At 50.4% G+C, this 70,804-nt stretch overlaps 1 protein-coding gene and 1 non-coding gene across 7 annotated transcripts; one reads left to right on the top strand and one right to left on the bottom strand.

The window, feature by feature from the left end:
* Positions 1 to 17,329: 17,329 nt before the first annotated feature.
* Positions 17,330 to 61,506, top strand: CMKLR1 (chemerin chemokine-like receptor 1). Of its 6 annotated transcripts, none has more exons than XR_001364871.2 (2): positions 17,330 to 18,156; positions 18,387 to 18,687. XR_001364871.2 is itself a non-coding variant. In XM_014551907.2 (2 exons), exon 2 carries the CDS (start codon positions 57,464 to 57,466, stop codon positions 58,559 to 58,561), a length of 1,098 nt encoding a protein of 365 aa, XP_014407393.1. In that variant the 5' UTR covers positions 17,857 to 18,156; positions 57,461 to 57,463; the 3' UTR covers positions 58,562 to 61,506. The 6 variants fall into 6 exon arrangements, 4 of the variants coding, with proteins under 4 accessions (XP_014407393.1, XP_014407391.1, XP_032327301.1 ...); XM_014551907.2 differs by lacking the exon at positions 18,387 to 18,687 and adding an exon at positions 57,461 to 61,506 and having other exon boundaries at positions 17,857 to 18,156; XM_014551905.2 differs by lacking the exons at positions 17,330 to 18,156; positions 18,387 to 18,687 and adding exons at positions 29,270 to 29,406; positions 57,461 to 61,506.
* TRNAG-ACC lies at positions 47,189 to 47,260 on the bottom strand. Its single transcript has one exon. It is a non-coding gene; the product is annotated as a tRNA-Gly (tRNA).
* Positions 61,507 to 70,804: the final 9,298 nt, after the last annotated feature.

The raw sequence follows: 70,804 nt of genomic DNA, 5'->3' as shown, positions 1-70,804 counted from the left end.
GCGGTTCTCAGCCTCAACCACATATTGGACTCCTCGGAGGAGCTTTAAACTTTACTGGGCACCAGGCCCCATCCTCAGGAAGTCTAACTTAATGGCTTGGGCGTGGCCTGGCTGTGCCTGGGCGTGGCTTGGTTCTTCCTGGGCGTGGCCTGGGCTTGGAGCCTTGAAAACTTTCCAGAGTTCCAAGTGCAGCGCCAGCTAAGAACAACTATGTTGATGCCTCAAAGTTCTGAGTGGTCAAAATCACCCTTTCAAATTCCACAGGGAAGCAGATGTTGGAGACTTACCATCTCTCAGTTTTCCTCAGTGTTGGGCTTGGATCGCCATTTTTCCCTGAAGAACAGATACCCTTGTTAGTTTGCATTTAGGGGACAAGACATATGACGTATGAATCCAAGGATCACACTTGGGTAATGGCACCAGGGTGAGATGCTCACTGTGCGGGGGGTGCGTGGGACAGGAAATCTCATCCACATACATGAGCATACCCACGCTTTTACCCCTCTCTTCTCCCATCTCCCTTAGTTAATTCCTAGTCTTTAGATTGCAACCTGATGGTCACCTCCTCCATGAAGCCTTCCCTGAGGACCCACAGGGTAGGCAAATTCCTCTGTTAGGTGTTTTCAAAGAATGGTGCTCTTTTCAGAGCCTCATTGGCAGTTAGGCACTCAGGCATGTGAAGTTGGGCCTGATGTCTGGTGCCCCCTTCTGGACTGGAGGCTCAGGGGAGTCCTTCATTGTATTTCCAATGCGTACCACAGGGGCTGGGTAATCATTGCAATGTTGAATGACAGAATGAGTGAATGAATGAATAAATGTAATTCCACAGACACAGGTGGTTGAGGGGACCACAGCTGGGGGAAGGTTGCTTCCTTTCCACACAGCTTCCTTGTAGACGTGGTTTATCCAATTACCATGAGGTATTCGGTCAAGCCTGTGTGTGCAGTGAGGCATAGCTGTGTTACTGAGGCCTATAATTTTCCAATAATTAGACTTTCAGGCACGTAGGTCTAGTGGTTTGAATATGGTTCTGTTATATCTCTGTTGCTACAGAAACTGCATACGTAAGCCCTCAAAAATCTGCTTGAATAGTGATGGGCTGCTGTGAACTTGTGCTATTTAGGCAACTTGCAGTATACTTTCAGGACAATATAATTACATGGCCGGGTTATTTTTAATTTCATGGGGCAGTGTTTCTCAAGCCTCAGTCGTTCCAATGGTACCTTTTTTATTTTTGTCCTGTTTGCATACCACCTCTATAGTTTCGTGAATTTAAAATTTTTCTTTACAGCTATGTATTAAAAAATGTGAGTAAATGTACTCATTAAAAAAAAATCATTAAGTGTAGTTCAAGAGGAAAATGCATAGGACCACAGTAAATAGAAAGCCAGCTATCACTTTCCTCAAATAGAATGTAACCACAAAATATCCCCCACCCAGAAACGATGAAACAAAGATATTAAATGTCGGCTGGATATTACTGCCTGCCTGAGCCTGAAGCCGCTTTTTCCTTTGTTATAGAGGGAAACTGACAAGTGTTGGAGAAGGTATTGAAGACCCATTAGCTCCAAATGGAGACTTTTTCCTAGGTGTAATCAGAAGGGTGAAAGAGAATTGGGAAGAGAGCAGTTTTCTCATGTTGTGATTCCATACTTATTTCGTGTCTTGTCCATAGTAGAGGCTGTTGTTTTATCATGTCAATTCATTCGTACAAGCTCAGAGTTCGCGCTTGGAAAGTCAGGGGCAAGTTTGATGTTTCACTCATTTTGTTTTTCTCTAGTTCTTTCTCACTGCCAAGGTCCAGACTGGATGGATCTTGAGGTCTGTTGTTCTTCCTAAACTGTAAAGTTAAGAACCGTCCGACAAATCACAGGGACCTTGGAGGTATAACTGACTAGGGTTGGAGCCTTGGACAAAGCACTCTGTGACCTTGGGCAAAGCACTTCACTCCCCTGGGCGTCAATTGTCTGAGCTGTAAAATGTGAATGGTAGTATCAGCCTCAAAGGGCTGATGTGAGGCTGATAAAAAAAAGTACTGTATGTGAATCTGCCTCTGGAACAGGACAAGTGGTCTGTAACTGGTGACAGCATTGATCATAGAAGCTTCAAGAGAGCAGGACCGTGTGTCTGACTCACTGCCACAGCATCAGTGCCTGGTACCCAGCTGATCCTCAAGAAATACTTTCGCGCAGGTGTGACCAGGTTCAGGGCGAGGATGCCATTTGCTTACACCGCCTTCTTCAGAAAGTCTTCTCCAGTTAGGTGGACTGAAAAGTATCACTCAATTTAGAGATTGCCTTTGGAGACAGAACTGGCCCTGGAGATTCTGGGGACAGGGGCAGTGCTGAGCAGCCAGTGTGAAAAGCTTCACACTGTTTGTTACGTGGATGATGGAAAGAAAGACTGCAGATGTGAGACCACGGAACCACAAACCATCCGAACCAGAAGGACCCAGTAACCTTATCTAACAGAGTGGGAAACTGAAACCTGAAGAGAGATGGTAACTTACTTGACTAAGGTCATCTGGCGGGTCAGAAGCCAAGCAGAGGCTGGAACTCACATCTGTCTTCTGATTCCAACCAGGTTTCGAGCTCTGTCCCTGACATCACATCCGGTCCTTATTTGCCTCCTCCAGCTGTGGTCATTATAATGATGATCTTGCTTGTCTTCATTCCCAGGACTTTGCAAAGCCTTTGGTCTCATTTCTCCGCTGAGAATAAACGTACATTCTCTGCCAGCACCTGCAGAAAGCAAGGGATGCTGGGAGCCTCCACGAGTGCACGTGTCACTCAGGGCCCAGCTGTAATCCCGGGGGGGAGATGGGAGCCTGCGCGCAGCAGAGGGAGGGCGGGGCCAAGCCATCTCCAGAAAAACAGTGCCTGGTGTCTTCCCTCCCCGGTCTCATCTCTTGGACTAAAAAATTGTTTATTCTTTAATATTATGCAACATCCATTATGAATATGGGAAAGGAAAGAAAAGTGTCAGGAAGTTAAAAGAAATTGCAATTCCACAACCTGGAGACAACCACTGCTCATATCTTGGTATATGTCCTTCCAGTCTTTTTTTCTCTCCATAGATTTGTATTTCCCTTTCCCTCACCCCCTAGGACACTCCCATCCTGTACACAGAGTTTTATACCTGCGTTCCCCCGCTTATGTTATGACCAACTCCCTATGTTACTACATACTTTTTCTTTTTTCCTAGAACATCAGTTTTATTCATGGATTTGGAGAAAATGATTTTTATAGTAAAATTAACATGCCCGTATCTTGAAGTGAAAGGCAAAATGTTCTGGAATTTTGCAATTAAAATATGAGGCTTCTGAGAAAAATATTCCAGTGGTTTATGCTGTACCCTAGACCCTCAGAGCTGTGCATTCATTCTTCTTGGCTATTTGATGGGTAGGTCTGAGAAGTACTGGTCTATTTCAAGAGTGTTTTTATATCCTAGTCACCAAGCATCATTTACTTAATATATATTTACATATAACATATATACATTAAATCTATATTTGCAATTTATATTATATAGACAATATATAACATTTATTATGTAATAATTTATATCAAATAGCTTTATTGAGCTGTAATTCACATACCACACCATTCACCCAAAGTGCATACATATTTCAGTGGTTTTTTAGTACGTTCACAAAACTGGGCATCTATGACCCTATGACTACAGTCATTTTGAGAACATTTTCACCACATCAAAAAGAAACACTGGGGGTGAGGGTGGGTGGGTATATTTTAGTGGGAGAGCACATGCTTAGCATGCACGAGGTCCTGGGTTCAATCCCCAGTACCTCCATTAAGAAAAGAAACAGTGCACGCACCTGCAGTCACTGTCCATTTTCCTTCAACCCCTGACGGTCACTAACCCACTTTCTGTCTCTAGATTTGCCTGTTCTTGGTATTTCGTATCAGTGGAATCATACAATCCGTGGCCTTTTGTGTCTGGCTTCTTTCAAGTAGCATAAGGCTTTCGAGGTTCATCCTCATTGTATATAACACATCTCGGTACTTCTTTTCCTTTTTATGGCTGAATAATAGTCCATTGTATGGATAGACCACATTTTGTTCATTCTCCTTTTCAGCGATCATGAATAGTGCTGCTATGAACATGTGTGTCTAAGTTTTTGTGTGGACTTAACATTTTCATTTCTGTTAGGTGTATACCTCAGAGTGGAATTGCTGGGCCATGGGGTAACTTTGTTTCCCCTTTTTAGGAACCGCTGAACGGTTTTCCCAAAGCAGTTGTATCATTTTGGGTTCCCATCAGCAGTGTATGAAGGTTCCGGTTTCCCCACTTCCTCTGCAACTCTTGTTCTTACAGACATCCTAGTGGGTGCGAAGTGGTGTTTCACTGTGGTTTTGATTTGCATTTCCTTAATGACTAATGATGTTGATCATCTATCTTGCTTATTGGCCATTTGTACATTTTTTTGGAGAAGTAGCTATTGAAAACGCTTGCCCATCTTTCAACTGGGTTATTGGTCTGTTAGTCTTCTTACACTGAGTTATAACAGTTCTTTTTACATTCTAGAGACAAGTCCCTGATGAGAGAGATGATTTGCAAATAATTTTCTCCCGTTCTGTGGGTTGTCCTTGCTTTCTTGATGCTAAGCTTTGAAGGACAAAAGTTTTTAAAGTTTCATGAAGTTTCAAGAGTATTTTCAGGACACGAGTTTATGATTTAATGTTTGGGATTGATGCAGGAAAACAGATGTGGGGCGTGAGAAGGGCCGTGTCCCAGGCTTCGGCTGAGTCCCTGGGATGTGCCGCGCCAAGTGTGGTTCCTTGGCTTCGCGCAGGAAAGAATTTGAGAGCCAGCCACAGTTGAGTAAAGGTAGATTTATTCAGAGAGATACATTGAAAGGCAAGAGAAAGGCCACGAGGTGTAGGGGTTGGGTGCTCAGATTAAAACTAGGTACACACTCCATAGACAGAGTGAGGGCAGTCTCCCAATGGTGGGGGAGGCTGCGAGGTGCCGGTGTTGCCAGTTTTTATGGGCTTGGTGGCTTCATATGCTAATAAGTGGAAGGACCAGTCTAATTAGCCTGGGGAAGGGGCTGGGATTCCCAGGAAGTTGGCCATTTCCCACTCTTTGACCTTTTGTGGCCAGCCTTGGGACTGCCATGGTGCCTGTGGGCGTGTTATTCACCATGTTAATATATTACAAGGAGTGTATAACGAAGCTCAAAATCTACTAGAAGTTAAATCTCTCATCATCCTAAGCCTCAAGGCCTCCTGGGGGTTAAATCTTTCACCACTTTGATGTTAACTGCGGTAGCATTCCTTGAATGGCTGTGCCCTGCCCCCTTCCTGTCTCGGTATGAGTGTGCCACAGTTTGTTTAACTAAACCCTGCTGTTGAAGACTTGCGTTGGTTTCAGTTTCTTTGCTGTTATTAATCACATTAAGCTATATGCATCTGCGAATAAGTCTTTGCCCTACGAAGGGCAAGAGAAATGTGCCCAAAGTCTGAGAAGGGCAACCACTCCGCCTAAGAGTAGGAATGCTTCATGCCTCTTACCGAATTGCTTTCCAAAACAGTCATGACCCTGTGTACCATTCTCTGCCCACCACCTATTCCTGTAGCACATTTGAGTGCCTAGTCAATGCATCCTCTGGTGCTATTATTTACGAGGGAAAACTTCTTCACTGAATTCACCGACTTTTAAGATGTGTGTTTTCTAGCTGGTCCGGGGAAAGAATTTGGAGGTTGATCAGAGGCAAGTCTAGGTAAAAGCGATGGCGAATTAGATCCCAGACTGTGTTTCAAGAGATACAGTTTCATTACTTTTCTGTGCAGACAACTGCCTGGGATAAGAAAACATCTTGGTACAGAAACAGACACACAGACACAGAAGACAAACTTATGGTTGCCAAAGCGGGAGGGAGGGAAGAGGGATAAATTAGGAGTTTGGGATTAGCAGATACACGCTACTATATATAAAATAGATAAACAAGATCCTCGGTATAGCACAGGGAATTACATTCAATATCTTAGAATAACCTATAAGGAAACAATAGATAGTTTGATATATATAAACTATATAAACTGAATCGCTATGCGGTACCCCAGAAATTAACACAACATTGTAAATCAACTATACTTCAATAAAAAGATTTAAAGCATCTTTGTAAAGTTCCTTGGGGAGGCTGCTTCGGTACTTAAAGCAGGAGACAGCAGCTCTGCTGGCTGGCAGTGGACATGCTTTGACGTCGGCTCCTGCTCATTCTTCTTAGCACCATTCATTTACCTCTTCCTGGTTACAAAAAAACAATCATTCAAGTTATCCCTGAATTGCAGATGAGTGGGGTTTGACCATCCAGGATATCTGATTATTAGGCGGTTTGGCAGTGTGTGGTTTTAAACAGTTACTCAGTGAATGATTTATCCAGTAAATATTTCTTGAGGACCTATCATGCACCGGCTGTAGTACTGGACATTAGGGACAGAAATATGCATTGCATTTGTGGCCTCATGTTTATTAGCATTTGAGGTCCTGGAATTCTTTTGAATATTTGATGAGAATGTTGGACCCACTCTCCAGAAAACCCTGTGCCCGCACACGTGATTTTATGTGTTTGTGGCCTCCTCAGAGAACATCAATGGATTTCCTAGAAGGGTCCTGGACCCTGAGTTCAGAATCATTGTTATATTCCCGTAAATGCATAAAAAAAAAAGATGCCTTATCATATTTGTATCATTACAATGACATAACACTTTGAAGCTTGACTTCTAATCAAGGATTTCCTTCCCCCTCCTGTAGGATGTGTGGACTTTGCCGTCTGAATATCAGTGCCTAGGTTCAGTGCAGGGGCTGTTTGAGGTGCTGAAGCGCAAAGCTGATGGACATGGTCCCAGCCCTCATGAAGCCTGCTCTCTGGGGAGGAACTTCTGTCCTCTCCTGATCTGGGCTATCCGGGGGACATTTGCTGAATCTCAGCAAGGCATTTGTCCCCTGGCTCTCACCGACAGTGTGTCAGGAAGAGATGAGGGGCATAGGGCTGAAAAGGTGGAGCTGCAGGGGGCGCTAGTGTCAGGGGGCGTGCATTTCAGCAGGTTTGGTTGACCTTCAATCAAAACCGGGTCTACAGGTTGCTGAGTCCAGCCTGGTCTTTTAGGTGACGTCAGAACTCAGTTAGGGTTTTGGGAACCAACACGCCTCACACAGTAGAAACCAAAGTGTCCATCTGTGGGAATGGAACTAAAGCCAAGGAGCATGGCCACCAAGATCCTCAACATCTGGGAGGTCCACAGATTACGTTTTGTGCAGTTTTCCAACCACACAACCCAAATCACGTTAAACCAGCAGTGAGGAATGGCAGAGCCTCCCGTCGGCCTCCCAAAGGGGTAAATCCGATCAGACACGGGAAGACATCTTACTGGGGTGAATCACTCGCAGGTCTTTTTTGTTGAGTTCCACCTGAGCTCTGGAGCCCCATCATCGCCTTTCTCTTGCCCCTACATCACATAAAAGTGAAGAGTCCTGAACCAGGAGGCCACCAGCTGCTTCAGAACAGGCAATAAAGCAGCACAGAGAGAAATCTTATCTGTGAAGCCTCAATGTTTGGGTGTCCTGGAACGGGACTATCTGAGAACAGGGAAGCCCGGGAAAATGGAGGAGGGCACTGATTTAGACCTGGGCCAGCTCTTCAAATGCTCATGACTCTGTGATGGTGTCCATCTTTTGGGCCACGGACTTTGAGATGCCAACGAAAGCTACAGACGCTCCCTCCATCAGCCATGGGTTGCTAGGTGGTTCCCACAAGACAGTAAATACTGTAGACTTTGTGAGCCATATGGTCTCTTACTGCAACTGCTCAGCCCTGTGGTAGCATCACTGCAGCCAGGGACAACCCATAAATGAATGTGCGTGGCTGTGTTCCAATAAAGCTTTATTTACAAAAACAGGCAGCAGGCCAAATTTGGCTCATGGGGTATAGTTTTCTGACCCCTGATAATAATAACAACCAGTGTTTAGGAACACTCTCTGTAAGCCAGGATCTGAGTATGTTTTATTATATTATAATGATATAATAAATTATGGGGCTATTATCTGTATTTTACAGATGAGAAGTCAGTGTTAGAGAGGTTTTGTAACTTGCCCAGGGCCACTCAGCTGGTAATTGATGGGGCCTAGATTCTAATTTCACTGCTTTAGTCCTAAGAGATGGTCACAAAAAGTGTTGCGAAGGATAGGAGACAAGAGATCATGATATTAGTAATAAAATCATTTATCGAGAGTCTGCTATGTGTCAGGTACTATGCTAAGCATCTTATTTGGGTTAACATAAGTCATCCCCACCACAACTCATTGGCACTATTATTACCTCTGAGAGGGAACTGAGACATAGAGAGGTTAAGCCACTAGCCTTAGGTCACACAGCTCCTAAGTGTTAGGGTAGGATTCCAACTCACACTGTGCTCTCAACCTCCTTCAGCTACTGTCTTGAAGGCCTTATAGGCTGCAGTGATATGCCCTTCTCATCTGAGAGGAGGAAGGAGGATGTGGGTTCTGGTCAATTAGAAGGCAGCCCTGAATCAGGGTCCTGGGCCCCCTGGCTTGTCTGTTGTTACCCCTTTAGCTCCTGGATCAGAGAGTGGTCCTAGGAGAGGGTCCTGGGTAGCTGGGGTTTCCCAACCAGTCAGGACTATATTTTGATATTTACAGAACTCGTTCAAGTTGTCCAGCTGTGTTCTTACAAGGTGGGCTGTTTTGAAGACACACCCCTGGGTGGGAGTGTGTGGATGAACACAGGGCGGGAGGCCCGGGTAGTGACCAGTCATGTCAGGGGCATCTGGGTGCCGGGAGGACATACCAGCTGAAGTGGACCTGAGACCTGGGCTCCCCGGCCATCACCAGGGCCCCCACAACTCCCGTCTCTCCCTGGAGGCGGCAGACTGAGTTCTGGGCTTGCCTCTGAGTCAGATGCCCCAGCAGGAAAATAAACTTTCTGTACTAAGAGGAGGAGGGAGCAGCTCACTTTTTAAAAATAGGAGAGGCAGCCCCGTTGCTATGACGAACTTCTCCTGTTGCTCCGTGTTTTTAAAAATTTATTATTTTTTTTATGACCCACATAAAAAGGTACATACAGCCTCCTTGTACAAATACATGGAAAAATCTTCATCTTTTGCCCAATTTGAATGAGGCTCAAGGGGCCAGGGCCAAGAGAGCTTGTTTTAAGGCTGTTGAAAGTTCCAGGATCTCTGATATTTTGGGAACCCCACCCCACCCCACAGCAAACTTCAAAACGTCCCTACAGATCCCATTACACATATGCATTTTTTTATAAAAATACCTGAAAAGATTTTAAAGTAATTCATATTACGGGGTTTTATGAAGAATAAATTATTTTCTTGTGATTTGTGCTTTTCTGTCTCTAAAGACATGAGTGCTGTTGGACAGCAACTGACTAACATGTTGTAGACATTTAATCAGACATTTATTAATGCTGAGTTTGTAGCTGCCTTTTGGTGTTCTAGGGGTCAATTTGCTTGTGAGTTCAGGTTTCAAATAACCTCTGGAGGCCCTTGACAAGTTTGTGGATTTCAGGTTCTGGGGGTAGGGGCCAGGAGCAACTCCTTGGGACTCAGTTTTCCCATAAGCAAAATGGGAGTGGTTGCGGAAAAGGTGCGCAGAGAGAGAAGGAGGGAAGGAGAGAATGATAAAGCAAATGGGGCAAAACATAAATAATCAGAGACTTTTAAGTGAAGATATAGAAGGGAGTTCTTACATTGCTATTGTGACTTTTCTGTAAACTTAAAAGGATATCAAAATGATACCCTGGGTATATATCTGGAAAAGATGCAAACTCTAATTGCACCCCAATGCTCACAGCAGCACTACTTATAATAGCGAAGACATGGAAGCAACCTAAATGTCCATTGACAGCTGACTGGATAAAGACGATGTGGTGTATATACACAATGGAATACTACTCAGCCATAAAAAGGATGAAATAGTGTCATTTGCAGCAAGATGGATGGACCTAGGGATTATCATACTGTGTGAAGTAAGTCAGATAGAGACAAATATCATATATCATCTATATGTGGAATCTAAAAAAAAATGATTCAAATGAACTTATTTAAAAAACAGAAACAGACTCACAGACATATAAAACAAACTAATAGTTACCAAAGGTAGGGGAGGGATTAATTAGGAGCTTGGGATTTACAGATACATGCTATTATATTTAAAATACATAAACAACAAAGTCCTACTGTATAGCACAGGGAACTATATTCAATAATACGTAATAACGTATAATGGAAAAGAATCTGAAAAAGAATATATATATATATACGTGTATAACTGAATCATTTTGCTGTACACCTGAAACTAATACAACATTATAAATAAACTCTACTTCAATTTTAAAAAATGAAAAATAAAGTTGTTATATCAACATCGAAAATGAAGACATCCCCCCACCCAAGGTGGTGGTGGGTTGCAGGGGTCAGTGGATTAACTGAAGATTTTGGGTGATGCTCAGATGGCTCCCAGGGAGAACCAGCGAATTGAGGAACATGGTTTCCCATCCCTTGTTCCTTCTAGCCAAGCAGGTCTGTTTTCACGTGCCTTATATTTTGGGGATCTGTATAGATTCTTCTGGAAGAAAGAGGTTCTCCAAAGAAAAAGCCAGATTCCAGTGGCTGTGGAGGTGCTTGAGGATGGAGACAGGTCTAAGGACATGATGTATCTGTGTCCAGGGATCTCAGAGGCGTTGAGTTTTTCTAATAGTGAAGGGAAAAGAAGCCCAGTCCCTGGTTGTAGATTGTGGGTGGGGCAGGAGAAAAAGGGGCAGAAGGGGATGGTGAATTGGAGTCTTTGTCAGCCAGCACTCAGTGCAAGCGGGTGCTGCTCTGGGTCCTTTATAAGCGCTCACTCCTTTAATTCTCAGACTACCCTACCAAGCAGCTACTGTTAGCATCCTATGATAACAGAGGGGGCAGCTGAGGATCAGAGAGGTGAAGTCACTTTCTCAAGGTCACACAGCTAGGGAGTGACAGAGCCAGGCAGCTTTACTTCTTCCCTAATAAGAACACAGCAAGAACCCATAATGATGCCAGGCCAGAGCCAGGAGGGAGGGTGGGCTTCCAAAAATGACCCACAGAGTTATATATTAAGAGCTGGTTCTGCGCCCTGTGCCATAAACACTACATGCATTGGGAGAATCCTCCTCCTCAGCCCTACGAGGTGGAGATGATGATCTCCATCTTACAGAAGGGACAAGGGAAGCCCAGAGAGGGCAAGTGACTCACTCAAGTTCACACAGCAAGGAAGTGGCAGGGTTGGGGATTTTAACCTAGATCTTTCTGGCCTCAAAAGGCTGTGTTCCTAACCACAAGGTGGAACTGCCCTAATATGCAGTGGCTTTGGTGGTTCTGATCTGTTTCCAGTAGCTCACATAACAGCTGGCCCTGGAGAGGGATGTGTGGATATAGGGGCTACCTCAACTCATCAAACATTTCCAGTAAGGATCAGGAACTGGGGTGACGGCAGTCCAGAGGCAGCGACAGATGTGCACATGGCAGAATGAAAAAGCAGTGTGATTTGAGAAAGGTTGGACATGTTGGCCAACTACAGACCTGCTGTGTAGAAGCGGCCATCGACTTTCCCAGGTAGGTGGGAAGAGAAGGGGCAACCCGGGAAGGCTGCCTGGCAGAGGGGCCATCTGAGCTAGGTTTTCAAAAATGGCAGGTTACCAGTGGGGCTGGGCACAGGGTGGTGAGAGAGAGCATTTCTGGCAGAATGGGTAGCTCAGGCAAGGGTACTGGGATTTGAAACAGCTGGATGGGGTCACAGTAGAGGGAGGAGAAGCAGTGGGCAATGGGGCTGGAGAGAAGGGCAGGGGAAAGTTCACAGAAAACCTGTGTGTGTGCACATGTGCGTGTGCGTGCGCGCGCGCAGCAGGGGTGAGACAATTCCCTGGGAACTGGGAGGCTTGCCTGCTCAGGACTTGCTGTGTGGCTTTGAGCAGCTGCTAACCCTCTCTGGGCCTCTGTTCTACCTCCTGGAAAATGGAAGCTTTCCCAGAATCAAGCTACGTGCTGTCAGGCATCACCTGAGAGCTGGGGAACAGCAGGCAAGGGGGCTCCAAGCTCCTCCCATCCCCATCCTGGAGAAACGGGCCAGAACAACTCTGCCAGTCTTCCCACTGCCCCCAGGCATCCAGGGTGGTCCCCACCCCCCACCCCGCCCCACCTCCTGCAACCACCAGTGGAAAACTCTCTTCCAGCAGGAGGAGCAGGGTGGATAGGGTCCCCATAAGTTGGTGGGGGGAGCAGGGGGCCTTATCTCCTCCCCTTCACTGGGAAGTCCCCCTCCCCTGGCCTCAGCATTGAGGTTTCCTTGCACCTTGTCCCACCCCGGCCCCTGATCAGTGCTGCTAACACTTCCCAGCTTGGATGGGAGCCTAGGCCCAGGATGCTTGCTGAGTGGACAGAATCCTGGGCAGCAGGGGCAGCCTCCCACCCCTTCCTCCTTTTCAGTTCCCCAAACTCAACATCTCATTTCTATGCTCCTCCCCTCCACCTCAGACAATCCTGAGAGTTTGGGAGACTCTCCTTTACCCACAGAAGAATGAATTCTCTCTGTTACCTGAACCCAAATCAGGTTTCCAATAACGGTTTTGGCTGTGACAAGTGTCTGATGACTCCTGGCCCAGGGCTCAGCTCTCCCATGGTGATATATCTGCAGGCTTCTCAGTAGGTAAGCACCAGAACCTGGCTGTCAGGAAGAACTCTGGGTCCTCAGCCCAGCTGGCCGGGGGAGGTTGCTGACTTCAGTTATCCATCTATTCATTCATTTCACAAAGATTTACTGAGCAGCTACTACGTGCGCAGCACCAGTCCCTGCCCCGCAAGGGGTTTATGTGTGGAGGGGGAGATGGATGGTTTATTCCCAACAAAAATGATGATCACATTATGGCTGGGGTTGGTGCTGCAGCGGAGGTCAGTGTGCTAAAAGAATGGACAACAGGGGTGCTGACTTGTTTTGGGGGGGGTCTGGAGAAAGTGACATTTCAATTGACATCTGAAGGTTTGGTTCCTCAAACTCTTCCAGTTTTGCTGTCCCTTTCGTTTTCTCTTTCCCAGGAAATGAGATTGGCAGGAGCCTGGTTAGGGGGGATGCTGATTGATCAGATTAAAGACATAGTACTGGGGAGCCATGGACTGTTGTTGAGCGCTGGAGGGACACTGAACAAAATGGGGCATCAGGGGAGTGGCTCTAGAGGCATCCCACGGGAGACTAGAGGGCCTGTATTAGGACTGGAGGCCTTTTAATGCCCAGTAGAAGGGGGAAACTCCAACATTTATTGTGTGCTAGCTGTGTGCCACACTGTTCTAGGCACCTTGCGTGTCTCAATTTATTTCACTTTCCCAACAGTCTAATGTAGGTACTTTATTACTCCCACAGGCAGAGGAGAAAGTTGAGATCCAGAGAGGTTAGGAAATTGCACAAGGTCACCCAGCTAGCAAGGGGAGCAGGGGCTCAAACCCAGATCTGCCTGCCACCGAGGTCAGTGTTCTCATCTTCCCTGGAACAGCCCTTGGATTCATTTCCTACTGCCGTTCGACAAATTACCACAAATTTAGTGGTTTCAAACAATACATATGCTCCTACAGTTCTGGGGGTCAGCATTCCAAAACGAGCCTTAAGGGGCAGTAATCAGGATGCAGGCAGGGTTGGTTCCTCCTGGAGGCTCCAGGGGAGAACCCACTCCGTGTCTCTTCCAGAGTAGAGGATGTTGGCATTTCCTTGGCTTGTGGCCCCATCACTCAGACCCCTGCTTCCTTCTCACCCTACTGTCTTCTCCCCTGTCTCATCTCCCGTCTTCCTCTTATGAGGACCCTTGATTGCATCGGGCCCACCTGCATAATCCAGGATGCTCTTCCCATCTCCTGATTCGTCACTTAATCACACCTAGAATTTAAGCACAAAAGCCCTGAAGGACCTACGGAGGATAAATGACTTTCCCAAGCCCACACAGCCCGAGGCTAGAATGACGCTCCTCCACACCTTCCAGAAAGTCCAAAATAGGCATAGTTTGGTTTTATAAAGAATCCTGCCACAGAAAACATCTTTGAAGGCCTCCTTTGGTTTCAGAGCCTCAGGAACATAGAGAAATCATTTAGCCTCAACTAGCGTGTAAAGAATCCAAGGACACTAAAGGGCAATCAGAAATAGACATCAAAGGATGTGGGAATTAAAATATAAATTCAATCTGTATCAGGGTCTGCCAATACCTGGGACAGATGGGGAGCTGGAACCAGCCCCCAGACTCCTAGGCCAATGCGATGGACTTTTGTTGGACAGAGTGGGAGGAGAACCGGCAAAGCATCTCCCCACCCCCGTCCCCTCCAACTCCCTCGCTCCCCCTCCCACCCACTCAAGGGCCAGGGCAGGCATTGCTAATCGATCACTGTGCTCTTCCCAGACCGGCCTGAGTGTGGCCTCCGACTCCCTTGAACACGCAGCTCCGGGATTCCAGAACCAACCAACTGGAGTTGGGGTCAAGATGAAGCCTGACCCGCCGTCTTGGTACGACACGGTTTCATTAGGAAGACACACAGGCTTTTTTGCACGCCCTGAAGGGCACTACTTCTCTCTCCAATATCAGGACTTACATATCAGAATCCTATATTAAAAACAAAAAACAAAAAACCCACCAAAACTCTTTTCACTCCAAGGAAGGAAAGCCAAACTTTTCAGCCACATTCAGAATGGTGGCCAAAGTCTGTAGCTTCTGATTGGCGGGAGCAGCCGGACTCCGCCTGCTCCTCGCTGGGGGTCCCGGTGGGGCTGCGTGCACCGACTTCCTCCTCCTTCAAGGGGAGGCCCGGAGGCCCAGAGGCCCGGAGGCCCGGCTGGCTCGGAGCCCAGCGTCCTCTCTCTGCCAAACGTGCCTCCCAGCTGATAAAACCTGAACCTCATTATAGCCTTGGGTTGGCCCTGGAGGTGGGTGGCCCCTGGGAGGCCTGCTGCAAGGCATCCGAGAAAGAAGGAAGAGGCAGTTTCCCTAAATCCAGCCAGAGGCTGGATTCACCCAGCTCATCTTCCAGGATTCCCGCCCTACCCAGGGTGCTTGATCTTCCCGGAAGTCTCCTTCCCCTACTCGCTCCTCCATTTCCTCCTCCTCCTTGCTTTCCCCCTCCCCCCCTCCTCCTCCATCCGTTGCACGTGAGGAAACTGAGGCCCAGAGAGGTGAAAGGACTTGCCCCCACAGCTCCAAGTGGTGGAGACAGGGATTCAATCAAATGGGGACTGTCCAAGCCCAAGGTCTTAACCACGATTCTGTGGATTTAGGAGGTGATGTGTCCTGGGATCCAGAATTTATTCCTAATGGAAATGTCTGTATCAGCAGTTTTCAAACTTGCGCTGGTACCAGAATCCCACGACGGCTTGCTGAGAGCCTTCATTTCTAAACGGCTCCCAGGTAAGGCCGCTGCAGCTGGTCTCTATTAATGACAGGCCTTTAGGTGGTGACGGACAGGGTCCCCTCGCATTGCGGGAATGCCCTCTCCTTTGGACCAGGAGACTCCGGGGCTGCTGTTCCACTGCTAACTGTTGGGCGACCTTAGGTGAGTCCCTTGTCTTCTCTGGATCCAGCGTTCCCATCTGGACAGTGAGGGTGTGAATGAGATGCTCTTAGTCCCCTGGGCAAGCCTGGCAGAAGAAGGAGGAGAGGAGTTTGGAGTCAGACTGGGTCTGACATCTGACTCTAGGAAGCTGTGTGACCTTGGGCAAGTGACTTAACCTCTCTGTGCATCCAGTTATGAGCCCTGAAATGAAAGCATTAGACTAGATCGTTTTTAAGTGTAAATCTCACTGAATTACGGGTTGAGGATGTTGGGGAGAGAAGATGAGCTTCTCTGGATGGTCAGATGGTGAAGGAAATGTTTTCCCACCTGGCCAAGGTTTTGGAGGCCCAAAGAAAAGCAGGTGTCCCTCCCTCCCTCCTTCCCCCTCTCTTCCCTTTTTCCTTCCCTCCCTTCCTTCCCTTCTTTCCTATCCCCTCACCCTCCCTTTTAATCTGTTACCCTTCCCCTTCTCCCCCTACCCTAACCCCCTTTCTACACATGTTATTTTCAGCAGCCTTGGCTTTGGAATCAACTTGGGTTCAATCATGCCTCGATTGGTATGGGCGCCTCTGGGCGCCTTTGGGAAAACAAATTTCCCTCTGTGCCTCCCGAATTCTCATCTGTAAAATGGGCGAGTGTCTTGAGCCAGATTTCCCAGTTGAAATCCCACCTCTGCCACCTATCTGGCTGTGTGGCCTTGGGCAAGTGACTTAATATTTCTGTGTCTCAATTTCCTCATCAGAAGATGGGGGCAGAAATAGTACCCACTTCCTTCCTTTATGAGGATTAAGTACCGAGTGCCTAGCACGCTGCCTGGCTCTCCGCTGTTTTGATTATTTGTCACAGACGATGGTGATGCAGTGATGTAGACAGGAAGCCAGACACTGCTTTGCGCTGGGGACAGAGCAGCGGACAAAACACAGTCCCTTCCCCAAGGAGTTCCCAGAGCGAGGGAGAGAGACACCCTAACAGGCAGGGACAATACTGCATCAGTGCCGTGAGGGAGGGGACCCCAGAGCAGTCCCCCAGGGGCAGGGAAGTTTTCCCCAGGAGGTGGCCCCAAGCTGAGGTATGAAGAGGAAGCAGACGTCTCTTGGAATAATAAACAGGTTCATAGGAATTTTATATAAGAAAATTATTGGACAAGTGTGCAATGGTGTGTTTCTTTTGGTCAAAAAGCTGGAAATAACCTAATCGTCCACTCCTAAAGTATCGATTAGATAAACTACATGGAATCAATGGAATAACTAGCAGCTGTTAAAACAGGGTAAGATATATATATGTATAGCACAGGGAACTATATTCAATTTCTTGTAATAACATAATGGAAAAGAATCTGAAAAGAAAAAATATATATGTATGTATATGTATAACTGAATCACTTTGCTGTACGCCTGAAACTAACATTGTAAGCCAACTACACTGCAATAAAAAATTAAAAAAAAGATAAGATATGTAATATATATATATCATATATAGTCATTGAATATAAAAGCATGTTACAATATGGTACATACAATATGACTGAACCATTTTACATTTATATATAAAATATATGTGTGTGTGTTCGTACCAAAGTGTTAATGATATTTATCTCTGGGGAGCTGGGTTGAGGATGAAAACAATTTATATTTAAACCACACAAAGTCTGAACATAGTTCATGGTTTGATGTCGTTAGTTAGCTCTCTGGAAATGGTACGTTACGTGTATTCTAATTATGTATAAGGTTTTCACTTCCCTGTAACACTGACTAAAATCACACATTATAAAACATTTTCCTGATTGTTCATTTGCTACTTAAAAAAAAAAACCCCTCATTGCTGTTTAAAAAAAAAAAAAAGTGAAGCGGGAGGTCATTAGGCTGTGAATAGGTGCAGGAAGCAGGAAGGGCATCCAGGTGGAAGGAACAGCATGCACAGACGCCTGGGATGAGGAGGTGACCCAGGGAGCTGGGATATCCGGCAGCCCGTCTGCTAAGTACGTAGCCGTCTGGAGCTCCGGAGGTCCTTGCAGGGAGCAGACGCGCTTCCCACGGCTGCCCCGGGGCCGCATGTGCTCCTGGTTTGCGCTCAGACGGCGGGCACGGCTCCCAGCCCCGCAGAGGGGCGGGCCGTCCCCGTCCCCGGCAGGCTCTACCACCAGCCACCACCCACGGGCGCCGGCGGCCTCCCCTGCGGCCCCCCCCCCCCCCCCCCGCAGCTGGCCGCCCCCGCCCTCGGTCAGCCCAGCTTCCTGCCCCTCCCTCTCTCCTCCCTCCAGCTGTTTCTCTGGCAGCGTTCTGTCCCATTCAGGGCAGCAGTCCTGGTGAGCAAGCAAAGCGCTCAGGACGCCCCCGGCTCTCCCCGGGAGCCTCTGGGAGATGAGGATGTTCTGCGGGGCTTGCCTCTGGGGTATTCGGGGTGGGTTTTGAACGAACTGCTTTCCAGGCAAACGGCAACAGGCAAAGAACGGTGTGATTTCGAGAAAGAAGTCGGGGAACACGGGTCTCCTGCGCAGCCTCGAGTGGCCTGAAGTCACGGGATTCTCAGGAAGACTTGGGCAGAGACCAGCCACAAGGTATCACTCTTGGTTTTGACATCACCCAGAGGGGCCAGCAAGGGGAGAATACTAGTAGAGAGAGAAATTCTTTGGTTTTCCATAAAATGTATTTTTGTCGGAATGGAAATAGCTCTCTGATGACTTTCAGATTTCAAAGTAATGCAAGCTAATTGTGAGGTTACCATAGTTAAGAAGAGGAGTGACCTGAGCATTTCCCTTAGGACTCCGTGCATGTCCACATTTTACAGGTGAAGATACTGAGGCTCAGACTGGGGAAGGGACGGGCCCAGCCCTGCGGAGATGGTGAGATGGGAATGGAATGGGGGTTTGCACAGCCCGCCTCTTAGCCACGGGACTGTACCACCTTTCCGCTCCAGAGATGTACCACCTTTCTGCTCCAGAGATGAAAGAGGAGGTTCCCACCCCGCAGGTGGATTTGCAGGTGTCTCTGTTACTTGCTCACTCACTCATTTTACCTATGACGTCGGTTGAGTAGCTACAACGTACCAGATCTGTATGTGTATCTCAACGTGGACGTACACACGTTTTTCCAGGCTCTTGTTTGGTACCCTACCTTGTCCTCAACCGTGGATCATGCCCATCCTTCCATATGATCTGTGTTCTTCCAACATACGTTTTAATGGCCTCACAGAGAGGATGACTTGGCATTGATTAACCATTCCTCAATGAGGTTGCTTCCTTCTTTATTATTATTGTTGCTATTGCTATTATTGTTGTTATTAATGGCACTGCAGTGGCTGCTCCTAGCACGTCATGTTTGTGTGTTTGTCTGGCGAATGCCTTTCCAGAGGTAGAATAGCTGGCTAAAAAGTTTGCCTGTTTCTAAGGCTTTTGAGGCACCTGGCTACGTTGCCCTGGACGGCTGTGCGGGCTTGGACTCCCCTGGCACAACACTGGGGTGTGATATTCTCACAGCCTCACCTACACTAGTTGCTACCCGTCTCCTAAAACCTCCCTGATGGGAAAAGTGAGAGTCACATCTGGCTGCTTGACTTTGCGTTTCTTTGTTCATGCTGAGGATGCTTTATAATCTTATTGTTCCCTTTTATGACTACCCTGTTCAAGCTCATTCCCATGTTTTTTCTCGTTGGCATGTTTGTCTTTTTCTTATTGCTATTCAAGAGTTCTTTGTATATGAAGGATCTGAACCCCTTGCCAGTGATATCTGTTGGAAATATTCCACTCCCCTGTCTGCTTTCAGGCTAGCACATTTATTTATTTATTCATTTTTTATCCCTCTTTTTTTCTTATTTTTTATTGAAGTGTAGTCGATTTACAATGTTAGTTTCAGGTGTAACAGCAAAGCAATTCAGTTATACAGATACACACATGCACATATATATTTTCAACTTCTTTTTCATTACAGTTCATTACAGGAAATTGTTTATCTGTTTTATATATAGTAATGGGTATCTGTTAACCTCAAACTCCTAATCTATCCCCCCTGGTAACCACAGTTTGTTTTCTATGTCCGTGATCAGAGTAGCACATTTTAAATGGGCAAGCCATTCAGATCAGCATTTTGCAAAATTACAAGCAAACAGCATGTTATTATAATCAAGTAACTGCTACTTGATGGCAGTCTGATCTCTCTGACCTGTGCAATTTTCAAAGAGGTCAGCGAAGAAGTGGCCAGGCCTTGGGTCTGCCTTCTCTCTCTGTTAAGGGGCCTGGCCCCTACTTCCCTTTTAGCATCCCCCACCTCCTTCCCTGAAGTTTTTGCTGTCTCTCCTGCTTCCTCCAAACTTGCTCAGAGGAAAGATTCCTCTAAATGCCTCGGTTGCTGAGATGAACACAAACGGCTCATCCAGGACTCGGCGGTGGGAGGAGGGTATCTTGGTATTTTGTTAAGAAGGTTTAATTCAAACCAGTGATGCCCAAGTGGCGGTCAGTCATTGAGAAGCCCATGGAAGGAGTTATCTCTGAAGAACAGGGACCTTCTCTGGACCTCCAAAACTTTAGGGAATAGATAAATCTGACTTTGGGCAAGTTACTCCCCTCTCTGGCTTGACACCTTCTGCAAAGTTCCACCTGCCAACCAGTTGGGTCAACACCTGTCCACTAGACTCTCCTGGTGCCTGTACCCACCCCCCTCATCACAGCCCCTCTCACACTGTGTTATAATTGCCAGTCATCTCAGTCTGTCTCTCCTGCTAGCCTGGGGGCTCCTTGAGGCCAGACTTGGGGTATTATTCTCTTCTTGTGCAGGACCTCATTTGGAGTAGGTGCTCAGTAAATGTTCATTGAGGAAATAAAGTCACCAAGCCTCAGTTTCTCCATCTGTAAAATGGGATGGGGAGTTAGACTGAAGTCTCATCTCTTAGGTGTTTACTCAACTCCTCTCAGTTTGCAAACCACTGTATTGCCATGATTTTCTTGAATCCTCGCCGTGGCTATATGATAAAGATATTCTTAACATGCCCATTTTACAGACCAGGAAACTGAGGCCTGGAGAGGGGTTCTGATGTTAGATGCCCACAAGAGGCAATAGAACACTGTGACCCTGGGCTTGGGCTCTGTTGGATGAGTTAGAACCTGCCAGCTGAGTGTTTGCACAGCTTTTCTTTATGCCTCGATTTCTTCATTTATTAAATGTGAATAGGAGTAGTAACTACACCATAGGATTATTATAAGGATTAAATGAGAACTCACATGTCGAAGACTGAGCAGCGGGCTTCTCATGACATAAAGGGCTCTATAAACTCTTGCTGTTATGTGATTATCATTTCTGTATCGCCATGCTGCCTACACCTGTGACAGCCATCTAAGCCAAATAGAAATGATTATTGATTTCTTTAGCAGTAGGTTATTACCACTTAGGCTGCTGCCAGTGGATAAGAAAACCAAAAGCCGATTTCATCTTGTTTGAGCTCTGCTACATGGGTGTGGTTCTCACTGTCAGTTTCACAGCTACAAGTTAGACTCAGGGTTTATCAAGTGCAACCGTGGGTCCACTACCCTCAGAATAATTATGAGTGTTTCTTAAAGCTTTGGGTTTTTGAGTGAGAATCTCTGAGGATGAGGTGTGAGAGTCTGTATTTTGAATGAGCACCCTCGATGATTCCGATGCTCCCCAAAACTTGAGAAATCACTGAGCTGGAGTACTTGAAATTCTTTCCTTTTTGTACTTTGTTGAGGTTTCTGGGTTCTTTGCTGCATACAGAGGCTTCTTTTTTCCTTTCTAAGCAAATATCTACATACTTCTGTGAGCCTACATGCCCTGTGTCAGCAGCTGAGGCCAGGAGGCATGGTGAGGAAGAAGCGAAACTTGGTCATGTACCACAGAAAGTCAGATCACATTAGCAATCACCCAGTGTATGGGTTCTGACATTATTTTAAGCCACAGAAGCCTTTCCTCTGATGAAATATATGGAGAAGTACAATCTGAAGACAGATAAAATTTGTATTATTCTAGTTGAAACAGAAGCGGAGGACTCCAGACAGCAGTTCAGTCAATATCAATGTCACTGCTGAAGGGCCTCTAGAAATACCCTCTAATCTCCAGGGGGCAGGTTGAAAACTGCAAATCTACTTCAAATGGTTAAGACACTCAAGTTCTTAAGCATTGCTGAGCTTGCTGTGGGACCTTAGGCAAGGTACTTTCACTCTCTGGCCATCATCATCTCATTTGTAAATAATGAAGTTGAATGTTGTATCAGTCAGGGTAGTAGCTGTAGTAACAAATAGACCCAAATGTGTATAATGGCTCAGACAAAGCAGACATTTATTATAAGGCAGGTATTTGAGTGGAGGATGGTCCTCTTTCAATCAGTGATTCAATGACCCATCTCACATCCCTACTATCCCTTGGACCTCACCACTGATAAAAGAAAGCATGGAGAGGGCATATTTGCTTCTTAATAGCCTTGTACCATGTGTGAGAAATAGTCATGTCTTTAGTCTAGTTGTAAAGGAGGCTTTGAAATGTAGTTCTTGGCAAGAAAGATGAGAGCTTTCTCATCAATAGCTGTGTACCATGGAAGGGAGAATAAATTTTTGTGGACAGCTAGCTGTCTCTGCCACAAATATGGTGACCTCTTGGGTCTCTTCCAGTCCCTGATGCTAACTTCTAAATTTTCATTAGTTTATCTTAAAGTTAACATGGTGATGTTGAGGCCACAAATACTTTCCTATTCTCAAGATAATCCCCTGTCAAATATACTGAGTTAATTCCCACATTCCATGCCCCTAAATATGGATTTTCCTGGAACTTAGGCAATGGCCATTCTCCTTCCCTCCTGGAAAAAAGGAAGCAAATATAACAATTTTATTGATCAGAGGCGCATTGAGCCAAAGATTTTCATATGCACTGTTTCATTGAATCCCCCGACAACCCTCTGTGGAAAGGCTTCATGGTTAGCCTTCCTATTTTATAGATGGAGAAAATGAGGCTCAGAGAGGGAAAGGGGCTTGCCCAAAGTCACACAGCTCATAAGCCAAAGAACTGGGATTTGAACTCATGAAATCCTACTCCTGATCTAGGGTCCCTTTGCCCATTGGAGTGCATGTGTGCGAGGGTACGTGTGTGTGTGTATGTGTGTGTGTGTGTGTGTGTGTGTGTGTGTGTGTGTGAGTGCATGTGTGTGGTTAGGGTAGGGGTTTTCCTCTGGCTGCATTCCCCCAGGGCTGGGTAGAGGGAAGTGGAAGTGAAGGAATCATTGTTCAAGTCCCCAGAATGGGCCAAGCGTGCGGATGAGAAGGCAGCTGGTGTCTGTCTTGGGCCGAGGAGGTCCAGCAGGACTACATATTACAGTCACTGGCCAGAAAAAGGAGAAGGAGATAGCGTGTAAGGACACAGGCTGAGGCCATCTGTGGGTCCTGGGTGACACTCAGACCTTGACTGGGCCGGGCACGTAGTGGGTGCTTGAGGACAATTCCCCGTGTGAATAAATCCACGGACGAGTGAAAGCTGTATCCATGTGAGAACTTAAGATGGATCAGGCCTGGTCCCTATTCTTAAGGCCTTTGGGGGAGAGGAGGCAAACTTGTAGCATACACTTTTATTCAGTCGCTCAACAAACGTTTATTAGTACCTACTCTGTCTGGCACACCATGAGGTAGAATAATGCAAAAGACAGGGTTCCTACCCTCATGGGACTTTGGAGGGGCCAGGGGGTAGTCGCGTTTGCCTACATTTTAGATTTGAAGAAAGTGAGGCCCTGATTGGTTGAGTGACATTCCCCAGGTCACCTGGTGACATTAGGACCTGGGGCGCTCGGCTTCCAGGCTGGGACTCCTTATACGCCCCCAGCTGAGGGTGAAGCCCTAGGCTTGGGCCTGGGATACAGGGAAGGGGCCCTGTGGGTTGGCAGTCCCCCGGGACATGCTGTTTTCAGGCAAAATTAGGAAACCAGTTAATTTAACTCATTTCTCTTTTGGAACCTCTGTCGTTTTGCAGGTCTGAGCACGAACAAGATAGAGAAAGAATAGAATTTCTGGCCCTGCTGGATGGAACCCGGAGGCCAGGTTAATTCTACACAGTGCTGTCAAAGAAAGAAAAAAAAAAAACTTTTGTGGAGGAGGGGTTATGTATTTTGATGGAAGCACTGGGGATTGAACCCAGGACCTTGTGCATGCTAGGCACACACTCTACCACTGAGCTGTACCCTCCCCTTAAGAAAAAATTTTTTTAAATTTTATCTTTTAAATTGAAGTGTAGTTGATGTACAATGTCAGTTTCAGGTATCCAGCAAAGCAGTTCGGTTATACATATCCGAGTAGCAAACGTGCTTTTTTTTTTTTTTTTCAGATTCTTTTCCATTATAAGTTATTACAAGAAATTGAATATTGTTCCCTGGGCTCTACTGTAGGTCCCTGTTGTTTATCTGTTTTGCACATAGTAATGTGTAGCTGTTAATCCCAAACGCCGAATTTAATGTCTGGTTGGCATTCGTTGTCAGCGTGACGTGGCCATAGCCACCCATCTGCTCAAATCCTGCTCCTAGGTGTCTTCATCTGGGATGTGGGAACACTATCAGGGCCTCCTTCCTAGGATTGTTGAGGGGGGTGGTGCCATGAGTTAATAGACATCAAAATACACGTGAGTACAGCGCATGGCCAGCTCAGGGAAGCCATTTCTGTTTTTATTCTCAGGAAATTGGGCATTGAAATTTGCCTTTGTACCATTGGGCTGATTTTGGGATCTGGTGCCTTGTGACTTTGGGTTCCCAGGGTAGAAAAGGTCATCTCGGCCAGTATCCTGGCTTCATGCCTGGCCCTGTGGAGAAGTCCTGGGCTCCAGGGGTGGAGGTGGTCTCCCCCAACCACAGACGTGCTCTGGCAACCTTGGAAATGTCAGCAGCTGACTCAGCAGGGGGGTCAGCTGCTGTCCAGGCAGAATTGTCAGAATCACTTCTGCTTTCTTGGGGTACTTGACTTGGGTCCTCTGATCTTAATCGCAGGCTCCTGCTGGGGGCAAGCTCTTGTGCAAGGAGGTGGGTGGGTGGGGTGACTGGTGCGAGAAACAGAGGCTAGCACATTCAGTTTTTCCCTCTGGGTGTTGGGGGTCAGACACAGGAGACAGAGGAGGGCTGCCGGGGTGCAGGCAGGGAGACCCGGGTTCTAGTCTTGGGTTTGGCACAAGCCACCGGCGTGAACTCCAGCAAGTCACATGACCTCTTTGGGCTTCCGTTTTCCTCTTGTTTTGGAGCCGTTGAGAGAGGGTGTGCAGTGACCAGTAAATGATCCGGGGTGGCGGTTAAGGACGGGGGACATTCAAAATACTCCCATCCTGTGTTACGGGAATTTGTTTGAACAGCTGTCAGAAATTAGGAATTCCTGAGTGAGAGATGAGCTAAGAGCTCGGACAGCCAGTATGAGAGCCTGTTGCTGCTATAACAATCATCACAAACTTTGTGGCTTAAAAAAATACATTTTTATTATTGTACAGTCCTGGAGATCGGAAGCCTTGAATGAGCTTCATGGGGATAAAATCAAAGTATTGGTAGGGCTGTATTTATTCCTTCTGGAGGGTCTAAGGGAGGATCTTTTTCCTGGCCTTTTCCGTCTTCTAGAGGCTGACCATGCTGGTTGACTCACGGTTCCTTTCTCCATGTTCAAAGCCAGCAGCCACAGGTTGAACCCTTCTTACACTGAATCCCTCTGACCCCCTGCCTCTCTCTTATTTATTAAAGACCTGAATAGTAATGACATCGGCCCCACCTGGATAATCCGGGATAATTACCCCATCTCAAGGCTCTTAATCACATCTGCAGAGTCTCTTTTGCACGTAAGGGAACACAATCTTAGGTTCCGGGGGTTAGGACGTGGGCATCTTTGGGAAGTGCCTTATTCTGCCCACCCCAGTGTGGACTGTCACATTGAACGGCATCCATCAATTTCCTGAATTTGGACACTGAGAGTTCAGATGGGGGCCATCCAGGTATTCACAGTTGGCCCCATGGAGCACTGACCAGTCAGGACAGATGTGGGTGTAAACAACCAATGAGGTGTATGGGGTGATTATCAGGCCTGACCGAGACCCCAGGCGTTGGCATCGCTCAGGCTGGATTCAAATCCCCGCTCCACTACTTACAGACCTCGCAGCTGTGAGCAAGTGAGTTTTCTCATCTGTGAAATGGAATGGAACCATGCACACCATGGGGCGGCACTTAGGAGAAAAAAGAGCGTCTGAGTTAAGTGCTTAGCGTGGTGCCTGGAACTTCTGCTTTTCAGAAGGGAAAACGGAAGCTGAAAAAGTGTCTAAAGGATTTGTCTAAAGGAGCCCAGGAAAGGTAGTGAGTCAGGACAGAGCCTTCACTCTACCAGCATTATCTGAGGACCTACTGTGTGCTGACAGTAAGGATAACAGGGAGAGACAAGCCCTGCCCTCAGGGGGCTCCCAGTTGAGCTGGAAGACAGGTGTGTAAACAGTGTGGGGTCCATCTGGCTTTATGTCTTTAACGGCAGGGTGCCTGGGGCCATTCCATCTAGCATCCATTCCGGTCCCGGGCCATTTTGACTGAGAGCTTGTTGTTAAAGACACTCATATTATTAGCACCTGCCTGATGCATCCAGGGTGCAAAGGACCACAGGAGCAAAGAGGGGGTCGCTTTAATGGGGGAAGCCTGGAAACAGAGCCGGGAGAAGGGAGCATGTATTTGAGCTGGTTCCAAGCATGAGTTAGGCTTGAGTGCCTGGAGGAGAAGTTGGCCAGAAATAAAAGATATTGACTTGATGAGCGAGGGGTGTCTGGTGCTGGTGCGGCGGATGGAAGCAGGGAGCGGCCGGAGGGAGCCCGGGTGTTCTGCAGGGCCTCGAAGGTCCCACTCAATGTTCTGGGTGGCCCAAGGCGCCCCATTTCACTAGAGCAACATCTTTTGTCCCCAGACCTTAAATGCTTAAACTGGAAGGTCTGGATGATCGAAGGTTCCAGACAATCCCAAGCAAACTGAGTTTGAAATTCCAGCTTGGCAGAGGGCGTGTCGGTTTGTGGCTTTATCTCCTGGGTTGTCTGATCCAGAAATCAGCTCAGAGAGGAGACTGTTTCTTTGCATTGGTGGCTTTCGTGGCTGAAGGCTGGGTCCCCTCTCCTAGCACGTCCAGGACTTGCTGATGGGTGTAGGCACGGAGCTTGGGAGAAACGAGGTGTTTCCTTCAGGAGCGAAAGAGAGTTGATTTAGGACGGCAGCTGTGTCTGGGCTGTGATGTGTTTACCGAGGGGGGAGAGGGACTTGGCCACTGCCCGCTGGAGCCAGATGAACCAGCCTGGGCACTGAGGGTCCGCTGCCCGCCCCCGCCCCCCCCCCCCCCATCGCTGGGGGATTAGAGCTGACTGACGTCAAGAGTGGGTCTTTGGGGAACGCGGGCAATTTTCAGTCTCTTTTAAGACAGACGTGATTCACGGGGGGGCCTCTTTAACTGCCGAGGATTTGGGTCAGGAAGAAATAGGGCATGCCTTGAGTAAGAATGGGATGGCCACCCGTGGGTAGAAGCGGGACTCTGCCAGCTCATGGACCCATTTTGAAACTCACTTCTGCCGGTTGCTGGCTGTGAGATGTCAGAAAGGACACTTAACTGCTCTGAGCCTCAGTTTCCTCCACTGCAAACGGGGCGTCGTCATGAAAGAGCTTTTCTGACAGAGGGGCTGTTGGGCGGCTTGCGTGAGATTCCGACTGGCACACAATTGGAGCTGAGGACCAAATGCGGCCTGAGCAGGAGGGCCTGGCTCTGGGGGTGCGGGGAGAAGCGGGGACCGGGAGTCCTGAGCTGCGAGAGGCTGGAAAGGCCAGGTGGGCAGGGACTGGGTAGAGACCTGGGGTCCCCGGCCTGTCTTCCCCAGGGAGGCGGTGGGGCCTGTCTGGCTTACACGGGCCTTTCTTTTCTTGTGTTTGCCCCCCCTCCTGTGAAAAATCTCAGACATGAGGGAAATCAGAAACAGGGCTCTGAGGAAGGGCAGCGCAGCTTCCCTGAGCCCAGCTGGGCGATGGCCTTCACCTCCCCATCACTGATCCCTGGTGTGCCTGGGGGAGGGGATTCCTCAGGCTGGGGCCCGGGGCCTCCCCCTGTCCCACTGGGCTGGTCCCTGTTCCGTGCATTCTGCTCACCCTCTATTCTCAGCCCTTTCCCAGCTCTGGCATCTCACACCTTCCAGGGGGCTGGGAAGCCAGCGAAGTTCTTCCTTCCAAGAGCTCTGTGTGTTGTTTCTCCTGCCTGAAGGGACAGGTAGCTTTCATTCTCTAAGGCTGGACTGGGCTTCTGCCCAATTCCACCGCCAAGATTCTCTTCGGGGGGGGGCCAGGCACTCCTCTCCTGGGGATCACGCAGACTCGTCAGAAACGTGGCAGGTGGGGCAAACGGTCCCATTTTACAGCTGTGGAAATTGAGGCCCCAAGAGAGGACTTGTGCTCACTCCTCCTCCATTCTCTGACTCACAGCCCCACTGTCTTGGGAATGCATCCTGCCTCCAGCGGACTTAGCTTTATGTGCTTTGGTGAGGCTCTCAGTGTAGTGATTCAGTTTGGTGTTAGGTAGACCTGAGTGCTACTGGGTCCATTTTTCTCTCTCAGCCTCAGATTCCCTACTTATAAATGAGAGTGAAGGCAGGACCTGCCCTGGGTGACAATTAAAGGAGATAATCCTTGTAAAGGGCTTAGCCCTGGGCCCTGCACTTAGTGGGTTCCTGTAAAGACTCTGGGTACTAAAGATGGGGTATGTGTGAGGTTCCTGGTAAATACTTTTTTTTCCCGTAAATACTTTCTGGAATGAGATTGAATTCTTTAATCACTTCCACTTCTGCTCCAACCCGCAGCCTGTCAGCAGCTCATCTTCTTTTCCTGTAAATGATGACACACAGAGACGGAGGCTCAGAGAGGTTAGTCAGCTCCTTAAGGACACACAGCTTGGAACCGAGGGAGTCATGCTCCTGACATCGCACGCTTCGCTTGCCTGGGCACCACCAGGGCTCTTGCTTTTCTTCTGGGCCCTTCTCCAGAGCCCACCTCCCCTCCTCTTCTGTGATTTCTAGGCCTTTCCATTTTTGCCGCAGACCCTCCCTACCCCAATTAGGGCTGTCTCATAGGCCTTTGATAGCTCGATGGAAACTTAGATCAGTCTCATGCCCCATTCCCTCAGAAGCCAGTTTTCATGCAGATGTTCCGTTGGAAACCAAAGCAGTTAACTCTTTCACACCAAGGTGTTTGCAACTGATGACAGCTCACGGGAGAGAGGTTTGTGAATATGGTGTCTTAAACCAACACGGAGTGTCCACGATGGTGGACCCTCAGGCAGTGCGGACACAGGTGAGGGGAGCCTTTGGCCCCGGGATCTTCCTGGAGGTCCTGCTCCAAGGACCTGGGGACAGGCAGCTCCTGAGTCAGTTCCGTCAGAGAAGTTTGTCGTTCCAACTTCCTACGCCTCCACTGGGGCCTCTGCTCTGCCCTTTTCTTGTAGGTGGAGTGGCCAGAATTGCGTTAACTATTTTTTTTTTTTTTTAAACGTGACAAAGCTACACATCAGCAGAGCTCAGAGAAGCACAGGAGGCCTGGGATGCTATGGGGGTAAGTGTTGCAATCTTGGCACACGCCCCATCTCCACTGCCTTCCTGGCGCCCTGCAGTTTTCTCACACAGCCTGCGGGCCGAGCTGGTTAAGGGTGGTTCAGGCGGTGCCCTGCGACCTGAAAGAGGAGCCTGGGGTCCCTGTCCTTTTCTGCTGAACTGGTAAAACTGGCCTCGTGCTCGTAGGCATCCTTCCTTCCCTGTGTGGGCGCTGGAGCTGGTGCTCGGAGACCATGCAGGGTCTCATCAAGGTGTGTTTGGAGGGGCAGGAGGGCGTGGTGGTCGGAGCTTCTGGAATCCGGCTGCTTGGCTTCAAATTCCTTGACTTCCCAGCTCTGCAGCCTTGGTTTCCTCATCTGTGAAATGGGAATGACGCTGCCTTGCAGGAACTTTGGGGTGGGGGATCTCGGGGAGGGCGTATTTTATTTTATTTTATTTTATTTTATTTTTCATCTTTGTCATTTTGGTGTTTGCCACCAACAGTTGTTTGAAGGAAAGAATTTGGGGATTGGGGAAGTTGAAATTGGGCGTTTGCATGGGGGATGCGCTTAGCTGGAGGCCCAGAGCTCAGTAAGGGCGTGGCATTCGCTTCTTCGTTGCTAACTGTGTCCCCAGCGATGGAGTGGATTTAGTGAGTAGCTCTCTCTCTTTCTGCTTTCTGGCTGTGGGGCTTTGGCAAGTTGCTGCCCCGTGTTCTTGAAAACTGGGGCTGTGGCAGCTCCCTTTCAGGTGGTGGTATGGACGCAGGGGTGACGTCAAAGGTGGTCCTGGCTCCTTGGGTAGCAATAATTTCTGGAACCATCTGAAAGGTCTCTTTGGGCATCACCTGGTTCCCCAGGGGTGGTGGTGGCCAGCTGGTTTCTCCAGGATGTCATATGAGAAGGCTAGGGGCACCCCAGACACTCAAGTTCCTTAGGGGGCTCCAAAGCTCATGGAGTGCCAACAAAGGCCACTGTGGGGAGCCAGCTCGAAGGCTGGCTGTCCCGACCCCGACTCCTCAGTGCACTTCCTGTCCCTGAGACCGCTCCACCCCTTCTTGCTCTCCCTTCTCCCCTTCCTCCTCTCCCCATCTCCTTCCTTTCTTCTGCAGCCTGTGCTCTGAGCCAGCTGCCATCTTCCAGAGCTTGAGTGGTTGGAGCATCTTTGGGCAAAACCCAAGCACTGACCTGTCCCCAGTGGAAGGGTTCTCAAGGTCCTAGCTGCTGACTGCACGCTTGGTGGTTCTTCCCTCTGGGAGTCGGCTGTGGTCGGGGGAAGCGTGCCTCAGCTACCCAAGAAAGGTGCCCCGGGGGCATCCACCATCCCCACACCCAGCACATCGCGGGCACGCAGTGCACACTAGTGAGGAAATGAACACATAAGCCCCAACAGGAGAGGGCGGCAGCCTCAGACTTTGGAGAACAAGAGCTGGAGCATCACTTGAAGCCCCCTCCTTTCCTTAGGGAAAGACCAAATCCTCACTAGTTATTTTGAGGTTGTACGCTTTATTTTTAAAACACATCAAGTTCTTTTGAGCGCATACCCTTTGTTTAAGCATGGGAATCTTGAATTCAGGGCCGTCATATTTCTATCCATTTCAAGACCAAAATTGTGTCCCCCAGAAATCTTCGTCTCAGCTCCAGGAAGAGGCCCCATCGTCTGATCCCTGTCTCTGTGGTTCATTTGGAGAAACTTGGGGTAGAGAATGCGTGGATCACCAGGTCTGAAGGGGACACTCACAGACAATGGAGTCCTCTTCTCTTGCCTGGCCATTGTGTACCTGAGGAAGTAGAGGCACAGAGAAGTTAAGTGACTTTTCCAAGGTCACACAGCAGGCGAGGGCAGACCCAGAGCTGGAATCCAGACAGCTTTAACCACAACACTTGCAAAGATGCCACTTTGGTGAGCCCCATTTCTGTCTACCCCTTCCATCTACAGCTGGGCAGCCAGGACACATTTCCCAGACAACTGAGACCCACTTCCATTCATAGCCGTGTCTTGATCACAGTCAGCTTCCAGGATGAAGAGCCATCAAGAACCCAGCTGGCACCTGGGGCCTTGAGGATCCTTCCACCAGGGAGAGGAAAGTGCCTGGTTTTGTCCAAAGATGAAAACTTTGGGGTCCCCCAGCTGAAGCCCCAAACCTCTGTCCTGGGCTGGGTGTCTGGACATATTGGTCTTTCTGGAACTGGAAATGGCCCCATGTGCCTCTTATCTGAGGCCCTGGGCTGTCGGCCAGCCTCTTTCTCCCAAGTGTTTCCCCTCGTGCCAAGTCTTCACCCCTTGGCCCCCGTGCCTGTCTGCGAGGCAGCTGTTGGCAAGGATCCTAGAACTCGTTCCCAGAAGAGGAAACTGAGGCCCAGAGGTGATGCCAGAGAAAGAGGCCTGATGTCCAGTCCATGCTGGCTCCTGAGCTCAGCCGAGCCTGAGCCCCCAGTCCCCCATGCTGAACCAGAGCGCGCCTGCCTTCGAGCTCAGTGTCGCCTGAAAGATTCGCAGGCTCGAAGCTCAGAGAGGGGAAGAGATTTCAGGGCAGCTTCTCTGAAAAGTAGGAGCAGAGTTGGGACTAGAACTCAGGTCTCCTACCTCTTGTAGGGTTCCCTCGGGGGAGTATTCAAGGACCGGGTGTGGACAGGAAAGACAGCTGTCTGTCTGCTGGGTCTGTTTCCCCTGATGTCAAACAGGGGGGTTGACAACCCCCGCCTCTTGGAAACTGTATGTGGCCAAGTGGTTCCCAGCCTGCAGAGAAATGAAAAGAGAAAACACAGACCAGACAATGATTTTTTTTCACAAAGTGAAATGTTTTCAGCTGTGAAAGATGAGTCTCTGTCCTATGGATTTTTAAAAAAATTATTATTGATGGGTAATCGATTTGCAATGCTATGTTAATTTCTGATTTTTGTCGATATTAACATACTGACGTAGCGTTTTTTCCTGAACTGGTGAGATATTGATAAAGGACAGTTTTAATTTTCTGTGACCTGACTTGGCAAACATGAGAAATTGGCGACGCAGGGGACAGTCTCAGAAGTGTTGGGGAGATGTAACTGGTTCACAATACCCCACAGTTTGAAGTTCACTTGTGCTGAAACTGTCTCTTGGGCGGGCTCCTTGGAGGTTAGGGAGGGCAGGGGTGCGGCTGAGGTGGGGCGCCCAGAAAGGACAGAGAACCAGGGCGTGGAGGAGAGGGCTCCAGCTGCTAGCACTGGCGCTGGATGGCAGAGGGGAGGAGCTACCTGGCACCAAGTGGGTGCTGGATGGGGGCAACAGGTTGAAATGGTTGCCTTGTGAGCGTTCTGTTCGTGACTCAGAGTCCAGGCAGCGGGCGGGGAGAGAGGACTGGGGATGAGAGGGTAAGGGTGGAGATGCTGACCTTGGGTGACAAGGACGTAAGTGGAGGGTGGTGGGAGGAGGAGCCGGAGGGGAGGCAGGAGCCTACTCTGGATGGGAGGGAGGGTGAGGTTTTGGTGGGGAGGGGGCTGTGTGGGAGGGGTTGAGAGAAGGGCTTTGGGGGGGATCCACCACAGAGGAATGAGTAAAAGAAAGTTCCAAGAGTGGCTTCTGGATGTCCGTCTTAGGTGGGGTTCCGCAGCAGGGGTTCAGGTGAGGTGTGTCTCAGGCAGGGTTGGGATTTGGGTGAGCTGACTGAGGCAGGGTCGTGCAAGTTCAGGGTTGGATCTCCTCTTTATGGAAAATGTTGATATTTCGCCCGTCATGCATCTAACACATTAGTTTTGATTTAAAAATAGTGCATTAAAGTATTCTTGGGGGGAGGGTACAGCTCAGTGGTAGAGCGCATGCTTATCATGCACGAGGTCCTGGGTTCAATCCCTAGTACCTCCATTAAAACAAACAAACAAACAAACAAACCTAATTATCTTCCTCCCAAAATAAAAACACCAAACACAAGCAAAAAAAAATATTTTTTTTAAGTTTAAAGAAAAAGTATTTTTTTATCCCGATGAGTGAGTTTTGGGGGCACGCCATTAAATTTGCCTTCAAGGATTGGCCAGGGGGAGGAGCTTAGCTAGGAGGTGGTCTCAGGTGGAGACCAGCCTCAGCCTGATCCCAAGGGGAGCTCTGAAGCCTGAACTGTGCCCCATGGCAGTCGGGGAGAAGCAGCTCCTGCTTGGCTGCAGGCGATTCTCAGGAGAAGAGGGCAGCTGTGAGCTGGGGGTACCTAGCATTCTCCGCAGCTGTGGGACAGGTGCCCCCCCCCCCCCCAGTGGCAAAGGGGATCTGGACTGCACACCACCACCTTCTGCAATATCCTTTGCGGTTCTTTGAGAGATGGCAGCGAAGATTTGAATTATTTATAAGTGCTTTGGGCTGTCGGACTGTGTTTCTTTGAGTGTGACTGTGCTCGAGCTTCGGGGCCCAGCTTCCATTCCTGTTATAGAATGGATGCATGAGTGAATGCTTACAGCAGGGAGGGCGTCCTGGCTTTGGGGGAGGGGAGCAGGAAGGCGGGCAGAGCTAGCATGGATGTGGGCATCGCCTGAGGGGTTGCCGGCTCATTTCCTTCCAGAGTGGGAGCTGGGGAGAGGAAGGCCAAGTGGAGTAAGGGGTCGGTGATTCTGGCCACGCAAGGAGGAGCAGAGAGAGGGAGGAGGAACCTGGCTTTGGGTTTCTTAGGACTGAGAATTAGATCCTTGGGTTCCTAGCTGCTTGCCTGGTACCTGGCAGGTAACATGTGCTCTGTGAGGTTTACTGAGTGTATAAGTGAGAACTGTGTCGTCTGTCATCAGATATTTATGCCTCAGTGTGAAGGAAGCTCTGAGAGGAGGTTCTGTACACTCACACTCCCGTATGACCGGGACAGTGTCATAGAACTGTAAGAATCGTAATCACATTTGACAATGCTAATAATGGAAACGGTAGTAGATAACTTCCTGAGAACTGAACGTGGGCCAGGCTTTGTTCTAGGTGCTTTGTAGTCCTTCTCTTATTTAATCCTAATACCAACCCTGTGAAGTATGTACTATTACTGTTCCATTTTACAGATTGGGAAACTGAGGCACAGAGAACTTAAGCAACAAAGAAGTCTCACAGGTAGTCAGTGGCAGAACTTGGGTGGTCTGCTCTCTTCACTATCACATGTCGAGCATGGCTTTGGGTTCAAGTCCTGGCTCCTCCATTTTCTAGCTGTGTGACCTTGGATGAGTTACTTGACCCCTCTGAGCTTCAGTTTCTTCAACTGTGAGGTGGGGATAGTAATCAGGGCTCTTGGGAGGCTGGAGCATAGTGAGGGGTGAGGAGGATCCTGAGGGCTGATGGTGATGGTTCCCACGGCTCAGCATTATGGCGGTTTCAAGGGTCCCCACTTGTGGTTACAAACCGTGGGGGCCCTCAGAAACCTACACCAGTGGAGACTTTGCCAGGGTTCTTGTCAGGAGGGTGAGGAAGCAGGGAAGAGGGAGACAAAGGCTCCTCTGTCAGCTACTTGGGGCCCACCCCAAGTTGGGAAGATGTGAGTACTACAAAGAGAAAGATGAGGAGTGCCTGGGAGTGGGGTGGGCACCCCGTTGCCCACCAAAATTTGTTCTTCATGAGCAATGGGTGGAAAATTACTTTGGATCCTTTCCAGAGGGGCAGGGAAAGCTCAGGCCAGTTCATGGAGGAGAGAGGTTTCTCCACACCCCAGGAATGTGATCATGGCTTTATTTTAAAACAGAATAGAAGCAGAAAAAAGCTTCAAGTTGGTGGTTGCTGGGGGCTACTCCGGGCTGCCAAGCCAGCTCCAGAAAATGGCTCCTCTTGGGCTCGGGGTCCAGGCTCTGAGATCAGGGTTGACACCAGAAATCTGCTGGCTGGTCGGTCACTACCCTGTTCTCCATGGAGCCTGTCTCCTCCAGCCTGACTGACTAACTGGGAATCTACAGGGTCCAGATCTACCCTTTGGGGTTATCGAGGGGGCTTGCATGAATTTGTCTCTCTCACGCTGTAGATAGTTTCAGACATCTGCATAATCTATTCCTTGGCAAGGCAGGGACTGACAGTCTACGTGGCTCTGAAGCATTTTCTTGATGGATTAAAACACAGCACAGCCAGTACAAAGAGGCGGGCTTCAAAGTTGTTTGCTCATCATAAAGAAAGGGTTTGAGAGCCCCAGCTGCTATTAAGAATAAGTGGGAAATGACACACACACACACACACACACACACACACACACACACACACACAATGATTGATTATAACATTGTAACACATACATGATGATGAATTGTAACAATGAGAGACTGGAAGTAAGCCAAGTGCCCATTTGCAGAAAACTGATTAATTAAATGATGGCAAATCCAGTAATGGAATACTATGCAGCCATGAAAAAGAATGGGTACTTTTTATAGACTGATATTAAACCATCTCCAAGGTATATTGTAGGGTAAGAAAGGCAAGTTGCAAAATAGTGTGGGTAATATACCAATTTTTATGCAAAACAAGAGAGAACTTAGGATATATATTTGTATTTGCTTAAGGAAACTCTGGAAGGATACATAGTAAACAAATACAAGGAGATGGGAGCAGAGGGGACTGGGCAGATGGTGGCAGGGTGGGAATTAGGATTTGCTTTTTAACCTTTTTATAATTTTAGATAGTTTTGAACATCACCAGTTAGATAGAGTCAAAAATTGAAATAAAAAATAGCCAAATTAGAATTGCGAATGGATGCCCATTCAGCTAATAGTAAATGCCATTATGAAGTATTATTATAAGCTCTAATGTCCGTAACTTCCATCACCATTGTCTCCTTGACCATCACGTGGACACATTTGGGATTTTAAACCTAGCTCTACCTGACTCCGCCTTCCTTAATGTTACAAGGAGAAAGTTTCTTCCAGCCCACTTAAACCTAGACGGAGAGGGTCCTGTTTGAGGCTCATGCAGACCCACTCCTCCCTCCAGCATCCGTGTCATCCTGGTGGCTGAGATGTGATTTGTTTAAAAACAGATTTAATTCTTTGCGAAACTGAACTTCTCAACCAAAAATCAACAGTGTCCAGGTAAAAATTTTAACTGGAAGCAGGTGATGTGTGGCAAAGATGGCATCTGACTTTGTGTTTACTAATGAGTGACATTTTTCTGTCGAAACTATGATTATTTGTCCCACCCCAGAGGCAATGACCTGAATGGAATGTCCGAAAGATAACTTACTCCGGAATGCTTCTGTAAATACATTTCAATAAACTGTGAAGATATTTAATAAATATAGTATTTATACTAAAAAAAAGTCACTTGACGTAGGGGCACTTGATGTAGGGGTCAAGAGCGTCCTCTATAGCATCCTGTTTCTATAGGACATGGTAACAGACAAGCGAGCTGGGGGTAGTGAGTGTCACGGCCCCCAGGTCCGTCCCCAGCTGGTGTAGAGCATGGCTGTGTTCTCGCATTTGCTGCAGAGAGTAACGTCCCACTGACCATTGCTAACAGCATCAAAACATCACTTCAGAGCGACAGCGTCAGGAAGAATGCCCTGAAGGCCACTTTCCCAGACATTCTAGAAATTTCATGTTAAGCTGGCCATGCATCATCACCCTGGACGTCTAGACCAAAGCAAATAGTGGCTCCTTCCCTGGCACGTCTGGGCGGGGCGACAGCAAGGGGGTGGGGCGCAGGCGGTGGGCGAGGGGCGGAGCGAGCACGGGGCGTGTCCTACCGACCGACTGGCCCTCTGGACCAGAGCTGACCGCTTACAGGGAGGGGTGTTCAGGCCGCCGGTGTTTGGATGCCTCTCCTGAAACATCTGGACCCTCAAGGCCTGACTGGTCAGGACATCACTGAGGATGCTGATCAGGGCATCACACTGTGTCCTTTTTACGCGGGCTTCGGGAGAAAGTCCTGTTCCTGGTCTGCAAAGTCTTCTTGTTTCCCAAAGTGGGTTTGTTTTTAGCCACGGGGCACGTGGACTCCCGGCACTGTTTTTTTTTTTCCCCCTAGACTAGGAGTCTGTGAGTCCTCTGCGTGGCCCACCCTTGTTAAGTATTTAGGACATGACTTATCGTCTGCATTTTTCCCCTCAGTCTTGGCTCTGTTTTCTGTCTCCACCCACGTTTCCCTTCCTCCTTTCACTCTCACTTTTACGTTTTTTTTTTTTTTGGATACGTGAGCCTCTCTGGAGCTTTTCCCCACCCTGCTGGACCAAGCCGATCCCTAAGCAAACAAACAATCTGACAAACCTGCAGGTAAAAAAGCGCCCTGTGTAGCGCCTCTCTCCCTGCCCAGGGAAAGAGCGGTCTCAACTAGTCGGGGCCAGCAGGTAAGGGGTTAAGAATGATGCAGAGGAAGTTCTGGCCAAGGTTAACGTGAGGAAGTGGCGGCTGCCAGGGGAAGGAGGTGGCCGGCTTATCCCGTGTGACCCCAGGGGGGCTGAAACCAGGCTTGAGGGAAATGTGGCAGGTTGCTGGAGTTCATTTTGAAAAAAGGAAGAGCTTTCTAATGACTTGCTGTTTTTTTCTAGAAGTTCGGCTCTGGGGGTAGGGGAAGAAAGGGAGAGGCAATCTTTCTCTGGACAATAGCAGAACCCAGGGAGAGTTTATTTCTGAAGCTTTTATTTTTGAGCAATGATTCAAGGGCTCAGGGGATGCCAGAGGGGAGGTCCTACGTGGAGGGTCCCCTCAATTTCAAGGTGAAACTGAGTCTCAGAAAGGCAAAGCCACTGGAGGGCTACCTATGTGATGTGATGTCTTGTGTCTTTCTCTTCCCACTACAAAGTAATCCCCGCAGGCACCGGTTTTTGCCCACTCCTCTCTCTATAACACCCCCACACCTAACACAGTGCCTGGCACAGATTTGTTGAATTTAATGGAATGAAAATTTAAAACCAAAGTTTTTATTTTGTTTGTTTGTTTGTTTTTTTGTGTGATAGCAGAGCTAGAATACAAACTCAGTATTATCTGACTCCAGAAGTAGGCGTCTTTGAGCATCACAGCCACGGGGTGCCTTTGGGGGAGCAGGGATTTTTAGACAGGTAGGGCCACTTACCCATCACGATTTGCCCAGAACATTCTGGTTTTAGCACCAAAAGTCCCGCCTTTCAGGACATCCCCAAACTGGGATGACTGGCTAACCTATATTCTCTGCATTTGTGATCGCATGTAAGTTTAACACCGGCCCACTTTGCGGACGAAGAGACTGAGTCTGTGACCCAAAATCTCACGAGCCAGGCTGGCCTTGGTACCTGGCTTTGCTGCAGCTGCATGAGGCTTGAGCTCTTCTGCTCCGGGCCACTTTCCTTTTTCTGTGGCACTGGGCTGGCAGACCCCTCCATCCTGTAGCGTCTCCAGCGATGGCTTTTAGGATTCTGAAATTTCCTCTGGGCTTCAACCGTCTGTTTTTCCTGTTGAGGGTGGGGGGCAGTCTTCCCAGTGAGACCCTTCCTGGGGCAAGGCTGAGCTTCTCTGCAGGGAAAGGTGACAGCGCAGTGAAGTAGTCGAGGGGGAGGGCAGTCCTGTCCCTCCCCCCAACCCCTCCTGAGCCTGGGAACAGGGTGGGATCTCATACTCTGCCGTCCTGGTTGCTGGCAGCAACGCCAGCCCTTCCGTCAGCTGCCTGGACTGGAGCCAGGCAATTCCAAGGGGCCAGAGCCTGCCTGGGTGCCCCAGGGGCCTTGTGCCTGGGGCTGGCTGCCTGGGCCGGCTGGGGCTGGGGCTGGCTCAGGGTTCCAGGACCTCTCAGGGGTGCTCCCAGCTGGATGGGCCCCTGCAGCCCCCCGCCTGCCCTGGATCCTGGCGTGTGGTGACTGCACTGATCAGAGGTAGGTGAGTTGGGTCACTGCTGGCTCTTTGAGGTGGCACTGTGGATATTCGAGACACTGCTCCCCTGCCAGCCCTGTGCACGGGCTGGAAGGGCGGGGGGTGGTCAGTGGGTGCAAGAACTAAGGGCCTGCACTCAGTGGGCTCCCCAGTGGGCAAGTCACAGAACACTGAAGGCAGTCACAGTGACTGAAGACGTGAGCCCCAGTGTCAGAACAGCCCAGGTTCAAAGTGTACACCTGCCCTCTTCCTAGCTGGGGGATTTTGGGCTAGTGGCTTTGCTTTCCTGTGCCTCAGTTTCCACATCTGCAGAATGGGAATGAAAATACCCACCTTGAAGTTTGGTTCTGAGGAGCAGCACTGGGTATGCATGCAGCTGGCGCCTGAGCAGTGAGTGTTAATGTCATTACTCCCAGCCTCTCGGCTTCTGTACCTCCCACCCCAGGGCTGCACCTGGGGTCCCAGGAAGACTGAGGGAGAGGCAAGGATGCTGCCTGAATGCGCATTACAGCCTTGCAGTCAAAGGGGCTGCCAGCTCACCCAGGGTGCTTGGAAGTGCTGATAAAGATGGAGGAACATTTTAAACAGCCATGTGGGTGGCAGCTGGGGTGCCTTGGAATGCGGGCTCTGGAGTCCCACAGATCCCAGTTCAAGTCCTGGCTCCACCAGGGCGGGCTGGTGATCCTGATCTGGTTCCTTTCAGAGCCTCAGTTTCAACAGCTGTTAAGTGGGGATACTAACCACCCCCTCCTCGGGGCGGGGAGGCTTGTCAGGATATGGGGAGATAAGGAAGGCCAAGTGCCCAGCCGGACGCCTGGCACATCTCAGCAGGATTGCTCTGTCTTCTTCTGTTACCACTTTGCTTCTGCTCTGCCTGCTTTTGTGTGTGGTGAGGCTGGGAGGAGAGAGGGGACAAGAAAAGGGCACCTCCAGCAGAGGAACCTCCAAGAGAAGATGCCCAGAGGCCTTGACCGCCACGCTGGGGGTGTCGGGCTCCTGGGGCACAAAGGAGGGGGTTGTCTTGGAAGGACCTGGGCTCCAAGATTCCCCTGGTGGCCCCTCCCTGACCCCAGCCGGTGGCTTCCCTTGAACCCTGCAGCTGTGTCCTGGGTCAGTTGAGCACAGGTCGCTGACCTCCCTCTGGTTGGGGAACAGAGACCAGTGCACACTCCCAGGGGCCCTCCCTTTCTCTCTCTCTAGCTTGTCTCCACCCAGCCTCCCGATCTGTGCTCCTTCTCCCCTTAACATCCTCTCTCTCACTCGCGCTTGGGAACGTCAATATCAGCACATGCGCACACACGCCCCCGCGTATATGCTTTTAGCTTTTTTTTTTCATCAGTAGTGAGACAACAAGAGCCAGGATCTATTCTAAGCGCTTGACGTCTGTCAAGTTATTTAATCCCAGAATAGTTCTCTAAGAGGTATCACTACTTCCTCCACTTTGCAGACGGAGAAACCAAGGCACAGGGCAGGTAAATGGTCCTCCCTCAGTCCCACAGCTAGCTGAGATTAAACCCAGGCAGCCTGGCTCCTGAGCTGGGCTCTCAACCCCGCCACCACCCAGCCTCGGTGAGAGCCTGAGCTTTGATGGGCTTAGTGTCTAACTTTCCCATCAAATTCTATTTCAACAAACAGCTCATGATTACGTAATAGCCTTATTTCCACACCTCCTCTCTCATACCCCTGTGACCCCATGATTGCTGCACACCCACACCCTAACTTTCTTTTCTGTTTCCTCCACTCTTAAATCTTCCCCTCTCAGGTCCAACCCGTTCATTTTAGAGACGTGGAAATGGAGGTCTGACCAGAGAGGGAAAGTTCTTGCCTAAAGTCACACGGCAAACCAGGGACCTGATGGGAGGGTTCTGTCGGTTTGGTCTCTAAACTCAGCCCTCAACTGCATTCCCCGGGTTTGCTGGAGTGGAAGATGGGGAGGGGGATCAAGTTGCATCCTTGAGATGTCCCCTCATCCCATCATTTAATATTGAACATTCTTTCCCTCTCTTCTTTCCCCACCCACAACCCCTCCAGTCTTGCCCCAAACCAGCCTGAGCCAGTGAATAGGGGCTGTTGGCCCCAGGCCATTGTCACTTTTACTGCAGTTAGTTGTGGGAGAGTTAAAAGTAGAACTCTAATGATGGAATTCTAGCCTCAATTTTTTTGTGGGGTGTAGGGGAAATGAATTTCTGGAATCCCCAAGTCAAACCCCAGAGCCTTACATCCATGCTCATCTCTTGGGGGTCTTCAGACTTACCCACCTCATACACCCATCCTAGGGTGAGCGTATCTTGTAATCTACTGGTCTGGCCACCCCTTGACATTGCCTCCCTCTGTCTCACCCCACCCCCCAGTGATGCCCAAGAATAGGGAATCAGTGTTGCCGTGGTGACCAGATTTCATCTGCAGCATCAGGGCTTCTGAGGGCAGGGGTTGGGTCTCAGCCCCTGGAACTGGCCAGTGTGACCCGCCTTCTCCCATGAAGACTCATCTCCGTGTATCTGGTCCCCACTCCTCTGCTCATCCAAGACTTTTCCTGGAGCCTTGGCAGTTGCCATGGAAACGGCTCTTGAGGCAAATCTGCCCGTGTGGTGTGGGCTGAGGAAAATGCCTCAAGAAAATGGGGAGCTTAGCAGACTCCCCCGCTTTCTGATGGGGCCGTTGATTTCTGAAGCCTCCAAAGACAGACACTTGTGGGGGGGCCTGGAGCTGGTGGAGGATTCTCGCTCAGCTCACCATGTCCTTTTCTGGGCTCTAGCCTACAGTCTTCCCTCTTCCAGTGCAGCCCCCCCCTCCCCCATCAGCCATGTGGGTTAGAGCTGGGGTCCTTTTAGAAAAATGGACATCTCTCTGCTTAAAAACCACCATGGCTTCCTATTGCTTATAGGATAAATTTGGTGGCTTGCCGGGGGGGTCTCATAACCCAAACCCCTCTTTTCTCAGCCACTGTCTCCTGTCATTCCTCTGTGCCCCCTCACCCTATGCACACACTCTAACCTCACATTAGCCACCCCTCTTTGCCCAGTTCCCTCTGCAAAGGTGATGTCTCCCTCCAGCGCTCAACTAAGCAAAAGCTTCCCAAACCTTCCAAGGCTCAGTTCAAACGTCACCTCCTCCAAGAAGCCTCCCCTGACTTCCCTGGACACCTTCCCTTTGCTTCCATGTCGTGTCAGACGAGGAGACTGAGGCACAGAGAGCCATGGTGACTTGCCCACCATCACACAGCTGGTGAATGGCAGAGCAGGGATTCAAACCCAGGCAGTCTGACTTTAGAGGTGTTTGCCTTCTTTATCACATATTTGTTTATCTGTCTGCTTCTCGTTCTTCCCTCTGGGGAATGGCAGCCCTCCAGGGAAGGAATGTGTCCTCTCTGTTCCCTGCTGTATCCCCTGGATCTGGCTCTGGACCTGGCCCATAATAGGTCTTTAATAAATGTTTCCTGGAAGGATGGAGGAAGAGAAAGAGGAGGATCAGAGAGCTGGAGGGAAGACTCCTGGGCCTTCTGAGATTAATTTCTGTTAGCCCAGTGTCAGAGCCATCTTGCCGGAAGTTTCTCAGCCTCCTGGAGGGTTTGAGTCAGCCTGCCTGGAAGGGGCCCCGCCTCGTCCTCCCTTTCCCTCCCTCACCCTCCAATAGGGCTTCTGTCTTCTGACCTTTCCCAGGCAGAGGTGCCAAACCGCACTCCTGGAACCCCGGGCCCACGCTGTGCACACTTCCTCCTGTGACAAGGCCATGGAGGACAATGTTCCAGGCCAGAGGCAGGGAGTCTCGGAAACATGGTGGCCTGGAGTGAACGGGGCCGTGGACAGCCCGCTAGGGGCCCAGGTGGAGCTGCTCCTGGCCAGATGTGCTGGGGCCTCGGTGCTACTCAGCGGACAAGCAGATGGGACACGGGAGAAGGCTGGGAAGGGGTCTGTGACCCGGTGTTGCAGCCTCCTGGTGTCCCCAGTTTACCCAAGCTTCCCTGACTTCTGGGGTTCCAGAGGAGGCTCATGCCCTGCTGAGTTCTCCTTGGACCCTAAAATGATGGACCCCACCAAGAGAGTGCGAACACATTTTCCAGTTTCACCTCTGTGAGATAAATCCCCCCCCCTTTCATATTAATAATTATTCATATTAATAGTACTGGTAATTGTGATCACAGGCATATGCCAAGCCCTTCACCAGCCACGCTTTACTGAATCCTCACAACCCCCAGAGAAAGATGCTATGGATGAGATGCCCGAGGATCAGAGAGGTGAAGCAAGTTGTGCAAGGTCACACAGCCTGCGAGGGCTGGAGCTGGGCCTGAAATGTAGTTCTCAGTGATTCCAGGGGAAACCAGGAGGGGAGAAGCCCGAAGTCCAGCCTGGAGCTCCTGATTATACCCGTTGCTTACCTGCTGGGTAACTTTGGGAAAGATCATGAACCTTGTTTGAATCTCAGTTTTCTTATCTGTTAAGTGGGCCAAAGAGGGAAGGACCACCACTTGAAATGCTACGAGTAGCTGGCTGTTTTGCTTGGTGCTTCACGGGGGTCATTTTCCTTCATCTTCACGGTGTGTGGGACCACTTTTATGTCCCAGACGCGGAGACGGAAGGTTGGCGATGTGGAGAATGGGCCCGAGGCCACACAACCAGAGCTGTCTGTTTGTTAGGTTTTAATGCCCTGTGCTGACACAGGTGGGGCAATGGCTTGTGTCAACCGAGGCACTTCAATCGAGTTGAAAAATGCTTTGCAGAGGCTCTGGCAGAGGATGTGGGGATGCCAGGAAGGGAGATAGGGCCGAGCAGAGAGGTGGGGTGGGAGGGGTGCAGGAGCCGCGACTTCCTCATCTGGCCCCAGGCGGCATCTGGTCTGGGAGGAGGAGCTGGCTGTGGCCTGGCTCCCAGCCCTCCTCTGCTTCCAGACACCATCCAGGCTCATCTTTGAGCTCTGTGGGTTTCATGGAAACACAGCCCTTGGCTTGGGGTCAGAATTTGCAAACTGGATACTCAGCCTGGCTTTCTCCCCACCATGGGGCAGGGGTGCTGTTGGTACTCGCAGATACGGCCCCATCTGATTTTTCTATACAAATGTTTGCTGAGCACCTGCTGGGCGCCAGGCACCATGTCCACATCATGATATGCTCATGATAACCCTAGAAGGAAGGTGGTAATGTCAGCCTCCTTTTACATCTGAGACTTGGAGGAGAGAGCGACTGATGTCCGCAGCCACTGAAGCAGGAAGGGCCTTTAAACCTGATCTGGCTAACTCCCAAGTGTGGGCTCTTCGCCTCTTGCAGCTTGGAGTCGGGGACGAGTCTGAGGCAACATTGTCACGATCAGAAATGACCCCAGACTTGGGGTCTTGGTGGTGGGGAGGCTTGTCAATTAACCTTGAACTACCAGCCCAGAGATCTTAGACCTGCAAGGGAGCCCAAGAGATCACTTCAGCCAGACCCCTTGATTTTCTGAAAGGAGGGTTTTTTAAAATTGCCATTTTCTAGGCAATCCTACTACTGCTCAGAGAGATAAAGCAACTTGCCCAGGGTCACACAGCATGGACCCGAGCCAGGCTGTCTTTTTATTGGCACAAGGCTGGGAATGGACGGACACTTGCCCCATTCAACTATGCACATATTTTAAAGCTGGAAGAGCACCTTGACAACACCAACCCCAACCTCCTTGTTTCATAGATAGGGGATCCGAGGACCCAAATTGTCAGGGATTCATCTAAGGACATTTGCCAAGTAGATCCTGTAAGGTATAAAAAGAAAGAGCACTGGATTCTTTGAAAAAAATTTTTTTTTATTGAGGTATAGTTGGTTTACAATATTAGTTTCTGGTGGGCAGCACAGTGATTTAGTTATACATATATAAATTCTTTTTCATATTTGTTTCCATTATAGGTTATTATAAGGTATTGAATATAGTTCCCTGTACTATACACTGGGACCTTGTTGTTTATTTATTTTATATATAGTTGTTTGTATCTCCTAATCCCAGAACTCCTAATTTATCTCTCCACCACTACCTTTCCCCCTTTGGTAACCGTAAGTTCATTTTCTGTGAGTCTGTTTCTGTTTTGTAAATAAGTTCACTTGTGTCATATTTTAGATTCCACATATAAGTGATATCATATGGTATTTGTCTTTCTCTGTCTGAATTACTTCACCTAGTATGATCATCTCCAGGTCCATTCATGTTGCTGCAAATGGCATTATTTCATTCTTTTTTATGGCTGAGTAGTATTCCATTGCATATATATATATATATATATATATATATATATACCACATCTTCTTTATTCAGTCACCTGTCGATGGACATTTAGGTTGCTTCCATGTCTTGGCTATTGTAAATAGTGCTGCTATGGACACTGGCGAGCATGTGTCTTTTCAAATTAGAGTTTTCTCTGGATATACGCCCAGGAGTGGGATTGCTGGATCATATGGTAACTCTATTTTTAGTTTTTTAAGGAACCTCCATGTGGTCCTCCTTCATGGCTGCACCAATTTACATTCCCACCAATAGGGCAAGGGGGGTTCCCTTCTCTCCACACCCTCTCCAGCATTTGTCATTTGTGGACATTTTAGTGATGGCCATTCTGAGCAGTGTGAGGTGGTACCTCACTGAAAGTTGTGATTTGCATTTCTCTGATAATTAGCGATGTCGAGCGTCTTTTCCTGGAATACTGGATTCTTAATCTGGGTTCAAATCCCACCTCTGCCATGTGACCTTGGGCAAGACTCTTAACCTCTTTGGCCTCAGCTTCCTCATCTCTAAAATGGCCATCATAATGGCCTCCACCCCTGGGTTTTTGTGCAGTGATACACGTTAGGTGCTTCTCAACATCCCAGTGCACATAGTAGTTTCTCAATAAAACATCAATATTTTGGGGATTATTATTAATAATATTTAACTGTGACATTCTAGGGGCCAAAGCTGTGTCCTCCTATACTTGGCCTGAGGCTCTTGTGAGACTCTCAGGGGCCTGGTAATGTTCTCAGAGCAACACAGAGGGATGGAGGGGTTCAAAAGAAGGGCTCCAGAAGCAGACAAGTCTGGTTCTCAGCTTCTCTGCTCTTCTCTTCCGCAGCAGGTGGGGGCACTAGTGATGGGGAACGCATGTTCCTTTGGCTGCCCCCTCCCACGTGTCTCCAGGGGCCAGGAGGAGAAGCCATTATGCTCAGGGATGGTATCAGATGCAGCCTGGCCCTCAGGGCTGAAGCTGGGCTGTGCTGGCCTGGATTTAGGGGGACAGGGGCTGGAGCAATGACTTCTCAGGGGGCGCCCAAGAGCCACTCAGAGTCTGGGCTCCAAGCCCACACCTGCGAGTGGGACACCGAGTGCGTTGTCAGTGGCTGGCTGCTGGCTGAGGGAGACGGCCATCACCACTGGCGGCCTCCTCCGACCACATCCTGAGCGGCTCACGTAAACACCCCCGTGCCTGCTGCCTTCCAGATACGCTGTGTACACAGCTCAGGGGTTATCTGCGTGTGTGGACTCAAGGCTGACTTCAGGGGATTAAGCGAATGGGGTACCCGGCCTCCCAGTCCAGTGGGTTATAAGCAGAGAAGAAAATTTGTTTACAGGCCACCTCCAGGGGCTGGGGCAGTGTTTACCGGGGAGGGGGTGGGGAGAGGCCCGAGCTGTTTGCTCGTTGGCTTTGGACGTAAGCTGGGTGGCCGGGAGGACGTCCAGTATTTGTGCATCGGATCCATCGTTGGGGGCCAGAGTGACTTTCTAGCCTGGAAGGGAGAGACGTCTGTCTAAACATTCTTGCTGGGGTGCCTTTTGTGGCCTCGGTGGGCTGCTGGGTCTGCAGTAAAAGAGTGGGGCTGGGTTTGCAAGGAAGCCTCCGTCCTCTACCTGGGCCCTGGAACCCGCTGCTGGGTCAGGATTCCCTCTGGGGCTGGGGTCCAGCCTCGACTAGTCCTAGGGTGGACAGGGGCCAGACTGCTTGGGCCTTCGGGACGTTGGTAAGGAGATGGTGTTATTCTGAGGACCAAGGGCGAGCTGCCCGGGGGGCTGTGTTTCATTAAGCGGGGAGTGCTGTGATGGGGTTTGCATTTTGGAGCCATCGCTCCAGCAACGAAGTGGATAATGAAATCGTAGTTGAAGTGACATGCGAGTTGGGGGCCTACCACAGTCATCTATACTATGGGTAGAAACAGTGGGTAGGATCTGACAGATTTGGGGGTGATGGAAGGGGAGGCATGGAGAGTCTGGGTTCTGGGTCGGGGTCTTAGTGGGAAACAGACGGCCTACTCAAAAAGGATCTTTTTTTTTTTAAACAAGCTTTTATATTTTATCTAATTTTTATTTTAGACTTTTTCTTTTTAATATGGAGGTACTGGGGATTGAACCCAGGACCTCCTGCATGGTAAGCACGTGCTCTACGACTGAGCTATACCCTCCCCCCGTCAAATAGGGCCTTGATGAGGACTTAGAAGGGGTGGACAGTACTCCAGGTACCTTCCTGCCCTTAAGCTGAGGGGCCAGGGGAGGAGCAGTTACTGGGACCCAGGTTGTGTAGCTGTGGTTAAACTCATGAAGACCCTGCAGGGCGGGAGCTGGGAGGATAAACACCTGACCTGCCCTCTTCCTGCCCTGCAGCCCCACTGGACCTCCACTGATAAACCCAACTAGAGGTCAGAGGGCAGGGAGCCTAATGATATCATTCCTACAGCCCAGCCTGCAGGGCACAGAGCAGGGGATGGGGAATTTGAAGACAGAGCACATTGGGGGGGGGGGGGAAGAGGGGCATCCTTCTAACAGGGGGGTGCCAGGCACTGGAGTGGACACTTTCGGGGTCCCTGCTTCTGTGCTCTCATCAGCTGCTGGAGGTTTCCCAGGGCCTCTGAGCCAGTGGGCTCTCCAGGTCCAAGGGCATAAACTCCCTACTTTTGCCCACCACTGCAGGGTCCCAAGCTCAAACACGGCCTCCATCCAAACCAAAAGAAAATGGGACAGCCTGTTAGGCAGCCAGCAACCTTCCGTCCCCACTGCGGTGACTCAGCCTGAGCTCCCTGGTGTGGGCGTGAGACCAGGGAGGAAATTTGCTCCCAACACAGAGCTAATTCCGTCCCAGCGCTGGCAGCCAGGACTGCGGTGGCCACATCTGCTGCTGCTGTGTGGTTTCAAGGTTCCTGCATCGTTCAGAGCTGGGGATCCAGGGATGGTGACCCGCGAGGTGTCTCTTGGAGCCATTGGAGGGGGCTGGGAGGTCCCTTCTCTCTGCCCTGAAGGATGAGGGACTGGTGGATGGGACCACCAAGGAACTGTGGCAGCAGGCCAGGGTACTGGGTCTGGGGGAGGTGGGGATGCTGATAAGGAGGGACATGGGTGATGGGGAGTGTGGTACCCGGAAGTCCCCATTACATCTTCCCTGCTGGCTGAGGCTGCCACCTTGGACAAGTAGAAATAGCCAAGGTGTTTGGGTCACAGAGTCCTTGGTTCAAGTCCTGGGCTGATGCTTAAAGGCTGTGTGAGCCTGCGCAAGTCACTTGACCTCTCTGGACAAAGTTTCATTTGCAAATCTATGCCATGAAGATACTGAATGATGAGGCATAAGGTGTGTCAGATGCCAGGCAGATTTCTAGGCAGTTGGTATACATCGTCACACACCAGACAGGCCAAGGTCCATTTCTCTGCACCTTAGGGAGGGTCACTCCCTCTCCTGGACCTCAGTTTCCCCAGCTACAAAATGGGATGACCTCTGAGGGGCCTCCCAGGTCCTCAGAGCCTTTTGGAGGCTGGGAGAACTGGAGGAGAGGCATCGGGGCCGCCCAGCCCAGACTGTCAGGGTGGGCTGTCAGGGAGGTGGGAGATGGGGACAGGAGCCAGGCCAAACACTGGGGGAAGAGTTTCCAGTTTCCCTGATGGGCTCCCACGCCCACGGGCCCCGATAAAGCCCCTGTCCTCGGTCAGGGGCCTGCCGCCAGAGGAAGGCTGGGGAGGCAGCAGCCCGGAGCAGCGGGCTGGGAGAGAGAGTGGCCGCTAGCGGCTTCAGTCCTCTAGACACACAGGTGAGTGATGTTGGCAGGTGAGGGGGTGGCTGGGCCTCTCGGGGCCGAGGTTCGGGGGAGACGGAGGGAACAGGAGACAGAGAGAGGATGAGGGAGATTAGCACAGGAAAGAGGGACAAGAGACAAAGAGGCAGGGACACAGGGAGAGAGACCAAGACAGAGGCTGACGGAGGAGCAAGAAGGGAGAGACGCAGAGATGCACAGAAAGGGAGTGAGTCCTTTGCAGACCCTGGCAGAGGGCGTGGCAGTGACACGGAGAGGAAGCAGAGGGCAACGTCTACTGCCCAGATGCCTCTCAGCCCAGCTGTTCCCCAAGCCCAGGGGGGACACAGGCCTGCAGGCGGCAACTGGAGGAGGTGGGGCCCTGGATGCCTAAGGACCCGCGTTCAAATCTCTGCATGGCCACTAACCAACTGTGTGACCTGCAGGCAAGGGATGCTCCCCCTGAGCCCCCTGGCCTTAGATGTCCCCTGGGTAAATCGATACAGATGACAGTGACCTTGCAGGGTTACGAGGAGGTCCAGGTGCAGAGATCCGTGCCCACTGCACCCCAGCCCCCTCACCATGGCCAGGGAGCAGCGCACATCCCGGAAGGATGGATGCACGAATGAGCCCCGCCTCCAAAGGGCTTTTCCCAGCAGCACCTGGGATGGGACATCCCTTCTCAAGAGGGTCATCAACTAGAGGCGGAGCTGCTTGGGGGAAACCCCCAGGGGACCTGAAGCCTCATCTTGCCCCATCTGTAAAATGCACACCCTGATCTCGTGGGGGGTCTTGGGAGGTTCCACTGGGGCGATGCCCCTAGGATTCTGGAATGTTCCAAGGAGGCGAGGCAGTGGACGAGGAATGAGCGTGGGCTGGGCAGTTCAGTAGGCTCTGAGCTTCCTCCTCTGTCTGGAATGACGGACTGGGCCTGCCTTGCTTACCTGAGCCATCTGTGTGACTTTGGGCACTTTACTGACCCTCTCTGGGCCAGTTTCCTCATCTGTAACGGGGCTTAGAACCGTGCCTGGAACTTGGTGAGGGCTATATCCGTGTCTGTTTAATACAAACTAAGCAAATAACCTCTGCCTGAGGTTTTTGCTCTCTCTGGTGGGAGGAACCAGATGTGGCTTTGAGCCCCCGACCCCTTCCCCAGCAGCGGTCAGCCATGGCCATGGGCAGGGCAGGAGCATCTGTATAGAATCTTCTGCCAGGTCCATGTGGTCCCCGGCAGGAGGAATCAGGCCTTGGCCACTGCACGGCCGCCTCTGACGGGAGTGATACCGTTCCTTTTGTGGGCTTGTCCGAGTTCATTACCAGCCTGATGGAGGAGGCTGTTGGGGAGCGGGGCTCTAAAGACCATGGGCAGGTCCAAGGCTGCTTGTTGGGCCCTCCCCCTGCCCAGTGTGGCTTCATGAGGGACCTAGTGACCCAGGCCATTGGCTAGCCACTGCCCAAGTATGAACCCCAGGCAGGGATTTGGGGTGCTCGTTTGCTTGCATTGGGTTTTCTGGACCTCAGGAGGGAAAGGATGGCCTGACATAATGATACCCCTCCATCCGTCCTCTTGTGCATCAGAGGCCTCTGGAAGCCCCCACACTTGTCTTATTTTTATTCTTCACCGCATTCATTTCCTTTATCCCCGTTTCCTTCTCGCTCTCCCTCCCGCCCCTGCTCCCACGGAGCGGTTCTAATCCGTTCAGCGTGTATCTTGTTATTTGGCTCCGTTCTTGCCCAACGTGTGTTACTGTTTTGTGCATGTTGCTGCTTTTGCAGGCACGTTTCCGGCGTGTACTAATGTGCTATTAAGGTAGGTGGTTTTAAGATGCTCTGCGTTCCTCTGTGGTGTGTATGCTTGCTACTCTGTCTCTTCCAACAGCTGCATGGCTGCTACCCGGCCCCTCTCCCACAGCGGACGTCAGCAGCCTCCAGCTTCCATCTGTGCGCGGCCTGAGTCCTCTGGATCCTTGACTGTTTTTGTGCACAGCCTCCCCGTGGGCTCTCACTCCTGACAGCCCGCACCTGCGGCTCTTTGTCAGAGGACTGCCCTCAGGGGCTGGAAGTGCCCGCGACTGCACCCCTCCCAGGACGGGATGCAGTGTTATAAATAACCTCCTGGAATGTGACCTCCATTGTTTCCTGACCCCGGCAGGAACCAAGGCCACCTTTCCCAAGACTGTGCCTGGTGATGCCCCCTTGTCCGACCTCCTCCCTTTCCCAAGCCAGTCTCCCCACTCCCTGACTGGGTTTTCCTGGAACACTTCTTTAATAAATCACCTTTGCAGGAATCCTTATTTGAGGTTTTCTTCTGGAGAACCCAAGCTAAGACATGGCTCCTGAAACACGGTCATTCCAGAGAGTGGTTCCTTGCGGGACTGTGAGGCACACGGGGGTTCACGGGTACCCACGGGGTGGCATGAAGCCCTTGCCCCCACCCTGCCAGCCCCAAGGGGGTCTCCATCCCATCTTTCTGGTCCTTGCCACACTTCCCACAGCTGTCTGTGATCATCAGTTTTTCCCAGTCTGAGAGCCTGTGATCCTCAGTTTGTCTCATGCCTCAGTTTGGAGGTTTCTGTCCTGTAAATTACCTGTTTATATCATTAGCCTGTTCTGCTGCTGGGATTGCTGTCTTTCTGGATTTGCAGAAGGAAGTTCCTGGTACATTCTGGACGGCAATTGTTTGTTGGTTTTGAGGACTGTAAATCTCTTCCTCCACTGGAGGCCAGGCGTGTGTGTGTGTGTGTGTGTGTGTGTGAAAGAATGTGTGTGTGTGTTCTTGTACGTGTGTGAGCACACAGTGTGTGTATCTCTGTTTGTGGGCATGTTGTGTGTGTGTGGCTCATTATAAGGACAAGGCCTGGGCCCCAGCATCAGTGAGGGCATGGGACAGAGAGCTGGGGGTAAGACTCCCCAGGATAGAGGGAGCGATCTGGAGGAACAACAAATATCGACATTTAGTTAAAATAATAATGAGAACTGCGTAGGTGTTGTAGTGCTGAATTGCGTCCACCCCCACCTCTAAATGCGTATGTTGACGTCCTAACCCCCAGTACTTCGGTATTGTTTTTTGGGTTTTTTTGTTTGTTTTGTTACTCTTTAAAAATTCTAATTTTTTTTTGTTGTTGAAGTATGGTCAGTTTACAACAGTTCTGTTAATTTCTGGTGTACACCCGGTGCGTTGGAATGTGACTGTATTTGGAGACAGGATTTTTTAAAGAGGTGATAAGGATAAAATGAGGCCATTAGGGTGGGCCCTAATCCAGTCTGCCTGGTGTCCTCATGGGAAGAAGCTATTTGGATCCCGACACATGCAGAGGGCAAACCAACTGAAGACACAGGGAGAAGGTGGTCGTCTGCAAGCCAAGGAGAGAGGCCTCAGGAGAAACCCACCCTGCCGACAGCTTGATCTCAAACTTCCAGCCTCCAGGACTGTGAGGAAAAAAATGTCTGTTTTTCCACCCAGTCCGTGGTCCTACGTTACAGCAACCCCAGCGGACTGATAACAGTGGGCATCCAGCTCTATGTTTCTAAAGCCTCAGGGGAAGGGGATACCACCCCGCTTGCAGGGCTGCTTGGGGACAGTCTGTGACAACATTGCTAATGCGCTTGTACCTGTGACATAGTAAATGCCCAAGGAATTATGATGTCAGTAATAGTAATGTACGTGCTCATTAAGGGCTTCCCCTGCTCCAGGCACTGAGCTGGGGGCTGGCCAGGGTTATCCAGCAGGACTTTTGTGAGGGGGTGGCCCAGGGTGGGGCAGCAGGTAGGACATGGTCGGCATCAGAGGGAGAGGCCTGGGGACTGGAGGGGAAGGAGGCAGGAGGGGTCAGAACTGGGTACCAACAAAGTCCTGGCGGGCGCTAGTTATAGACGGAACCGCCGCTAACAACAAAAATGACAGAAACAAAAACAACAGTGGCCTTAGGTTCTACAGTGCTGCAAAATACGTCACTGAGCTTACTTCATCTCCCTGTGCCTTGGTGTCCCCAACTGAAAATGGGTCTAATCATGTCCCGGCCCCGATTTTTATTTTAATCACAAGGAACTAAAACCAACAGAAAATATAACTAGATATAGACATCAGAGCCAACCAAAACCAGTGCAGATGCTGCAGACAACAGGATGAACGGGCTTGCTGCCTTGGACCTGCAAGGGTGCCTCTGAGCTTCCTTGTGGCCACATCAAAAAGGGAAACGTTTTCAGCTGGTTTATCAGGTATGAGGAAGCAGCCCAGTTTCTCAGGGGAAGCAATGTTGTTCCTTATCCTGAATTCTCCAGGGCATTTCTCACTGGGCAGGGGATTTCATAAAGGGCACCCTGAGACAGCCAGTGGGTAGCCTCAATGTCCTGGACTCATACAGCACCACAGGTGTGATTTCCTAGTGGTAGCCACTTATACGTGCCTTGAAGGAAAGGCAAAGGGACACCAGGGAAAGTGGCTCAGGAAAGGCAGCTCCATGGGATGACTGTGAACTGGATGAAGGTCTGGGCTTTCAGGGTTCAAAGCTAAGGCTTAGAGGGCTCAGAGGGGTGGGATCGGGCCTGCTAATCTCTCAGGGAAGCAGGGGGAACCCAAGAGACTTCACTTGGGATTCTTGGCATCAGGCTCTGGAGTCAGACCTCCCAGCTGTGTGGCTTCAGGCAAGTCGCTTCACCTCTCTGAGCCTCAGTTTTCTTACCTGCAAACACACAATATCCTTGTAAGGCTGTTGCAGAGTACAATGGCATGCAGGGAGCGCTCAAATAAATGTTAGGGGTGTGTGTACACATATTATGTTTATATACCTTTTTCTTAAGCTTCCTGGTGACAGAGGGCTTAAGGAATCCAAACAATGAGAACTTTATAGCTGTTTACAATTGGCAAAGGAGTTATTGTCATTTCTTATGACCTTTCCAATGACGAGGGAGGGGTTCTTACCCCCACTGGAGAGGTGAGGAGACTGGAGCTTACAGAAGCAAAATTCTCGCTGTGTCGCGCTTGACCTTCTCTTGAACCCAGAGCTGGGGAGACCAGTGGGCAGGATGCACTGGTCCTCTGGCCTTCCTGGCCCCACCCACCTTCCCAGGCTGAGGGAGTTAGGAGGGAGAAGCCTCCCTTTAGGAGGGAGTTAAGGGTAGAAGTCTGGGAAGAGGGTATAGCTCAGTGGTAGAGTGTTTGCTTAGCGTGAACGAGGTCCTGGGTTCAATCCCCAGTACTGCCTTTAAAAGATAAAAAAAAATTAAAATAAAGAAAGAAAAAAAGAATAGCCTGAGGGGAAAAATGATGATAATAAAATAACAGGAATAGTGTTTACCGCATAACAGGACTTCTTCTTAGGACTTAATTCTCTCAACCATTCAAACCCTTTGGATCATACCCATTTTATAGATAAGACAGCTGAGGTGCAGAGAAGATAATCGACTGGCTTGAGGTTACAGGGAGTTCATGCAGAACGAGGATGTGAACACTGGCAGCTTGGCTGGGTCTGTATCCTTGACCACTGTGCTGTACCGCCTGGGCTGGGGGCAGAAACGGGCTCTCAGGACAGGAGGGAGGTGCGCTGAGGGCAAACCTGTGACTAAGGCCCCCCTTTAGGGAGATCCCAGGGGCTCAGGGACCGGGAGGGAAGGGGCAGGAGGGGGAGGGACGTGCACCAGCACTGACTCATTCCTGGTGGGACGAGGCCAGGCATCACCACACTCTGCCCCCCAGACCCTGCTCGACAATGAAAAGACATGTGGCCTCTGACCCTGGGCTGCTTCCAGCCCAGCGGGAGAGCCAGACATGACGTTATCTGTGTCCCTCGACTCTCTGCCGACGCTGCTGCCAAGTGCTGGGTCCTGAGACCCTGCTCCCCTTCACCCTCCTCTGGGGGCTCAGACATCAACCAATAAGAGGGGCCCACGGTAGGTAGGGAGACGGCCTGGCATGCCCCTTTTCCTCCTGCCTTCCCGTCTGAGCTCACACTTGACCTTTAGAACTCAGCTGTAGATCCTGCCTGCCCCAGGAAGCCTCTGATGCCCAGGCTGGAGAATGCCCCTCTTCGGGGCTCTTTGGGGGAATCCTGGCCTTGCCCTGTCACAGCACCACCTTTGTCTTGTCCCTTGTCACTGATTGTGAGCCCCCGTGGGAAGGAACCCTGGGGAAGCCATCTCCTCATTCCTGGATCCTGCACAGCCTGGCGCAGGGACCGTGGACACGCTCATTCCTTCCTCAAGGATGCACTCCGTGGCTGTCATCGGATGATGATTTTGGGGACAGCGTGGAGGAATGGTCAGGAGCCTCGGTTCTGCAGACCTGGTGCACATGTGGGCTCTCCACCTCCTGCCTGGATGCCTTGGGCAAGTCTTCATCGTGGGTGGCCCCTCCTGGGATTAAAGTCACACCCTTGGTGTCTTATGCTCAGCACGTACATTATTATCATGAACACCCATCATTTTTCCCACTTATGGGAGTGGGGGGGGGCAGCTACAGCCTTCCCATCTTCTCTCCGGGTTCCCCACGAAGCCCTTGAGGACCCATGGTTGGGCACCTCTGGAACATCCTCCCAGGCTGCAGAGTAGGGTGACACCCAAGTTTAAATTCTCAGTCCCTGGCCTCAACAGAAATTTCCAAGTGGCTTTTATTTAATACATAGCAAAGATGACTTCTATGCAATAAAATACAACCTCAAGCCCAACAAGGACCAGTAATGAATTGATACAGAGGAAAGCTGAAGTTATTTATAATGGAGCATCGTTTGGCAGTCTTGCTGAAACATCTGGTTTGGAGCCCACCTGTCAGAGGGGGAGAGCTTGGGTGGTGGAAAGTGCACGGGCCCTGGGGTGTCAGAGTCCTGGGTTCAATTTCCAGCTCAGAATTCAGCTGTCTACCCCTGGGCTGTAATGTTACCACTGAATATTTATTGAAGGTTTACTATGTGCCAGCCCCGAGCCAAATGCTCCCTGTTCCTGATTGCCTGTAATCTGTACATCCATTCTGCGTAGTAGTGAGTATTCTCATTTTACTGATGAGGAAACTGAGGCTCAGAGTGGAGCAATCACGTGTCCAAAACCACAGGGCTGGGAGGCGGCCAAGGCTGGGTTGGAACCAGGCTCACGACCACCGCCTCCAAGACCTCCCAAGCTTGCCCATTCTCCAGTCTCAGTTTGTTCTTCTATAAATTGGGAAAAGCTTGTTATGGGGACTCTGTGAAGTACCATTTTCGCTCTCTGGCCTACAGCAGGTGCTCAAGGAATGTATTTGTGTCTGTCTCCCCACCAGACCGTTGTGAAAGCAGGGCCTGCATCCGATTCTTGGTACCCACAGGGCCCAGAAAATCCCCGGTAAGAATGGTGCTTCTCTCTCTGAGCCTCAGTTTCCGCAGCTCCAAAACAGGAGTGATATCCCCTGCCTGTGTGACCTTGGGCAAGTGACTTAAGTTCTCTGTGCCCTGGGGAGACTAGATGAGATGAAGGAATTATAGTTCTTGGCACATAGTAGGTCCTCTGGGCAGTTCTTCTTCCTGTCCCCTGGGTCGCCAACACTGCCTGAAGTGATTTTTTCTGGGTCCCACCCTGGATTTGTATCGAGCCATCCACACTCTCTCTCCTGCACCTTCCCCTGCACCCACCCCTGAATCAGGCTTCACCTAAGGATGTGCTTGGGGGGAGTGGGGGGCGATGGGGGTTGGGATGACATGTCTAGCTCTAGGTCTGGACTCAGGAGACCCCACCACTTCCCAGCTCTGTAACCTCGGGCACATCGCACCGAGCGCCACGCCGAGCCTCTGCTTCCTCCTCTATAAACTGGGAGTAATAATAGTAGAATTCTCTCTCAGGCTCTGAGTCCACCCAAACCCTTGGTTCTTAGACCTCGATCCGGCTTCTGCCTCCTCGTTCTTCCCTGCAGGTGTTTCCAGCTGTGTGCAGGGACTGGGGACCCACATTGGGGAGCTTTGGGCACCATAACAGTGAACAGTGAGGCACCCTTGTGGTCTGAATTCAGCTCTCCAAAGGGTACCTTTGGGGAACCGTGCCCGGGTGGGAGCACAGGACGATGTCAGCACGGCTGTCTGCTGGGCTTTAGAAACACGACTGGAACCAAGTTCACAGGACCACGCACCTCTCCTTCATTGCACTTAACATCGTTGCGACTCTTCCATGATTTGAGGAGTTTTTGATGAATGTCTGTCTCCCCCACTAGACTGTAAGGGGAAGAGGAGGGTCCCAGTGAGGCAGTAAAATATCAAGAGGATAGACTCAGAAGTTGGGACCTGACTCCTGGCTCTGCCTCTTCCCTGCTGTGTGGCCTTGGGCAAGTGACTTAAGCGCTCTGTGCCTCAGTTTCCTCATCTGTAAAAGGAGGTTTGTAACCTTCTGATCTCATGGAGTTGTTGTAAGGATGAAGAGAGTTTATATGCATCCAGCTGTAGATTAGGACCCAGGATGTAGGAGGTTCCAGAGAAGTGTTTGTTAAATAAATAAAATAGCAAAGTGAGAAACGGTTAAACCATCCAACTGGCCTTGCTCAGAGCCGGGGGTGGGGTGAGGGTGGGGGACACTGTCAGTCTTGCTGGTATTGGTCAGCCTCTGAAAGTCAGTTCTAACCAAAGTTCCCCCGTTGACCCCCGCCTCCCCTTGCAGAGAATGGAGAATGAGGATTACAACGGCTCCTTCGCCGATGAGTATGAGTACTCCGAGGATTTAGACTCCATCCTGGTTTTGGAGGATTTATCTCCCCTGGAAGGCAGGGTGGTCAGGATCTTCCTGGTGGTGGTCTACAGCATCGTCTGTTTCCTTGGGCTCTTGGGCAATGGTTTGGTCATCGTCATCGCCGCCTTCAAGATGAAGAAGACGGTGAACAGTGTCTGGTTCCTCAACCTGGCTGTGGCGGATTTCCTGTTCAACGTCTTCCTCCCGATCCACATCGCCTACGCCGCCATGGACTACCACTGGGTGTTCGGGACGGCCATGTGCAAGATCAGCAACTTCCTGCTCATCCACAACATGTACACCAGCGTCTTCCTGCTGACCATCATCAGCTTCGACCGCTGCATCTCTGTGCTTCTCCCCGTCTGGTCCCAGAACCACCGCAGCATCCGGCTGGCTTACATGGCCTGCATGGTGATCTGGGTCCTGGCTTTCTTCCTGAGTTCCCCATCCCTCGTCTTCCGGGACACGGCCCACCTGCACGGGAAAATATCCTGCTTTAATAACTTCAGCCTGTCCGCCGCCAGCTCTGCCTCGTGGCCCGATCACCGCCACGTGGACCCTGTGGGGTTCGGCCGGCACATGGTGGTGACCATCACCCGTTTCCTCTGTGGCTTCCTGATCCCGGTCCTCATCATCACTGCCTGCTACATCACCATCGTCTACAAGCTGCGGCACAACCGCCTGGCCAAGACCAAGAAGCCCTTCAAGATCATCGTGACCATCATCATCACCTTCTTCCTCTGCTGGTGCCCCTACCACACACTGTACCTCCTGGAGCTCCACCACCGCGCCATGTCGGGCTCCGTCTTCAGCCTCGGTGTGCCCTTGGCCACTGCCGTCGCCATTGCCAACAGCTGCATGAACCCCATCCTGTACGTCTTCATGGGTCAGGACTTCAAGAAGTTCAAGGTGGCCCTCTTCTCCCGTCTCATCAATGCTCTGAGTGAGGACACGGGCCACTCCTCCTACCCCAGCCACAGGAGCTTTACCAAGATGTCATCCATGAATGAGAGGGAGACCAGCATGCTCTGAGCCTCGCCTGGAAACCCCCGAATGGATACTCCCAACCTTGGAAGCTCAAAGCGATGCATTCTCCGGACCATGGTAGGAGCCTCTTGGGTACCCACAGATGCCCACTGCATTTTGCATGGGGCTGAACAGTATTTTGAGCTGGGAATCCAGGGCCGGGAACTCCTTTCTTTCAGTGTCATGGTAGACAGAGCACCCATGGTACTCAGCCTTGGACCAGCTTCCCATGCTTCTGGGAGGCTAGCCTGGACCGATGCAAAACAAACGAAAAAGGGAGAATTCTCAAAAGCACTGCCACAAACTGGGTTGGACATGAGACAGAGGGATTAAGCCACCTACGGAGCACTCCCCTGAAATAACATAGACACTTTCCAAGGTCCATTCCCGATGGGAGCAGAGGAGGTCAGAGCAAACCTGGTGCAATGGAGATCACGCCTCGTCCCACATCCTTATATCAACAGCTGGCCAGGAATCCTGCCACTCAAGCCACTCCTCTGGGTTCGAGGTTACCTGGGAGGAGGAGGCGACATGTGAGCGCTTGATCTCCTGGGGCCATGTTTTTTGGCTTTCGGATCAGCTGGTAAGACAGAGAAGAGATCCCCAGGGGCCACAGGGCTCTTTGTGAGAGCAAGAGAAACAGGACTGCAGTGAGGACTTGGGGCCGGGGGGGAAGGGCCGGAGAAAGAAGAGGGTTGATGCAGCTCACCTTTGAACTTCTCAGGGTGACAGTGCTTTGGATCTTAGCTGTTTTCAGGGTGGGGTTAAGCGATGTCAGCCCTTTGGCCCAAGCCCTGATCTCACTTTGCATTTGCTACCCTGGGGCTGGTTTGAGGCAGGCAGCCCCTACCCCATCACCCCCCTCTTCTCTAACCCCCTGGCTCAGGCTGGAGGTGCTCAGAATACTCCAGGGCAGGGGGCAGGGAATGGGGGGAACTGGGGGTTGCACATCTCCTCCTCCTCACCTTTCTCAAAGCCTTGCTGGAGGCTGGTCCAAAATCAATCTGGGAGCACCTCAAGGGCCAAAGGGGTGTCAGGTGCTCTGTCCCTGTGCTCAGAGCAGAAGCTGGAGCCTCGCTCCTTGAACTGTGCTCCCGAAGACGCAGGGCTGAGGGGGCCCGAGGGCCCAGAGCATCTCCTGTGTGTAGCTACATTGTCTTTTTTCATCTGGGACGCCCCCCCACTTCCCCATGCTGCAGGGTGCCCTTGTCCCATTTACAAATGACAAAGCAGAGGCTCAGCGGAGGGAAGTCACTCACCCAACGTCACACAGCGAGCCAGAGGCTAAGAGTTAAGCATCTGAAGCCAGCCCTGCCTGGCCCCAGAAACCCTTCTTTTATGCAGGATGGATCTATTGAGAATATTGTAGACAATGCGGATAACCTACATTTATTTAGCACTCCTATGTTAAGCACGTTACATGTGTATCTCATTTATCTCTCGCAGCAGCCCTGAGTTAGGAACAATCATCACTTCCCTTCTATGGAGGAGGCATCTAGGGCTCAGAGAGTTTAAGTAAGTTGCCCAAGGGCGCCCAGCCGGTCTGCGTTAGAGCCTGGACTTGGACCAAGGTCTGTCTGGCTGAAATAAGGCTGCAGAGGCTTGGGGTTTTGATTATAAATATCTCCATATCCCTCAGCAGATTAATATCAACATCTTAAGGGCTTTAAAGTCAGCTTTGCAAACAGTTTTCGAAAAAGACCCAACATGGCAAAGAAAATGAACTTGGCTTCCAGGTCCCTTGGCTCCCATTCACACTTGGCCACCATGGCTCCCACCTCTTGTGCCCCCAAGCTCTCCGGGGAGAGCGGGGGAGGGGAGGCGGCCAGCAGGAGGGCCCTTCGGTCTCTAAGTGTCCACATTCTGCTCTCTTCCAAGTTTCTTCACTGTGAAGCCAATTCTCCAACAAGATGCCATGAATAGATGTCTACACAGTGCCCAGCGACTTCCTGAGGCCATGGACTGTTTGGAATCACACCTCATTAAGAGACAAACTGTTCCGTCCTTGTGCTTGTGACGAGACAGCTCTGAGTTGACCCCCAGCTGGGGCCTCCAATGGCTCCAAGCCATCTGAGCTTAGTTTGAGAGTGAGAAGGGGGCCGGACACACCGCCCAGCATCCCCGTCCTCCACCCCCAACCCCACCCCATCTCCACGGGTGAAGCATCCGAGACCCAAGCTGGAGTGGGATGCATTCCAGGTCCTGGAGATGGTCATCCACGGCTTGAGGAGGACCATGTTGTTCCTTGGGGCTCGCTGTCTCATTCTTCCTGGGCTGCGTGCTCGCCAGGCCGGGCTGGGGGAGCCAGGAAGCGATTTTGTCGTTGGAAAAGCTGACGAACAGAAGCAGAATGAAAACCAGCTGTTTCTTTCCTCAGAGCCAGGGCCCGCTCTTTCTGGCTGCCCTGCTCTGACTGGAGTTTCCCATCAAATGCTTAAATGCACCCAGGACATCCCCTTCATCTTGTCCCTACAGCTTCTTCTGAGACCTTCCGCAGGTCAGACGTACGAAGGCCCCGTGGAGATCACAAAGTCTGTTCATGTGAATTACTCCACAGGGGGCCAGCACGCTTTGTGCCCGGGAGCACTCCCTCCAGGGCCTGGATCTGGCTGATGGGGCCTCAGTGCTGCCTCCTGGGTCGGGTGGGTGGGGCGGGTGGGTGGGCGGAGGGGCCGCAGGGCTGTGGGCAAAGGGACGGGAAGAGACCATGCTGTTTGAGGGCGGGGGAAAGGGAGGGAGGAGAGATGCACAGAGGAAACGGACTGCCAATGAAGAAAAGGATCTGGCATGTAATAAGCATCAACCAAGTGTCAGCCACAAAATCTCATCCAGCCTCAGAACAGCCGTGGGAGAAGAGGACCATCGGACCCACGATGCAGATGCAGGAAGGGAGGTTCGGACTGCAGACCTCACCTGTTCGGGGTCACACAGTAGTAAACGGTGGAATGGGGTCTGCTGCCTGAGTGTCCAGCTTCTTCAGCCTTTGGGAGGATGGAGAGACAGAGAGAGGAGGGAGGGGGGCAGGGGGGGGCAGAGGGAGCAGAGGGAGAGAGGAGGAGGAGGAGAAGGCGGAGAGGGGGCAAGAGGGAGGGGCTTAGAAGGGGAGACTGACCCCGGCGCTGGCCGAAGGAGGGGTTTACCTTAAGCCTGACTCCAGACTCAGCTCTGGAGGGCGTAGGAGCCAGGATGGGTGGGAGAAGAGAGAATCCAACAGCCAGAATCACGAGGACCTCTCAAACTTATCTCCCCCAGGCCTTTACCATTTTACAGATGAGGGAATTGAGGTTGTGAGAGCTAACCTTTGAGAAACCTGCAAAAGGAGGTGGTGTTGGCTTGGATGGATGTGGTCAGTGAGTCCCCACCTCCTGCCTCTGGCCTCCCTCTCCGGTCCCTCCCTGACCGCCTATGATGCTCTGGCTTTGGAAAATTGCTCCTGGGGCTGGTATCCAGCACCGGGGAATCCAGGAAGCCGCTTGTCAAACCTTGAAATAATTCAGCAGGGGTCTTGTTTGCTTCCTCATTCTGAGGACAAAGTTTCTTTTGAATAAAGAGACTGAAACAAGCGTGGGGATCAGTGCTGGAGGGTCCCGCCCCTTGCCTTCCCCACCCACCTCGTGGAATCCCAGCTAAGGATCAGAGAGGTGAAGCATCCTGTCTGAAGTCACACAGCTATGTTGTGAGACAGCAGGAGAAACCCTGAGATTTCCAACCTTCTAGACCCCAAATTTTGGACTCCAAGAAATCTGCTCCTTGAAAAAAATTTCCTCCACTCATTTAATTTTCCTAGTTACCAAGGATATGAGACAGGTAGTGACTTACCCAAGGTAACAAAGTAAGCTGTGGCAGAGAGGAGACTGAAACCCAGGACTCCTTACTCCTAAGTCCGTGATCTGGCCACCCAAGGACAGATACCGCCATCTACATGTTCACTCAGCCATCCTTTCGCGCACGCATCCACTCAGCCATCCTTTCGTGCACCCAGCCACTTCTGTAACCATCTCTATATAAAACCACCCATTCGTCCGTTCCACAAGCATCTATTTAATACTCCTCTTTGCCAGGCCCTGTGGTTGGCACTGGCACATACACAGCCTCTGTCCTCCTGAGCTCATTCATTAGTGACAGCCAATTAAAAAAAAAAAATACCTTAAATGGAAAACACACACAGTAAGTGCTACACATATAGAGGGATCTGACGCTGTCCAAAGGCCAAGGAACTTCCCCAGGGGAAGAGACACTTGAGACGCGAAGGATGGGGAGAAGGTGACGGAGATGGTGCTTCGTGCAGAAAACAGCATGGGTGATGGCATTGATGTGGGAGGGAACAGAGTGACCTTGAGGGGCTGAATGGGGGTGGGGGCTGCAGCAGAGCGAGTAGAATGAGCAGCGACCAGATAGGATGGAGAGAAGGCAGGGCCAGACCGCGGGATGGGTCTTTACTTTGAGATGCTCAGACTTGCATATTAGAAGGATGCCCAATGCCCAGGGCTGCTCTTGGGGGGACAAACTAGACGGGGGCACGAGGGGAGGTGGGAGGTTGCTGCAGCATCTAGGCGAGCGCGATGGTGTCTGGACTTTGGGAGCCAAGACAGGGCTTGAGAGAAGTGGACTCGTCCAGAGATACTGAAAAGCTACCCAAGCTTTCTCCAGGGAGCAGTTAGTGGGAAACCGACCCAGGGCTCGTTTCAGCTGCACAGAGGCCTCGGCGCGTTGCTTTATTGATGGAGATTAATTGTAAATATTATTCAAATTTACCTCCCAATGCACAATTATATTTCTCAGGGGAACCCTCTGTGCACATAATAAAGCCCTATAAATTATACATATATTAACCTAAGAGGAACGGAGGCATATTAATGCAGCAATCGCGGGCGGTGGCTGCGGGGAATTTATGCAGACGAGACTCCAAGTACTTGAACTTGGAGGTCACCAAATTCTGACCTGTGGGATCTTCCAGAAGTCTCCCCTGCCTCTGGGAGATGGAGACACCCTCAGGCACATCACCCAGTTACTGCTGATGGTGGGCAAGTGGGGGTGAGGAGACAGATGGTGAAGGAAGAGAGCGCACAGGTCTAGAGAATACTTACCTGGTGCTCAGAATTTCAACAACCGTCATCAGATCAGTAACAGTAGGTACAATTCCTTGCGCACGTCCAAGCTTTTGGCACCTTCCAAGCCCTTTCCTGTCATTATCTCTTTGAATCCTTACAGACATCTTTGTGTTAAGGGCCATTACTATCTCCCCGCACAGACAAGGAAACTGAGGCCCAGAGAGGTGAAGTGACTTGCCCAGCGTCACACAGCTGGTAAGTGACAGAGCTAGGATTCAAGCCCCAGTCTGTTTGACCCTAAAGCAACTTGCAAACACGAAGCGTCCTCTGAAGAGGCTCCTCCCAGGAGAGAGGATGGCAAGGATATGATCTCTCCGGTGTCCGATTTTGAGGAGGTGGGGGATGGAGGAATCTGAGAGATTCCTGTTTCATTTGGAGGGAGGCAACGGCATCTGGGTGGGCTTGTCACTTCCTCCTGACCTTGAGAATCTTAGGATTATTGAGTCTGGAAGAGACTCTGCTTCAAGTTCATCTCTTCCCATCCACCCATTTAACAGATGGTGAAACTGAGGCTTCTTTGCAAATAAAAGTGGGACCACCTACCTCACTGACTGCTGGGAGATGAGATATATGTGGAAATGCTCATATGAGTCACCTTCAAAGCACCCTTATTCTAGAGTCCTGGTCATTCACCAAGCCGCCCTCTTCACTTCTCAGTTTTTTGACAAGGACTTTGGTGCTGGCCTTCCCAGGATCTGGGAGTCACTGGGAGTTTCTAGTAGAGTCTTCCTTCTGGGGGAGGCAGGAGATCTTGGGAAAACCTGGTATATCGCAGAGACAGGCTGTGTTTGGGGCATAAACTTTACCCTTCAAAATTGTCCTGGGTATGGGTGATAGAGGATCTCTATCTTGACCTGGATGGTGAGTCCACGGCTGTCTTCATATATAAAAACCCACTTATTGTACATATATGGATGCACTTCATGGTAGTAAGTTATGCCCAATTAAAAGCATTTTTAAAAATAAAATAATTCATGGTGTCTGCAGGAATGACTTCCCATTTCTATTGACACCCTAAACAGACCCAGGTCTGGGGGCTTCTCTCTGATTCAAGGGAGCAACTCAGAGAGGGGTGGTCCCTGCAGGGTCCATCTGTAGACAGCGTCTCAGGAAGGACTGAACCCTCCCAGCTCTGTCCCTTAACTCAAAAGCCTTTTGATGGTTATGACACAGGATCCCATGGGCTCAGGAGTCGGACTGCCTGGACTGGAATCCCAGCTCTGCCATTTATATCAGCTAGGGTTGGAGCTAGGCTTAAAACTCTATGATCTCAAGCTGCCTCATACCTCTGAAGCCTCAGTTTTCTCATCTGTAAAATGGGGGGGAATAAGAATTTGCAGCTCACGGAGTTGCGAAGAGGATTAAATGAGATGGGGCATGTAAGCATTTAGCAGGTGCTGGGCTCACCTGCACCGCCCTCTTTCATCTAGATGTGTTTCTGCCTCCTCCCTGGTCTCCCCACTTCCAGCCTTGCCCTCTGACAACCCCTCTCTGTGAAGCAGCCAGAGTAAGTTTCCAACACAGAGTAAGCACAAGAATCCAAACCTTCTGCCATGGCTTACAAAACCCTAGAGGACTGACATCTCCTGCTCCACCTTTATCTGACGCTGCGCCCCAGCCAGGCACTCCTTTCCACCTGCCCTCAAAAGAAAGCAAACGGGATCAACCACAGCAGCAAGGCGAATGCATACAAGACCGTTCCCACCTCTGCGTTTGCTGATCCGCTGTTCCGGGACCACGCCCCCTCCTCCGGGTCTCAGATCTGACGTCACCTCCTCAGAGACTCCCTTCCTGACCCCTCCCACCAACTAAAGTAGCCCCCGTCCCCATTTGCTGTCTATTCGATCCCTTGTTTCATTTTCATTAGGGTCCTTTTCTGCCAGTTTTATTTGTTTCTTTGTTTGGCTGCCTTAAGTCTGTCCCCCTGCTGGGTGGTGAGCTCCATCAGATCAGGGACGGTGTCTATCTTGCCCACCTCTGTACCCCTAGCACCCAGAGCAGTGCTTAGCACAGAAAAGGTGATCCCACTATTTTGTTAAACGGGTGAAGAAAGAGCCATATGCTGACATTATTTTTAATCATCACTGTCACCGTCATTGTCACCCAGTTGCACAACAGTCATTCTTACCATACACCATTTCCAAAGGCTTTATTTCACATTTCACATTTTTTCCCCCATATTGATGGAACTTGGGAAATCCCCCATTTCACAGACATGGAAACTGAGGCCCCAGGTCACCTGGCTCAGAAGTGGAGAAGCCCCGGTTCTTTCCCTTGTTCTATCAGGAGCAGTCACAAATGAAGGAGGCTTCCGTTCAGTGTTTCTCCCTCCCTTGGCTTTTTTCTTTGGCCTTTGCCTGATTAATTGCAGCCTGAAAGACAAAGGAACCAGATGCCTCCCTCCCTCTCCTCCTCCTCCCCCTACTCCTATTGTTCTGTAGTTCTTTTCCGGACCAGGACTCTGTAAAGGATTTGGCTGGTACAGCCATGACCGCAAACTTCCTGTGTTTATCCTTCCACTTAGGAATCGTGGATGGAGCAATCCACTGGACTCCAGGTCTGTGCTGGGCACTGGGTGACGCTACCGTGAGTGCAGCCAGATAATTATTCCCTGATGCCCAAGTGTCTCTGGACTCCAGATGCCCAGCTCTGGGAGGGGCAGACCCAGGATGATCTTTTCCCCGGCTTCCATTATACAGGCATTTGACACCTACAGAGCAAACATCTGGATAATCGAATTGAATGAGTCGATTCCCAGGTGTTGGTGCTGCAGAGCAGGGGCACACACGGGGAGGTGGGAAGGGCTGCTCTCAGCCTTGGCTGGTGGCTGGTGGCTGGTGGCTGTGAGCCCCGGGTTCACGGCAGGCAGCTTATGATGCCCGGGTTCCTGTACTTTACTGGGAAGGACTGACTCGTGATGGCATTTCGGGCAATTTCACATCCATCATCCCATTTTTTTTCCTCATTAGAAGCTTGAAGGGTGAGAGCTCCTTAACTTCAGAGATGAAGAAGTTGAAACTCAAAGAGGTCCAGTTTCCCAGAACCACACAGACACCCATTCTAGTACTTATTGCCGTCTGGAATAATTCTATACATTCCTGGGTTTAGCTGCCTTAAGTCTGTCCCCCTGCTGGACGGTGAGCTCCATCAGGGCAGAGACTGTCCGCCTTGCCCATCTCTGTATCCCCGGAACCCAGAGCACAAAAGGTGCTCACAATATTTTGTTGAATGAATGAAGAAATAGGCACACGCTGTTACAGAGACATCAGTATAGTAGGGAGAGAAAGGCTTTCTTTTACAAAGCCTTGAACTTCTCAGGAGTTAGAGAAGACTCACGTCTTGGCTGGGAGCTGCTCTGCTGAACTGAGATTAATTCTGGGAGCCAGGATGCCAGCCAGGATCCGATCCAATATTCCTTCCTTCCTTTGAAAGAACAGCAGGGAAGGATGGCATGGCTTAGCCCAAACGAACGGCATGCTAAAGGCAGAATTGCAAGAACCAAGAGAGGTTGAGGGAACAAGAAATTGGGACTGGAGTGAGGGTTCCCTGCTCCCGTATCAGGCTCACCAGAGCGGCAATGGTTTTGCAGCTTGCTGGAATCGGAAACATCACCCCTTTCTGGTTCCTGGATTTCCCAGGCACGTCACCTGCTTGCAAACTTCATCCTGGTCCCCTGGCCACAGCATCTTCAAGGATACAGACAGTTCTACGGAAATAGCTTGCTCAGTCTTCCCATGTCAGAGCTGACAAGACCCTTATAGTCAGGATCCCTGGATCCCTGATGGGAAATGAGCCCCACAATCCGTTGGGGGGGGGGCGGCCAGGGCAAGAGCCCAGGTGTCCTCAAGCCCAGCTCTTCCATGTGATTGTCTATTCCTTTCAATAGCTCAGTCTCTTTCTCACATTTTGGTTCAGACGCATCGATCCATGTCAACCAGAGTTCCTCTGTAGAGCATTAATTGCTCAACTGATTGCCTTGCAGACCCAGTAGAAGTACCACAGTTTATTTGATGGACATTTAGGCTGTTTCCTTTTTAAAAGAGTTGCCGTTACTGTTCTTGGGACTCCCTGATGGGTTCTCTTGGGAGAAGCTGGGTAGAGCTGAGCTTCTGAAGCCTGACCCCCAAGCCCTAGGAAACCTGCAGATCTTGGGGGAGGGTATAGCTCAGTGGTAGAGCATGTGCTTAGCGTGCACGAGGTCCTGGGTTCAATCCCCAGCACCTCCACTAAATTAAAAAGAAAAGAAAAGGAAAAAACCCCTGAACCTACAGATCTGACAAATCTGAGCTTTCTGCACACCAGCCTGGCCTCTGGGTCCCTGCTTCACCCCCTCCCCTTCCCCAAAAAAGGAAGTGCTCTTTGGAGGTTTTAAGAAGAGGTCAGCCAGCTCAGGAAAGAGGGGAGGGTGTGCGGGGTGGTGATCACATGCACAGGCACTGAAATCCGGCCAACATGATTGGGTAAATGATTTCCTCTCTGAGCCTCGGTTTCCCCCTCCATAAGATTGAGAGTGTAGTAGAGATGCCTTGCAGGGTGGCATGAGGAGTCAATAAAACAACCATGTCAAGAGCTTATCGCAGCATCTGGAAAATATTACAAAGTTGCCGGCTTTTGCTGTTATAATGTTTGATTCCTTTTTTTTTTTTTTTTTCCTTTTACTGGAGTTACAAGCCTGCACTTGTTTTGTTATCTCTGGGGGCCGTGCCTAATCCAGGCCATTGTTTCAGGAGGCTGCACAAATCTGCCTAAATTATGTATTGGGGTTGCACAGTGAATGCTTGCTGCAATTTGGGTGTGCGAAGAAAATGTAGTTTCTTTGTCTGGAGCCGATCCGGTTTTCCTTATAAACATCCAAAAAAACAAAACAAAACAAAACAACCCCCCCAAATCAAGCTTCACCCACGTTATGGGTTGTGTACTCCAAGCTCACGTGTTGAACTCCTGACCCCCAGTGCCTCAGCACATGACCTGCTTTGGGGACAAAGTTTTTCCAGAGGTGAGCAAGTTAAAATTAGGTCATTAGGGTGAGTCCTAATCCAATAGTGTCCTTATGAAAAAGGGGGAATTTGAACATAGACACATGTAGAGAGAAGACACCATAAAGAGACCCAGCAGGGAAGCAGCCACGTGCAAGCCAAGGAGAGAGGAGTGGGGAGGACCCTTCCCTGCAGACACCTTGATCTTGGCCGTCCAGCCTCCAGAAGATGTGGGAGATGATGTGTTTCTGTGGTTGAAGCCACTCAGTTGGTGGTACTTCGTTACAGCAGCCCTAGAGAACTAATCTAACCCTGTTTTGACATTTTGGGCCAAATGATAGTTATACAGGTTCCAGAGGTAGGGATCTTCCCCGATAAATAGATCCAACCTCCCTTGCTTTTCTCCTGGCCTGGTTTTGGCCACGTGGAGGGCGGGGCTTGGTCTGATGGTCTCACGGGAGCGTGGAGGAGACTGGAGCTCCCGAGGATGCGGAGAAATGGCTCCATTCTTCCCTGGTCCTGCATGTCTGAGCAGAAAACTGTGGGAAGATGGTCTCGCCCTGGGTTTGGCTGCCCCGAATATAAATCCCCACGCCCCCTACCGTGCCCTCCTCCGGGCTTGGACTGAGATGAGGCATCCCAGCTTGTGTGAAGGTCACCTGGTCCTGTCCCACGGCTGCTTTGCTTGCTTTCACCCGACCTCCCCACCACGTGAGAACTGAGGGTGCTGAGAACACCAGCCAAGGTGGGGCTGTGATCTAGAGAAACCCCCTCGTCCTCTGTGCACCAAGAGCACAGCTGCAAGGAGGGAAACCAAGCAAATACCTGGCCAGCCCTCTCTCCCGAATCCCTCTCTCCTTCTCATTCTACAACCCCCCGTTCTGGAAAAGTAGCAGCTTTTCTTTCGTTGCAGAAAAGTGTGTTACAGCTCGGTGTTACAGCTCAATAGTGACAGCAACCTGGATCCGAGCGAGAGACCAAGCAGTGCTCACAGATTTGGAGAACTCAGGTTTATTACACCCGCAGGCCTAAACGAGTTAACACTCCAAGCTCTAAACCTTGTCTATGGGTTTACACAGGCCTTTATAGGCTGCCAGTTTTACACTTTGCAACATGACACGCGAGTAAAGTATAACAGAAGTTGACCAACCAGGAACAAGCTTTGTAGAAATAGACCAATCAGGAGTGAAAGAAATAACCAATCAGGAGTGAGCCCCCATGCAAATGAAGTACTAAAAATGGACCAATCAGAAGTTAGGGAAGTAGATCAACCAGAAGTGAGAGTAATAACCAATCAGGAGTGAAGGAGATAACCAATCAGAAGTGAGCTCAGGGAACCAATAGAATTTTAGGGACAAGTAAGCCGTTTCAGAGGCAAAAAGTGAGATAGCGCCTCTGGGCCAGGGAACCGGATGGTGCCCACATGAGAGTAGTGGCCCTGCCTGGGGGTCCTGCCGGTCTTATTATGGGGCTTCCCGCCTCATTTTCCCTCTCCCTATGTTGTATTCGCCGATCACCTGGTGGGAAGCCTCAGAGTTGTGGCAGGAGGAGGGGTCTGCCCCTCGCCTTGGCAGAATCCAGGAGCTGGGCTTCCTTTGTGTGTTAAGAAAATAAAGGAAGTTGGAAAATCCTCCCTCAAGACAATTGCCTGCCTTTAGTGCGTAGCCTTGCTGCAAATCCCATTTTGCGTGTCAGCGCAGACTATCACATCACTCTTCCTCGTATATGACAGGTCCCGCTCTCCTCCCAGGCACACAGGCTCTTGGGGCCAATTGGACAAAAATTCTTGCATTCGAAACACTCACAATAAAAGCTCCCTCCGAGTTTCCAGAAGAGCCACCTGTTACCGTTACGTCCTGACTTCCTGCTGCTCCCAACAGGGTTTTGGGTCTTAAGGAGTGGAATGAAAAAGTCATAATGATCACTATTTGGATCATTATTAACAGCCTTAAACAATTATGGGCAATTTTGCTACAGTTCCCATATGAGGAATGGATGCTCAGAGAGGTGAAGACTCCTGTCCAAGGTGACTGGGCTGGGGAGATAATATGGTGATGGGAGCTGAACCCCCTCTTTGTCTGACTTCAAGCTATTTATCATTGCGCTACGTGCAGCGCATCAGTGCAGCCCAGGAGGGTTTGGTGTTGCTGCCATCAGGCTCC

Source organism: Camelus ferus, chromosome 32 (genome assembly GCF_009834535.1).
Source record: "Camelus ferus isolate YT-003-E chromosome 32, BCGSAC_Cfer_1.0, whole genome shotgun sequence".
Taxonomy (NCBI): domain Eukaryota; kingdom Metazoa; phylum Chordata; class Mammalia; order Artiodactyla; family Camelidae; genus Camelus; species Camelus ferus.
This window is presented reverse-complemented; position numbering and strand designations above follow the sequence as displayed.